This window comes from Schistocerca gregaria, unplaced genomic scaffold, assembly GCF_023897955.1.
Source record: "Schistocerca gregaria isolate iqSchGreg1 unplaced genomic scaffold, iqSchGreg1.2 ptg000560l, whole genome shotgun sequence".
Classification (NCBI taxonomy): domain Eukaryota; kingdom Metazoa; phylum Arthropoda; class Insecta; order Orthoptera; family Acrididae; genus Schistocerca; species Schistocerca gregaria.
Window position 1 is genome coordinate 32,458 of NW_026061953.1, and position 65,052 is coordinate 97,509.

At 44.4% G+C, this 65,052-nt stretch overlaps 12 protein-coding genes and 2 long non-coding RNA genes across 25 annotated transcripts in view; 9 read left to right on the forward strand and 5 right to left on the reverse strand.

Moving 5' to 3' along the window:
- The window catches only part of LOC126314424 (trafficking protein particle complex subunit 3-like), a 2,614-nt gene extending 1,272 nt beyond the window's left edge, over window positions 1-1,342 (forward strand). Inside the window, exons 3-7 of one of the 2 annotated variants that reach the window (XR_007555846.1) lie at window positions 1-182; window positions 501-598; window positions 694-793; window positions 912-1,097; window positions 1,190-1,326. The exon at window positions 1-182 is cut by the window's left edge and continues 315 nt beyond it. Coding sequence is in view for 1 of the 2 variants with exons in the window: in XM_049992400.1 (XP_049848357.1) it covers window positions 105-182; window positions 501-598; window positions 694-793; window positions 912-1,097; window positions 1,190-1,306 (579 nt within the window). In the remaining variant the exon portion in view is untranslated. Of the gene's footprint in view, window positions 183-500; window positions 599-693; window positions 794-911; window positions 1,098-1,189 lie in introns of both variants that reach the window. The other variant, XM_049992400.1, reaches the window with a different exon arrangement.
- LOC126314423 (NPC intracellular cholesterol transporter 1-like) lies at window positions 1,333-5,729 on the reverse strand. Of its 2 annotated transcripts, XM_049992398.1 has the most exons (3): window positions 5,412-5,729; window positions 5,180-5,246; window positions 1,333-5,097 (listed from the first exon to the last, which is right to left on the reverse strand). In XM_049992398.1, exons 1-3 carry the CDS (start codon window positions 5,700-5,702, stop codon window positions 1,439-1,441), a joined length of 4,017 nt encoding a protein of 1,338 aa, XP_049848355.1. In that variant the 5' UTR covers window positions 5,703-5,729; the 3' UTR covers window positions 1,333-1,438. The 2 variants fall into 2 exon arrangements, with proteins under 2 accessions (XP_049848355.1, XP_049848356.1); XM_049992399.1 differs by lacking the exon at window positions 5,412-5,729 and having other exon boundaries at window positions 1,339-5,097; window positions 5,180-5,297.
- Window positions 5,730-14,976: 9,247 nt separating this feature from the next.
- On the forward strand, window positions 14,977-18,218 carry LOC126314431 (gamma-tubulin complex component 2-like). The gene is made up of 3 exons (XM_049992408.1): window positions 14,977-15,261; window positions 15,347-15,534; window positions 15,663-18,218. Exons 1-3 carry the CDS (start codon window positions 14,990-14,992, stop codon window positions 17,930-17,932), a joined length of 2,730 nt encoding a protein of 909 aa, XP_049848365.1. The 5' UTR covers window positions 14,977-14,989; the 3' UTR covers window positions 17,933-18,218.
- Window positions 18,219-19,672: 1,454 nt separating this feature from the next.
- On the forward strand, window positions 19,673-21,417 carry LOC126314450 (E3 ubiquitin-protein transferase MAEA-like). The gene is made up of 5 exons (XM_049992426.1): window positions 19,673-19,773; window positions 19,883-19,974; window positions 20,057-20,180; window positions 20,249-20,718; window positions 20,891-21,417. The coding sequence occupies exons 2-5, from the start codon at window positions 19,910-19,912 to the stop codon at window positions 21,180-21,182; spliced, it is 951 nt and encodes a 316-aa protein (XP_049848383.1). The 5' UTR covers window positions 19,673-19,773; window positions 19,883-19,909; the 3' UTR covers window positions 21,183-21,417.
- Window positions 21,418-21,498: 81 nt separating this feature from the next.
- LOC126314451 (uncharacterized) lies at window positions 21,499-23,628 on the forward strand. Its single transcript, XM_049992427.1, has 2 exons — window positions 21,499-21,890; window positions 22,112-23,628. The coding sequence occupies exons 1-2, from the start codon at window positions 21,649-21,651 to the stop codon at window positions 22,917-22,919; spliced, it is 1,050 nt and encodes a 349-aa protein (XP_049848384.1). The 5' UTR covers window positions 21,499-21,648; the 3' UTR covers window positions 22,920-23,628.
- A 304-nt stretch (window positions 23,629-23,932) lies between these two features.
- LOC126314449 (uncharacterized) lies at window positions 23,933-25,780 on the forward strand. The gene is made up of 6 exons (XM_049992425.1): window positions 23,933-23,984; window positions 24,090-24,276; window positions 24,535-24,628; window positions 24,694-25,057; window positions 25,115-25,392; window positions 25,475-25,780. The coding sequence occupies exons 1-6, from the start codon at window positions 23,982-23,984 to the stop codon at window positions 25,551-25,553; spliced, it is 1,005 nt and encodes a 334-aa protein (XP_049848382.1). The 5' UTR covers window positions 23,933-23,981; the 3' UTR covers window positions 25,554-25,780.
- LOC126314448 (uncharacterized) lies at window positions 25,738-27,430 on the reverse strand. The gene is made up of 2 exons (XM_049992424.1): window positions 27,148-27,430; window positions 25,738-26,947 (listed from the first exon to the last, which is right to left on the reverse strand). The coding sequence occupies exons 1-2, from the start codon at window positions 27,386-27,388 to the stop codon at window positions 26,031-26,033; spliced, it is 1,158 nt and encodes a 385-aa protein (XP_049848381.1). The 5' UTR covers window positions 27,389-27,430; the 3' UTR covers window positions 25,738-26,030.
- A 94-nt stretch (window positions 27,431-27,524) lies between these two features.
- Window positions 27,525-28,627, forward strand: LOC126314457 (uncharacterized). 2 transcript variants are annotated; one of them, XR_007555857.1, is made up of 5 exons: window positions 27,525-27,586; window positions 27,665-27,712; window positions 27,982-28,022; window positions 28,150-28,238; window positions 28,352-28,627. It is a non-coding gene; the product is annotated as an uncharacterized LOC126314457 (long non-coding RNA). The 2 variants fall into 2 exon arrangements; XR_007555856.1 differs by lacking the exon at window positions 27,525-27,586 and having other exon boundaries at window positions 27,593-27,712.
- Window positions 28,628-28,718: 91 nt separating this feature from the next.
- On the forward strand, window positions 28,719-32,721 carry LOC126314444 (DNA-directed RNA polymerase II subunit RPB1-like). 6 transcript variants are annotated; one of them, XR_007555853.1, is made up of 11 exons: window positions 28,741-28,952; window positions 29,187-29,383; window positions 30,099-30,164; window positions 30,318-30,392; window positions 30,486-30,604; window positions 30,684-30,797; window positions 30,866-31,068; window positions 31,167-31,737; window positions 32,161-32,238; window positions 32,367-32,428; window positions 32,491-32,721. XR_007555853.1 is itself a non-coding variant. In XM_049992419.1 (8 exons), exons 1-8 carry the CDS (start codon window positions 28,871-28,873, stop codon window positions 31,700-31,702), a joined length of 1,392 nt encoding a protein of 463 aa, XP_049848376.1. In that variant the 5' UTR covers window positions 28,719-28,870; the 3' UTR covers window positions 31,703-32,081. The 6 variants fall into 6 exon arrangements, 2 of the variants coding, with proteins under 2 accessions (XP_049848376.1, XP_049848377.1); XR_007555852.1 differs by having other exon boundaries at window positions 32,323-32,428; window positions 32,491-32,576; XR_007555851.1 differs by having other exon boundaries at window positions 32,161-32,428; window positions 32,491-32,576.
- A 3,052-nt stretch (window positions 32,722-35,773) lies between these two features.
- On the reverse strand, window positions 35,774-36,689 carry LOC126314458 (uncharacterized). The gene is made up of 4 exons (XR_007555858.1): window positions 36,605-36,689; window positions 36,248-36,500; window positions 35,919-36,183; window positions 35,774-35,859 (listed from the first exon to the last, which is right to left on the reverse strand). It is a non-coding gene; the product is annotated as an uncharacterized LOC126314458 (long non-coding RNA).
- Window positions 36,690-36,863: 174 nt separating this feature from the next.
- Window positions 36,864-39,718, forward strand: LOC126314441 (ras guanine nucleotide exchange factor A-like). Of its 3 annotated transcripts, none has more exons than XR_007555850.1 (3): window positions 36,864-37,013; window positions 37,141-37,968; window positions 38,222-39,718. XR_007555850.1 is itself a non-coding variant. In XM_049992416.1 (3 exons), the coding sequence occupies exons 2-3, from the start codon at window positions 37,527-37,529 to the stop codon at window positions 39,310-39,312; spliced, it is 1,533 nt and encodes a 510-aa protein (XP_049848373.1). In that variant the 5' UTR covers window positions 36,940-37,013; window positions 37,198-37,526; the 3' UTR covers window positions 39,313-39,669. The 3 variants fall into 3 exon arrangements, 2 of the variants coding, with proteins under 2 accessions (XP_049848374.1, XP_049848373.1); XM_049992416.1 differs by having other exon boundaries at window positions 36,940-37,013; window positions 37,198-37,968; window positions 38,222-39,669; XM_049992417.1 differs by having other exon boundaries at window positions 36,866-37,013; window positions 37,198-39,669.
- Window positions 39,719-50,713: 10,995 nt separating this feature from the next.
- Window positions 50,714-53,349, reverse strand: LOC126314445 (probable serine/threonine-protein kinase DDB_G0292354). Of its 2 annotated transcripts, XM_049992422.1 has the most exons (4): window positions 52,847-53,324; window positions 51,948-52,585; window positions 51,330-51,370; window positions 50,738-51,142 (listed from the first exon to the last, which is right to left on the reverse strand). In XM_049992422.1, the coding sequence occupies exons 1-4, from the start codon at window positions 53,079-53,081 to the stop codon at window positions 51,103-51,105; spliced, it is 954 nt and encodes a 317-aa protein (XP_049848379.1). In that variant the 5' UTR covers window positions 53,082-53,324; the 3' UTR covers window positions 50,738-51,102. The 2 variants fall into 2 exon arrangements, with proteins under 2 accessions (XP_049848378.1, XP_049848379.1); XM_049992421.1 differs by having other exon boundaries at window positions 50,714-51,370; window positions 52,847-53,349.
- Window positions 53,350-54,281: 932 nt separating this feature from the next.
- Window positions 54,282-57,163, forward strand: LOC126314440 (uncharacterized). Its single transcript, XM_049992415.1, has 4 exons — window positions 54,282-54,340; window positions 54,419-54,475; window positions 54,592-54,629; window positions 54,784-57,163. The coding sequence occupies exons 2-4, from the start codon at window positions 54,465-54,467 to the stop codon at window positions 56,736-56,738; spliced, it is 2,004 nt and encodes a 667-aa protein (XP_049848372.1). The 5' UTR covers window positions 54,282-54,340; window positions 54,419-54,464; the 3' UTR covers window positions 56,739-57,163.
- Window positions 57,164-62,296: 5,133 nt separating this feature from the next.
- The window catches only part of LOC126314426 (uncharacterized), a 5,150-nt gene continuing 2,394 nt past the window's right edge, over window positions 62,297-65,052 (reverse strand). The window contains exon 3 of the mRNA XM_049992401.1: window positions 62,297-65,052. This exon is cut by the window's right edge and continues 1,782 nt beyond it. Within this exon, the coding sequence (XP_049848358.1) occupies window positions 62,818-65,052 (2,235 nt within the window). The 3' untranslated portion in view covers window positions 62,297-62,817.

Genomic DNA, 65,052 nt, shown 5'->3' on the forward strand with positions numbered 1-65,052 from the left:
TCAAAAAAAAAGGTTTAGATGGATTGTTTTGTGTGTGAGAAATCTATGTAGAGAGGAGGCCGAGTGTACTGATATTCAGAAGATACACAAAGGTGCTAAAGAGTATGGGAGAAAAAGGTGTTTCGAAATCAACCGACTTGCAGCGTCTAGGTGAAGAGGTTTGGTCGAAGGTTGATAAGATAGTACGGATATTAAGGAATAACAGCGTATATTTTAAAAGAAGAGGTGGGATCGTATCGCACATCCTTGAGGCCTTCCAAAAGAGGGATTGATGAGAATGTGAAACCAATTATTTGAGAGACAGAAAGAATAAGAACAAAAAGATCAATAGCTGAAAAAGCCGCGATACTTCTCGCTGGTGCTGAAGAAGATGACGTTCTAAAACACAACAACATGCTGTGTGTGTGACACATATGTGTAGTGTGTGTCGTGTGTGTGAACGTGCTTATCCCAAAGCAAAATAAACAAATAGTTAACTTTTTCTTATTGATTTTACCTAGAATGCAGACCTTTTCAGCCTTACCTATGGCGCGTTTGTTTGTCAGATGTTGAAGGATTTGGACAGTGTGTCTGAGCTCAATACGCAGCTCGAGAAAATGTGCGTTTATGTCAACGGAAATGTGTTCGGAAAGGAACAAAATTTATATTCAAGGATTAGGTCAATTGATGCATTACTTATTCCAAAAAAAAAAGGGGCTATAACATTGGTATTCGCCTTGTCGATGACTTTTTTGCGAGTTCTAGCATCTCAAGGTGCCCTTCATTGAGGGACACAGCTGAAATCATTGCTAAGGTAAGACGCATTGATTAAAAAAAATCCTTCGTGAAATTACTAGCTTGTTGGCATCGACGTTTTCAAAAGTCTTCCCCGCAAATCATACGCTATTAACCAGCGGAATTGAGGAGTATAGGTGGCATTTAAAAGCTTCTTGGGCGTTACGGCAATCGTTTCGTCGTTTGACGAGAAGAAATCAGAGTTTGTGCTTCAATACGAGGAAAACCCATTGACCAATTATGTGGAGCTTCCCGAAGAATACAAGGATAACATGTGGTATGCGAACATCTTATGCGGCGTAATCAGGGGAGCTTTAGAAATGGTACGGTTCTGAATATATATTATATATATATTGGGTTCAGGTTTAGTCTCGCAAAAAGCGCGTTGTTCTCTGATTGATAGCGTTTTTTTAAGATACAAATGGTAGTTGAGTGCTCATTCATCAAGGACACATTGCGCGGGGATGAAGTGACAGAAATCCAAGTGAAGCTCATCGAAATTATCAAGGAAGATCTTCCGAGCGACGAGTGAGCGCACATTGAGAAAATAAAAGGGAGTTTATAACAATAAGAGAACAATAATATATTATATTTACATATGAAAATATGTAAGGCTTTTATCTGTATTTCTGCTAATCAAAGAAAGGTAAGGGTGATCTTTCTATTAATATAGCTGGAACATTCGGTGATTAGTACGCGGACCGAACGATGAAAGGATGATAGGGAGAAAAACAAACGCATGTGTAGCGGCTATGGCAACTGTAGCGAAAAACATGCGGAAATAATATATCTTGAAGAGCAGGCTGGAAGCAAAGGCGAGGGGGACAATTCCTACGAATTTAGTGAGAAATATACCTCTGATCACTGAAGTGCCGACATTAGAAATAGTGATAAAAACGCGGTCTTCCTTGCTGCCACTTGTCTCCACAAACGCATAGCAGATATGTATGCAAAATTCGACAGATAAGCCCATAATCATGATCAGATTAACGAGTGACAGCGCGTTGAAGCTGACGTCCCATATGGACATGACACCAACAACGTCAATTTCTACCATCATGACGATGACAGAGACAATGAATGCCGCATAGACATTTCTCAGGAAGAGCAGAGATCCTAGGAATATGCATAAAATTGCCAGACTAATGCACGTTAAAGAGTTTTTGTAGATATGGATGTACTGCTCGAAGTAGATGTAGAAGTTGCTGTAGGGGATGACGTCAATGTGTTGAGTTTCTCTGATTTTACGGGCAAGTTGGTAAGACTCTGTAATGGCTTCAATATAGTCAGATTGGGTGACTAAGTTGCGATGGTATCCTTGAAAGCGTGTGGAGATGATACGTTGTTCAGGGTTACTTGAGTTGGAATTGTTCAAGTGCAGATTGATGACGAAGGAGGATCCGCAAGAAGAACACTCCATGCCGCATGGACTGGTTAACCAGATGTCTAGATAAGCATAAAATGCGCTTTTTGATGGTCTGTGATGGGAATCGTAATCAGCCGGGCTCAGGCAGGGCGAACAGTCTGATTGGTCAGAGAACGGCGAATTGTTGGTACAGATAACACCGCCGGGTGTCTTCTTGCAGCAACCGCTGCTCGGGTCGAGCCACAGGAGATAGGCATCGATCCACGACGAGAGTGAGCTGCCTTTTATGAAGCTAGTATCATTTGACAAGGAGAAAGTGTGAAATTCGTTCATGAGAGAATTGGAAGAACATCCTCCAGGGAGAGCGTCTGTAGAGCAAAGCTTGTTTTGATTAACGACGGATCCGTAATCGAGAGGTTCGCTGACAAGAAGATAGAAGGGTGGTCCAGCTTTTTGATACGTTGCGAGTTTTTTGAAGTAGTTCGTCAAATAAGAGCTAGCAGGTAGAACCTCGTCGTATGGAAGGCCCACTTTCAATTTCGTAGACTGCATGCAGCTCATGATAAACATAGACATAAACAGAAAAACCAAGATTTTTTTGACGATCGGATGAAGGACTACTGGAAGGTATTTGGTGCGAATAAACGTCGGTAATAGGCCGCTTCTGGCCTTTCTGTTCTCGACACTGGAGATCAGACTACCTTCGTTTTGCAGAAAAGGAGACGTATATTCGTCGCCCCTACTAGGGGCTTCTTCTCCCTGAGGAACAGAGAAGCAGCAAAACAGATCGATGCGACGCGCTTGTCTGCGTTTTGCGTCTAGGGCTATTACAGCCAAGAAAAAGGTGATTTGGAGAAGAAAGTTTACAGCAATCGAGAAGAAGGCATAGATAGCGAAGCTTGTAACGGCCGGCATATCAGTGATCAGCCCGATAGCAAAGGCAGTGGATTCCGACACAAAGGCAACTAACATACTAGATCCGACCTGAGCCAACGCGTTGCCTAATTTAGACTCAAAAGACAACTCCATTGAATTCATGGCTTCAAACGCATCTACGAGGATGAAGATGTTATCTATACCGATGGTCAATGTCAAGAAAGGGATTACCTCGGATATGATGAGCGTCGCCTTAAACCCCAACAAACTGCATAGTCCGCTGCTAGCTAAAATCGAAGCTATGACGGTGAAGATACCAGCCAAGGCCAGCGAAAACTTGCAATTGACCAAGTAAGGCCTCTTCCACGTTCCCAACGCAAAGACTATATAGATGAACATTGCCACGTAGGAGACGATAGCGGCAGGAACCGCCGCGAATTGTTCTTTAGACATTTCATCCTGAAGAGACCGTTCGGATGAGTATGCAACCTCTATTCCTTGATCCATGGTAGGATTTGAAGCCCAATAATCAAGGTAAGCCTGTTCCCAAGCCAGAATCGCTTCGAGGTTCGAAGGCGATAGGCTCAACAAAAATATCAAATTCAAGGACTTAGACTTCATGTAGTCTGTTCCCTCATAGCCACCGAAGACAACCTTAGGATCGACGGGCATGCCAATATCGTTCATACATATCGGCGTGTATGCGAATGTACCAGTACACATTTCTATGTGTGTGACAGGATTTTCTTGATTTTCAAGAGAAGTAACGTTATTTTGAAAGTAGCCCAGCGCGGAGTTGACAAGGCATCCCTTGCCTGCTAACGGCTTGAAGCAGACGTCTTCAAGCCGTACTTTCTTCCTATTGCCGTTCGAGTCCTCACTGCCATATTCCACGACCATGCCAGAGAGATGATTGTATACCGTTCCCAGTGCCATCAGGTTGCCTTTGTCAATAATAGTGTCTTCCGAACTGGTATTTTTCTTAGTCAAAATAGAGATTTCAATGCGGTAAAAGGGCCCGAAGTTGGTGTCAAAGTAGACCTTTTCCTTATAAGACTCGGACTTGACAGACGTCCATAAATGTACGGGATCAACGATGAAGCTAAAACGGTAGTTGAAGGACGACAGGACGATAGCAAACAACAGAGAGACAAGTATCACGAGGATATAGTGTTTCGCTACAAACACTCCATGATAGTAAAACATTTTCCCAAAAATGTTATTTTTGTTTAGCTGATATGAAAACTGGTCGTTGTCTGCTGAGTTTGATTCTCGCGGGCGCTCGGTCCAACCTTCTTTTCGAAGCTTAAAATATTGATAAATCGAGATGGCAGTGCAAGTGTGTAGGTAAGTAAGTATTGTTACTGTAGAGACCAGACAAAGAAGTCCAAACGGAGTGAAACATAGTTTAGCCATCGACAAGATACAATTGCTTGGTATGTTCGAACGCAAATCAGAGGGACACGAGTCTAGGCAGTCGACACAGGAACACCCCTGAGAACAGTTTTTGAAGTCAGGAATGTCTAACCCAATAGTAGTATTCGATTCGAGGTGATCGATCGACTTGTTGTTAATACTAGCATCTTTGAACTCATTTATAGCAAAACTACCTAGATTACCAGAATTAGTTGACAAAAGGAGAGTCAAGCGCTCGAAAAGCGTTTTGTAACCATTGACGCCTATAACACCCACTGAAGGTATTCCTAACGCAGGCAAGACGACATCTTTGCAAGAGTTGAATACCTCTTCTGCAAATTTTATATTGATACTGACATTATAGCATAAGAGAATGTTGACGGTGTTATTATTGTAGGAAGTGGAAGGCGTAAAAAATAGCGATTGATCTGGGCTGCAATAGATGGTACAAAAAAATTGTCTAAGATTGTCTATGCAACTTGGGCATTTACCAAAGAAATTCACCAAGGGCTCCAATACCGAGCCAATCGCCTCGATCTGAGAGCTACTACAACAAACATTGGAAGATTGAAACTCTGAGCAAAATCCGATATTCTTAGGTGGAGGAAAGGCCTCGGTGTTCGACAAAGCGAGAACGTTATCTTCGATCTTAACACTGCAATAACCTTGAAGTAAGGGCGATACAAGTAAGTGGCCAATATTAAATTTTTTGATCAAAAATCAAAAAACATATCTATTTCGCTATACCTCTACGGCGGATTTTTGGGACAATTGAGGGATCTGGATTCTCGCAAACAATATTATTTGACCCTCCCTTTAAAAAAAAAAGGTTACGCAGACACACACGTTAGTAAGAACGCGTGTAAGTGATATACCTGGCCAGGAGTGCACATTCTAAAAGCATTATAGACCTTGGTCATCCTAGAAAAAAAATAAAGTATGCGTATGCAGTAGAAAGGTGGCCATGAGATGTGCATACAATTGAAAAGCCTTCAGAATACCGCTTTAATAAATGATTCGAAGTTGAAAAAGTGGGTGAAGTGCCAGAACAACCATCATTTAAAAGATATTCCCTTTTGATGTCTTTGGCACCACCATTTTCTTGTGTTAAAGTTATGAATTTGAATTCGTCGGATGTTTTTTCAACTTGGTTATGTATAGAATCCTCATAATTTACATTTTTTCCAACGCTACTTGAAGTTGTTAGGCTTATACTAGCACAAAATAGAGAAAAAATAACCCAAAAGTTCAGAAGATAAGAGCGATTCATAGGGGAAAATGAACCGAAAATGAATACACTATTAAAAAATTTCTTCAGCTACAATTTTATTTGTAGGAGTTATTCTACAATTGGTAAAACTTTAATTTTCTCTTTTTTGATATGAACGCTTGTGAAGGTGGGCTCTGGTCATGGAATCCCGGTTGATAGCTTTTACAGAAGTCGAGAAAGAGATAAGTACTTTCTCCCATGGTGTCTGCTCGACGTTTCACCCTGCCGAGCCTATCCTCTATTTTTCATACGAAGACAAGATATATAGTAAGCACGAATGGGGTCCATTGCAATCTTAGACATAGTGTTGGCTTTTTTGGACAACAGGCGCTAATCAGTTTTAAGCGCCAGAGTTGTACCATTCCTAACGCAAAAAAATCAAAGGCTGTGGCTATATTCAAAATGACTACACCAATAAGAATAGATAACTAACTCTTTACTAAGTCTACGATTGCTTTACTGCGCAGATTTTACGGACGATAACGATTGATCTAAAGCAGACGCTCAAGCTCATGCATTCAATATCTCAACCAATTTTAACTGCTGTGGTGCTCTTAGAAGAGGTACGCTGATAACAAAGCTTCACATTTAAACATTGCACATGTATACATCTTATATTGCAAATAAGAGAACCATTCATACGGCAGTCAATCGGAATTGATCCTTTCCCCTTCTCATCATGTAATTCCCGCGGAATGCGTAAGAAGGGGCTCGCCGATTTTATGTTGCGAATGTTCACTGTACAGAAATTGTTATTGATAAAGTTTATTGGCTTTCTAGGATTTATACGTTTATACATGGAATTCCCAGTGTTTACAATTGAAAAGCATCTACATGCTTCAACGTATTAAAGCAAAAAAGACTTATCATGTTGTCATGTTAGAAGAACGTGTTTTTTATCTCAAGCAGAAAAGCAAGTCGATCTTCGGTACGGACATGCTGTTTTTTTCAGTACTGCTGATCAAGAAAGTTTTTTTAAGCATTTTCTTTGTTCGAGAAACTACTAAAAATGATGGCGCAGCATATTGTATAATATATTTTGACTGTTGATTACTTTTTTACTTGCTTAAACTGACATGTCTTTGCGATCGCTCTGTCTCTAACACTCTTAAAAAAGTCTTGGACTTGAGGATAGGTCAAACTAGAAAAATTAGCTTATCAAAACCTGCTTTGAGTATCCACACTCATCCCTGTAAGCCCATCATTGCGATCGTCTTGGCAGATGGCACTGTTCAATTGATGAGCGTAAATACAACAACGGCTGAACTTTCGATGTTGTCTGAGTTTTGTGTGTATGATAACAATAGCTCTAGAAAAATTGACCCCTCTTACAGAATCTGCTTTCACTATTATCTCCCTTATATCTTCACTTGCACATATGATGGATTAATTTCATGCTGGAACTACCAAGAAAAGAGCCTTTTGCACACTGAGATTTATTTCGACACTACAAACGTCATTGTAGAGCTGTTGTTCCATCCAACGCTTTTCAGCGTTGTGGCAATAAACAATCGAGGTCAGCTCAGCACGTTTTTGTTTTTTCCAACGCATACGAATTGGCTTATTAAGATTCAAATGCACGACTCAGACTCAACCTGGTTATTTTCTGTGAAAGATATTCACAATATGACGTCTATGCCCAGCACGCCGTATCCATACGTGGTGTCAACTTCTTCAAGCGTTCATCCATGCCTCAATCTTTTCTACATTCGGAGTTGGATGACTAAACCAGAAAAATCAAAAAACATGTTTTCTGTATCTATATATTCGTTGAAACTGGCCCATTTGGATCTTTACAACACACTTGTCTATCAAATCCAAAAAATGACCTTTTGGACCGAAGGAGAAAAAAAGAATTCAAAAATCGCGTTTTTTTTTCAAAACGAATGCTACTTTTTAGGCTCTTTTAGCCTGATGTGCTACTCGCCATCCCGTAACTTTTTTTCTGTGGCAAGAATACTACCAGATATAGATAACATTGGATGTCCACTTATTTTGCTCGGTGTCTCAAAGTCAAGAAATATGGATCTTTTTCTATTTTTGTTTTTGAGACTTGTTCCAGAAGGCTCAAGCGGTAAATTTGGAATTGCGTTGGTCCATCGAGAATTATCAATGTCTGATGTCAACGTGGTGCCGGTTTCTGGATATAGGGTAACGTACATTGGGACAAATATGGAATTTGTTGTGCTCGCAGAGAGCGGCGAAAACGTTGAAGTGTGCTATACGAGGGACAGTATGATATTTGGAAATGTATTCAAGCTAGAAGAGCCGATGAACAACGTTTTTTGGACTCCTTTGAACCAAGCATACACGGTTTTGTTTTTCGATTTAACCAAGAGCAGATTGGTACCCAGTATGAGACTTGATAAGGTGGAGGATAACAAAATTTTAGACACGGATCGATTCATCCCTCTGTTGAAGGGTGAAAAAGTACTGGTGATTCACTGGCAACAGGGCAAAAAGCTGCGTATTTTGTTTGGTGCAATATTGACAGATCGAAGAATTTTAATTGTCGATAGGGAATTGAACATTGTAACGACATTAGAAGAGAAATGTGTTAGTTGTTTATGGCTTGGCCCGACGTTATTGTATACAACTAATAATCAGATAAAATACTTGACAGTATCAGGTGCTAGCTATCCGCTTGCGTGCACAGGTCTGATGGATGCGGTTTTGATGTCCGTCTATTGCGATAGAGTGCTATTGGTAGTGAAGCAGGATTTCAAGGCGTCACTTTACACGCTATCTGTAGGGTTAATTGAGCCGCTGGTGGTTGGATTTTTGCATTATTTTGATCTTAGTGTGGAAAAATCTACCGAGATAACAAAGGCGGAGACGATCAAAAAGTGCTTTGAGTGCTATCCTTGTAGACAGGTCTCAATAGTACTGGTGAAGGAGCTGAAAAAGGCAGGTTATTTAGGATGCGCATTACGAATTTTACTAATGAATGAGCATTTGTACGATGCGAATTTACAGGAAGTGTTTGAATTGGCCATGTCGACATATCATTTTGAGTCTGGATTAGAAGTGTTGAACAAGATGGCCTTGACGAGCAAGGACGATGCGAATCAAACAATGTTGTCCCAAAATATGGAAAGATTTGCGGAATTAACGATGACACTAGGTCAATTTGATGTTTTGCGTCGCTTTTACGAGATGAGCGGAAACTATACAAAGCTATTTTATTTATATTATTTAAAGCAAGATAAGGCTTGTTTTGATGCACTGAAAAGGCAGATCAAAATTGGTGAGCGTGGACCGGATATGGGAGATCAACTGATGCACTTTTTGAATAGATATTTAGTACATTTGGCATTGAAGAGAGGTAGGCGACAGTCGTCCTTTCAGAGGCCACCTGAATTCTTGGCTAAAAACATTGAGACACATCGTGGAACGTCCTCTAGTTTGAGCTCCAGCCCCTACCAAAGTGGATATTACGTTTCTGCAAAGGAAGACGGGATGGATGGCTTGAACATGTATTCCCCTATAATGGGGGCTCACTTTCGCCCTACGAACACTTTCAAAAAGTATGGAATTGAATTGAGTGTGACAGAGGAAGAGAGGGAAGAGGCGAAAACTAAATCCTCAAAGATGGTATTAGAAAACATGAAATTGAATTATGAAAGGAATGATGGATATTGGGTGATGGAAGTTAGTATGGAGGGATTACCTACAGAGATGAGAACGAGACCATTAGATTCTTTGGGTTCAGAAGGCACTACTATTCCTCTGTTGAAGCTGGACGAAAAACTGGAGAATTGGCTTCTCTACAAAGTTAGAGCACGTCCAACATTTGAAGAGAAGCTATCAAGAGAGGTAAATAGCAATTTACAGCCAACCCAATCTAATAGACATTTAAAAAAACAAATTGCGTCTCCGTGTTTGTCGCTCAGCAACTCCGATGAGCGAACAGATAATGTTCTGTCAATTCACAGTTTTGAGTACATTCATGACGCGGACAGTTCGACTTTGAATTCTGGCGTTAAACAAACGGCAATGGAGCCGCCCAAGGACCGAAAATTGATTCAATATCAGCCGAGTACATCAACGAACCAGAAACTTAGGTTTTCGAATTATGGAGATTTGAAGAGTTCTCTGATATTCGGGAATTCCAGTCCACTAGGTATGATCAGTGGCGATTCGACCAGGTCTACTTTGTCGTCACACTCGTTCGGGACTTTACAGGATTCCATATCGCACCAAAGCGCGGAAAAAAGACGTTCCATGTTGAACAGCGAAGGAGAAAGATGTTTTTTTGGTGATGAAGATACGCAGGGAACCTCGGAAGAATATCAGTCTAGTAGAAATGATGGATTATTAGAGGACGAATCGTTTACTTCAATGCAATATTGGAACATTCTGCGCATGATTTTTGTTCCGGAGCGCACAATGTCTTCTTCACCTGTTGCATGCATGAAGTATGTCTTAAGTAGACTGGAGCATGCCGACTACACTACTTGTATTTTTTACATCAATTACATATTGGTTATGCTGATCATGGATTCAAACATAGATAAAGCTGAAGAAGTGGCCTCTAAAGTCAGGTTTTGTGCTCTGTATAAGGTAATATGCATCTTTTTTATTTATTTGCAACGAGTTGAAGCATCTGGAAAGAAAAGTTACGAGGATTTGATCAAATCGGCGCATTTGAGCCAATTCATGACAGAACTGCCCTTGAGCATTAAGCACCGCGTAGTTGTTTTTCGAGTAGCCATCAAATACAATTTAGAAGTGAAAAATTATAAGACAGTATCTAAATATCTCCAAGCGCTCATTGATTGGCAAGTGCCTGATAAGCAAGTTCTCAAAAAAGAGCTGAAGAAATTATCGCCGCAATCAGATGCGCACCCCCTTGGAAACAACCTCATGTGTTACTGGAGCATGCAGCTATTTGACAAAGATAATCTGCACATAGAATGCAGACAATGTCAGGCAAAATTCTTGGTTTCCGAGACGAATTTAGCTAGAGTTTGTCCGATTTGTTTGTTTCGTCGGACACTCGTTTACGTAGAGCCCCCTACTGCACAGAGAGAATCAAGAAGTAATAGGGATTCATTTTAGAGTAAGTAGAAGAATTGCAAAGGCACAATCACCGGACTGGCTGTGCTTTGCACGCTTGAGTGGAAAATACAGGATGCAAAAAGTTTTTGGAGCTTTTGAAAACGACTATTTTTTTTTTGAAATAAAGTGTTCGATCGCATGTACCGAAAAAAGGAGGTAAGGTCATAATATGTTAAGAGAAGGCGGCAGTCAAGTGAACGAAAATGTTTTTTAATGAGATAAAGTGATTCATACATAGCGTCTGCTGTCATTTTGTTGCTTTTTGGAAAAAGTTATTTAGAAAGCTGGTGCATATAATCAAATGATGCAGTATTGCTGGAGATTGGATACTTGAGCGAATTGTTCCAAGAACGAGTATGCAAAGTTGAGCGTTTTATATGGGATTGTGTGTGATTTTTCTATTTTCTCTGTGTTAAAAGGTACGGAATTGATCCAGAGCTTGAGATAGTGAAGGAACTGGTGTGCCATAGTAGTATGGAGCTGATTGAGGATGGTCCACATGCCAAGGATCAGGGGAGAGTGAAGAGAGGCGGTGTGAGCTTGGAGCTGTGTCGGCATTTGCTTTGATTTATTGCGTGATAGATGTTCCAAGGTAACAGAGAGCAACACGAGGGCGAGCCGATCTGTAGGCGGAATTGAGGTAATTCGTTGGTATAGTGGCGAGTATAGTCCTGCGCGTTCTAGATAGGGGGCGATGAGCTGGGTGGAGGTGTTTTGAGCAGTATCCGGATAAGGAAAGGAGTTCGGGAGTTTGAAGTGTATATGTGTATCATTGATGAGGGACGAATTAAGAGATTGGAGGGTAGTAAATAGGAGTGGTAGATCCGTGCGGGTGGATGTCTGAAGAAGGTTCGACAATTGGAGTCGGAGAAGCTGTTTTTGTCCTATGGAGCATAGGAGGTCGTAGAGCGACACGCACGTTTTTTGGAGTTTGTTTTTCGGACTTGGAAACACGTGGTGCTTGGTGGGGGGAGAGGCCGAATTGACGCCGGAGCTGTTTAGTTTTGAGTCCATATCAGCGAGAAAGGATATGATGACGGGATCTGAGTCGAGGAATGAATGGAGGTGTTGCAGAAACATTCCTATGTCATACAGGATGAGATACGTGTACAGCCTGTCGAATCCGAGGAGTCCGTCTGTGCCGAACATGTTAAGCAGGAGTGAGAAGGTGCGTGGAGAGAGCGTTTCTTTAGAGCTGGACAGATCGTACCAGGAGGAGGTAGCGTCTACGTAGATGCATTGAGATGGCGAGGTGAGTTGAACGAGTAAGCAGGAGACTCTTCCGAGAAAATTGTGCGGAAAATCGGTTGTTTTTTTGAAGAAGGAGAGGAAATTTGACAGGAGAGCAGAAGAGAAAACGGGCATATTTTTATCAGAATTTAGGCTTTGAATGAAGTCACATTCTGTTTGCAGGGCTGTTCCGACTAATTTAGAGAGTTCTTCGTGCCACATATTGCATGGGATAGACAAGGAATATTCGCATATAAGCTGGAAGAGGAATTTTAATTTTTGAAGATAAGACGAGAGATTTGTTAATTGAAGGCTGACTGTATTAATTTTTGCACTGGTAAGGCCATACGCATGTTTCAGGGCGTTTTCGATTTCCGAAGACAACAAGGCGCGGATTTGGGAAGCATATTGCGAGAGAAGATCAAGTTCGGACCAGGAAAGAGAGCGATGTAGGGAGTGAAGCCCTAATGAGAGGGCCGATATTTGCGATGCAGATTGACATAGCTCTTCGTAATGAGTGGTCCAAGAGAGCGTGGCGTAGGAAGGGTGAAGGTATTTTTTGACGGTAGAGAATAAGTTGGAAGATATAAAAGACGTGACTTGGAGGACAAAAGTGTCAAATTGCGCGGACCCGTAGGAAGAGACCGGAGGAGAACAGTGGAAGAAAGCTGGAAATGGGAGTACCCTCAACTTAGCAAACACAGACTGGAGCTTGTCGGAAAAATCAGAATCAGTTCGGATGCATTCCTGAAGCGCAGGAACAAGGAGTTCAACCGAAAGGTCGAGGATGTACGTCCCATTGGTGAGGTACGTAACAGAGTCCAGAAAAGAGGACTTGAGTGCGTAAGTATCGCGCATGGTTTTTACAAGGTTTTTGCATTTTTTGAGAACTTCGTAGATATGAGGATCTGGATCGAGTTGATGGAACTGCGCCATCTTGTCGAATGCGACTTGTATTTTTCTGAAACTGTTGTTTTCGCTCGAGACGTCCAGTTGATTTATGATTTCAGGAAGTGACTCTGACATCCAAGAGAGTCGATGATTTTGGAAACTTGGGTCGGCAGCAGATTCGGCGGAGCAATAAGCCTTAATTTGTCTCAGGTGTTTGAGGATGAGTGTTTTACAATGGTCCCAGTTTGAGTTTTTGTTGTGGACGAGCGTTCGAAATTGGCATTTGAATACGTTCTCGGTTTGCGACAGACAGATTAGAAATTCGATGAGAAGTGGTATATTTTTGTATGGAAGCAAAATAGAAATCAGTTTACGGTTTTTAGCGCGGCAGAAATGTAGAAGACACCAGCGCAGAGTGAAGTTGCACCCGCATAAGAATTGGAGGAAGGAGTGGTAATTTCTGAGGATATAGCTCCCTGTTAGCGCGTTTGATTGGAGTTGTTGGCTTAGCTGAGAAAGAAATGATCGAAGTTCTGAATTGCGTTCTGCAACAAAAGACGCGATATCTCTTGGATTATTGAAATGATTCAGCACGGAAATCGCAGCTCTATATGGCCTCCATTCTGTGGTAAGGTCAGCAGTGAAGCCAAGATACCAAGGAATCACCCAGTTGTTATGGAAAAATTTTTGGGTAATTTTACTCATAAAACTGAAATCTTGATCGAGCGTATCTGCGCTAAAGTAAAGACACATATAGGCTATAGCCGCCTGAGTTCCGAAATTAATATACTGATGCTCCGGATAGACATATGTGGAGTATTGGGAGTAGAAGTCGTTACGCCAAAGTGCAGTGAGTGCAAGCTTTACGAACCGGGCAGAACACGGAAACCTGGAAAAATAGGATGTGACGCGAGACACGTTCTCGTCGCGACTCGATTCAATTCGAGCGCATAGAAAACAAATTTGGTCCATCATCATGACTTCATGTCGGTCAGCAAGTCGTATGTAGCAAACCAAGAGGCGCTCTCTCAGAATGCCAGGGATCTGTTTTTCTAACACCATGAGCATGACTCCATATAAGTAGAGAGCTAAGCACGGAATTTTGCATTCAGACGGGTTTTCAAAGGTGGTCTGCATTCAATTGAACATGATTAAGAATTTTTTTTTGCAACCCGAAACTGCCCTAATTTCATGTAGAAAAATCGTACCTCTAAGGTGTACTGTGAATATTCCCCCTCTTCAATCGAGTTGATCTGCTGATTTAAATCAGCTGCGTATTGGTAGACACTTTGAAATAGGAGCCAAAAGCGCCTCAGAAGGGGTAGATACTGGCTTCGAAATTCCTTGTCTAGGCTCAAGTAATTCTATAGAGACAATAGCAATTCGGTATGGAAAATGCATTTTTTAAGTTAAGGAAGTCCGAAGATATTTATGCTATGAAGAAGGAATTGTAGCAGATGTTTGGTTTTCGGTGAAAAAAAGGTTCCGAATCATCTTTCATGTATTAGAAGAGAGATAGACGTGAAGTCAAGGATACAGGATCTTTTCTCATCTCGAAATCAAAGTTTTCTCGCTGCACAATGTACTTGAAGTCTAACAAGTAACTACCATACGCTTTTTGAGCTTCCTTGTCAGCTAAATCAAAGACAGAGGGAACTTGTTTTCCAAGTTCGAAAATGCTGTCTATGATTTGAGTCGCCCGGCCGATTAATTGAGCCAGTGGCTTTATGGCTGGATTTTGTACATCATCTATGGAGCGCATCTTTCAGATAAAAAGTTCGACGCCTGAAATTTATTGTTATTAGTAATACATCGATAGCCAGAAAATGCAAATGAAAAGAATGTGCGCAAACTTATTATAAAAAAAGAAGTGACTAATACTCAAAAACTTTTTATCAACTTCCATAGCGAGCTCGATATCCGTTAAATACAAATTGACCAAGCCTCTTCTGCAAAAATCGCACCTTTTTCCAGTACGAATATCCATGCCTTAAATACGCCAAGGCGTGTGTTTGTATAAGGGATTTTAAAAGCAGCAAGGTTGAAAAAATTCTAATAGGGAAAAAGAAGGCCGAGAAACATTTTTACTCCATGTCTGTCGGCCAATGGACAGCAGCGGCGTGTCCAAGCTTTGCGCATATGACGCGCACCCCATCCAGGTGCTCTTCGTAGAAGCAATTTTAGATGTGTTAGTGAGCACAAAAGGATTTGAAAAGAACCGTCTGATGTCAGAAGCGTTCAGCTTGCTTGTAGCTCGATACAAAAGTCTGTTTGGAGACCATGCGTCCATGTCGAAGAGATTAATTACTGTCATTTCTAACTACGTAGATGACCCCGAGCGTCTGAAAAACAGATGTCAGTCTTCAACTTTTAATCGGTACATTTTTATCCCTCTGAACAAAAAAACTGCCCTATATTCTAACGTCCGTATTCTGACTGACAGTATTATATTTGAACGACAGAGATTATCAGGGCTATTTGCTATTTTTGATGAAATTCTTACAAGACTCTGAGACAAGAACTATGTTGAGGCATGGATGGAGCGACTTTGACCCTTCTTACATTGAATATTTAATTCATGATTACATAAAAAGAGCGCTTCAGACAGAGCTCAAGATTCGAACAGCGGATCCCTCCCAAGCATCAGTGGGTACGATAAAAACTTAGGTGCTAAATTGTACTCGTTTCGTTGTCCAATTATTTTTTAAATTTCACATAGCGATACATATACACCACATGTACAATATGACTTATGAAAGGAGTTTACCCAATTCAAAGTGATCGAATTGCCGAAATGGTTTTACTCAAGGCCTGGCACGTCCAACAATTTCTTGGCGCTCAACAAACTTTATCCGAAAGAGGATTTGAATTTTTCATTGGAAACAAGAACGGGAGAGACTTCAATGAGTCAATTCGAGGTACAAGAAGGGGCGTTGGTTGAGGAGTTGTTGTATGCAATGATAGGCATTCGAGGACGCTATGTTGTGATTGAAGAATGTACTGGGCAGAAAAGAGATGAAAAGCCATGCGGGGCATTGAGGAAATGCCGAGTTTCGATTTCAGGAGAAGCAAGACGTTTACTGAATGTATCATTGGTCGGCTTATCGAATAAGATATTACCGTTATGCGAATGTTACGTTGAAATTAATGCATTTATGGACGAATATTCAAAAATGGAGTACGGCAGAGTGGCCCAGGCTCTTGTGGATGCATTGGGGACATTACTGTCGGACTATTTGATATTGGTAGGCCAGCTGGATCATTTTGCGAGAAAAAGGCGCCTTACGTTACAAAAGTTGTGGTATTACATCCAGAGTGCCCTGGAGATACTAGGTTTAGTTAGGAATTTGGTTTGGGAGATAAGCGAAGAAAAAAAAATAGGAGGGGACCTGTTGAATTTGTTGTATAAAAAATGGCAGGAAATGATGGGTGAAAATACACAAGAATTGTTTTTATTTTTGCTTAAGCGTACAAGTGAAGAATATTGGAAGATACTGAAATCTTGGATTTACAAGGGCCGCATCAAGGATCCGTATGGTGAATTTTTGGTGCAGGAGGAAGAGGAGGAAGTGAGAGAAAATGAGGCAGATGCTGAAATGGGCACTGGGAGAGAAGGGATGAATTGGAAATGTTACAAGTTGAGAGACGGAAAAGTACCGATATTTTTAGAAAGTGTATTGGATCAGATTCTGGCAGTTGGGAAATATATCAATGTGCTTCGAGCATGCGGTTCTAGGGGATTGGAGAAGTTAGACGATGGGTACTTGCCGAAACTTGAAAAGGGAATTGAATTTGACACGGCGAAAATTGACCGGACGTTTGTGCATTTGGTAAGCGATGCTTACAAGTGCGCCAGTGGAAAGCTGTTAAGAATGCTATTGGATGAGTATCACTTAGTAGATAGACTGAAGGCAATCAAATGCTATTTTTTGCTGGTACAGGGTGACTCGTGGATTCATTTTATGCAGCTAGCAGAAGAAGAGTTGAAGCAGCCGGCTAGCCAAGTTTCAGTGGCAAATATGCAGGTGTTGTTGGACACGATGGTGAGAGCAAACATGAATCGTGAGGAAGAGGCGACGGAAGGTATCAAAGTGCAGTTTTTACCATACAATCTGGTCAATCAGCTGATTATGAGACATAGACAGGGGACGGTTTTTGACAGAAAACTAAATGAAATTTCGGCACTAGAAGCACTGGCCGTTCGATGGGAGGTAGATTGGCCGTTAGCGATGGTGCTCAACGAAGATGCGCTTGAGATATATCAAATTTTATTTAGGCAGTTATTTTATTTGATTTATGTGGAGAGGTTATTAGATCGTTCGTGGATGCTTCAACAGCTGACCAAGGGGATGTTTTTCTCGGAGTATGGCGGTAGCACGTTGAATTCTCGAAAGTCGTCGGACCGCCGAATAAGCTCAAATGACGAGGAGATGGAGACACATTACAAGTTGTTGCTGCGATGCTTTTCTCTGCGACAGAGAATGTCTCGTCTAATTCAGAGCGTTCACTATTATATGATAGTTGAGGTTATTGAGTATTTCTATCAGAAGCTGGAGGAGGCTCTACTAAGAGTCCAGACCGTGGAAGAACTTTTGAATGCCCACATGCAGTTTTTAAACGAGTGCTATAAAAATTGCCTCTTGGATGATTTGAACTTGGTCATGATCACCACCAAACTACTGTCAATTTGCGTCATTTTTTGTAACTACACTGAACGGTTTATTCCACAGCTGGTGCAGGAAGAGAATGAGGAGCCTACAACAACATTTGCTGGCGTTCCTACGAGTAACCGAAAGTGGAGCTCACGCGTCAAGGAAAACAGAATGAAGGGCAAAAATATATCTTACGAAGCGTCAAAATTTCTGACAAAAAAGGGATTTGAAACGACGATTACACGATTTGAAAATAATTTTGATAAGTACCACAAAATGCTTATTGAAGCGACTTCTCTATTCCAAAATTTAGACTGCTCCGATCGCAGCATTCTGAGCTTGAACACTCAACTTGACTACAATGAATTTTACCTTAATAGGTACCAGCAAATTTGAACAAAGTTGGACGAGTATACTAAAGACCTGAAGGCTCTTTGAATTTTGTCAAAATAGAATGGTACAACCACCGAAATTCGAAACGACTCGAACCGTATCTTGATGAATGATATAATTCAACATCCCCCGAGAAGGCATGAATGTCAGTTTCAACGAAATGCTCAATCCGAACGCAAGGCTCAAGTTAACCTGTTTAAAAGCCCCTCTAGGATGGTTTTTTATTTTCTTTTTTGATGCCCAGATTGTAAACCAAGGAATAAACCACTTCTTCGGTGTTGTGATCCGATACTTCGTAAATCTCAGAATTTCCATTTTGGAAGTTGATGTTAAGCTTTTTGTTCGAGATTTGTTGGATCGAAGAGATTGACTCCGGTCTATAAAAATGCTGCTTTTTAGAGATATAAATTTCAAGCAAGGTAGAGTAAATGGACGAGGATGAATCCGTATTTGCGAATCTGAATTTGATGACGCCGATAGTTCCTTTTGGACTGGACCAATAATTGCTTTGCTGAACCTGGTATTTACACGAATAAGACACTGAAGTGTCTTTGCATTTTTGTTGTTCTTTTATCGTAGCATTCAATTGCTCAATCAAAATTTCATTTTTACATATCTTTGATTTTAAGTATTCTGAATCTATTTGAAGCCGTCGATTTTCCTCTTGGCAATTAGCAAAATTATCAGAAAGTTTAGAAATTTTCAGTTGCTTCATCTTCAATTCCACTTCTAATTTTATTTTTTCGGCCAGAACGACGTCATGCTGTTTCAAGAGCTGTTCTTTTTCGCAGATCTGCTTCGAAAGACTTGAAATCTTTTCACCCCTTTGTAAAACTTGCCGTCGAAGTGCCTTCACAGAAGCTTCCAGGCGAAGTGTCTGCTTTTGTAAAAACTGGTCTCTAATTTCTAACTGTTCCAACTCGGCACTCAGCTCTTCAGTAGTTCTGGAACAATTATTTGCTGATCTATGAATAGAACCAGAAGAAGAAACTGGCTTTGAATCAACCGACTCGGCAAAAGATGACATAAATTTTCCTCTTTAAAAACGGCGAGCCGTAAGCGAACTAAACCTGGATTCAAACAGAGATCATCGAATGGCCACCACTCACGTTCATTTGTCAATAGACTTCTGAAATGAAGGGAAAAATATATTTTCAACGCCTAAAAAAAATTATTGAATAATCCTCTAATTTTCCCGCTTAGTCAACAGTGCTTCCAAAGTTATGATCAATTTCCAGCTAATGATGCTATGAATATAAAATCAAAAATCTCGCTGAATCCCGAATTTTTGACTTCAAGCATCTCGAATCCCTCGTCTATAAAAAACCCTTTTTAATTTCACGCCTAAAAACCCGCTTCTCTAAAGCACGTCTTTTAAAAAATAAAGCATATAGCGAATAAAGATCATTGTTCAAAAACTTCCTCAGAACTCATCTAAGTCTAACTGCAACAGCCAATTTCCAGTTACTTTTCTTTCACTATCCAATGCCTCGATAAAATTATAATCGTGTGTATGCAAAATGGACTTACTAGCCATATCTTTATTATAATAAACCGGTGAGATATTATCTTAAAAAAATGCATTTTTTTTGTGAGGATGTGCAAAGTTATTTATCTTGGCATTTCAATTTCAACTGATGGAAATAGAAATACCTTTTCTCCAAATTCCTTTGCGGAGGCTAAAGAATTTATTTCATACCTCCACCAAGGGAATCGAAAATGAAATTTCTGATGTGACGGCTTCAATTCGAAAACTGTTTGAAAAGAGAGAATGTATCACAAACAGAGAATGCTTGACGGACGTCCAACAAATTGTGAAAAAATTGACAGTTCTCAAGAAAAAGGTAACGTACAAACAGATACCTCTTTTTCAAAAGTTGTAGATTTGAATGACTTCTATAGAAGAACTCTTTTTATATACTAAGCTGCACGAACCTTCGCTATGCCCTCAAGCTAGAGGAAGTTGATAAACAAGAGCAAATGCTTTTAGGCAAGCTGAAAGCAAGAATCTCAACACTGAAAGAGTATGCAAACTTGACCAAAACGTACGAAGAACACTCAACATTCTGTTATACTATACAGAAAGGATTTGCAAATTTCTCATGTTCTTCTATTGATATAAAACAGACAGAACTCTGCCAAACTTGAGGAATGGTATCTCTCCCAATTAGACCGTCTCGTCGTAGAATATTTGGTCCGTCATACTTTTTATGATGTTGCATCTAGCTATATTCAAGAGGCGAACTTGAAAGTACGCCAATATTTATGAGAAAAAGTGCAGAACTTGGCAATATTTTGTTGACACATGTCTTTAATTAGGAATTCCAAGATTTAGATCTATATCTCGGCAAAGTGAAACCTGTCATTATCTCAATGCAAGAGCAAAACTATGTTAAAGCCATGCAATGGATACAGGCCAATCGACCGAGGATAAAAAAGACTCAACATGCCACAAATTGCGCGTCAAAGCTAGAAATGGAGTTGTTTATACAAAATTTTGCGGTTCTCGTAAATGAAGGAAATGAAACTGAAGCTATACAATACTCTCAGAAATTCTTAGCCCCGTATATGAAAAAAGGAACGGAATACTCAGAAGAAGTCAGCCGTAATATGGGAACACTTTTTCTATCCCAAAAAAAAGAAGATATACACAAAAAATATTTTGGGCCTGAACGTAAAAAAAAATTAATCGAGCTATTTTTAGATGTATTCAACGAACTTTATGGTATACCGTTACAGCCATTACTTTTCATTGTTATCAAAGCTGGCTTGGTCTCTCTAAAAACACCGTATGTGCGTACGATTTAAGTTTTTTTGCTAAAATGACAGTTGGTCAATTCTATGTTGTCTTTTGTATTTTTTGTGAAAAGATATAACATTTTTATGCAATTATTTTTGATAACTCGACTAAGCTGATACATTTTCTTTTTCAACACATCAAACTGAAATATAATCTTCAAGGAAATGTGGGAAGGAGCCCATCAACCAGGATTGTCCTGCATGCATGCCTGAACTGAGCGAGGTGGTGAAGCAGATTCCTATTGCTTCTAAGTTCACTAGCTCTTTGGTATGCCCAATATCTAAATGTGTCATGGATGAAAACAATTTCCCAATGGTTTTGCCAAGCGGGAATGTTTACTCTCGGTCTGCCCTCGAGGAACTCGAAAAGATGAGTCCAGACGGAAGTATTGTCGACCCGAAAACGCATACATCATATTTTATGAAAGATGCAAAGAGAGTGTACATCACATAATTTTAAAGAGAAAGGATAAATTTGATTAATCATCAAATCTGTCGTTGATGGATTTCGGCTGTCCTTCAACCCTAAAAAAGGTGCTTCATTCAGCTCTGTTGCATCCCCTGTTGCTCCCTTCTTGACCTAATCGGACTGATGTTGGCCTCGGATCAGGATACAAATAAGAGCGCATGCAGTTGTGCAAACTATGCACGTCCTTGCCAGCGGCCAGTATAAGAGGTGCTGAGTCCCTATGAACATACAATATATATAAATAGTCATTAGTCGTGTATGAAGGAGGAAAAAAAGGTTGCACTACTTTTTTTTTTTATTTAATTGTAGTTTCACTCTCTATACACTGTCTTCAAGCACTTTTTTAAGCTGGACCGAATTGGCCATTTTCCGCCTCTAATCCTTTTGTATCTTTTGTCTCATCAGCATTTGCAGAGACGTGCTCTGTCTATGCGCGAGCCAATCTTCAAATATGGCACATTTATATAAGCGAGAAAATTATGCCACGAACTACTCGTTGAAATATTGGTCTGGTACTTTCGAGGAGTATACCCGAGTACTTTCTAAGAGTACGACTCTATACATTGGCAACCTCTCATTTTACACAACAGAAGAGCAGATTTGGGAGCTTTTTTCGAAGGTGGGACAGATCAAGAGGCTTTTGATGGGCCTTAACAAATACACACATACCCCTTGCGGTTTTTGCTTTGTAGAGTACGTTCGAGAGTGGGGTATGCGAACAGCTGGGGAGCGGAGACGTGAAAATGATGGTCCCTTTTTGATAACGGAGGCATATGTGTCAGAAGAGTGTATGGTACCTATTATCATACCTACGTATACACAATATAACACTCGTGCACACATCGTACTAGTACGCGCGCGTACTCTACACCATGCGTTGTAGTCCTATACTAACGAGGTTGCTTCCGCTGTAGATACTACACACACGAAGCCGCAGAAGATTGTGTTTACTACATCAATGGAACCAAATTAGATGATCGGATTATTCGAGTGGATTGGGATACTGGTTTTGTGGAGGGAAGACAGTACGGCCGTGGAACGAACGGAGGACAGATCAGAGATCAATTTCGTGACGTGTATGATCCCGAAAGAAGTGATTTTTCTCAGATTAAAAAGACTCATGACGTAGGTAGTCAGATGGGTGGGAAGCACAGTGGACATGACCAGGCACCCGAACCTGGTGCTTATGGCGGTGGTGGGTATATGAGTGGCCCATATGGCGCTGGATCGGGGGGCGTTCATCGTCACCCGACGTACGCTGCATCTTCTTCCTCTTTTGGTGGTAATCCCGGAAGTGGTAGTGCATACGGCGCGGGCGGACATTCATTTTCGTACGGAGGTTATTCGGGACCTTCTGAAGGCGGCGGCTACATTAACAGATATAGTCATCAGCCATCTAGAATGGATGGGTATCATGCTGGTAGGTACTCTGAGCAATTTGACCATATTTTAGGAGGAAGCGGAGGGGAATATCAGAGCGGACATGAGCATTTGAACGATAGCGGGATTAAGCGTCGGTTTAGCGATCCTGATGATCGACATATTTCAGAAACTCGGTACCACCGAGGGAGTAGACATCACCGGCTCCGGGAACCTGATTATGATGATTCAGATAGATATCGAAAGAAGGTAAGAGATGAAACACCTCTGGAAAGTGGCGGTGTGGATGAATTTGGACGAGATATTCCCCTCAAGAGATGCAAAACTTCTGCTGCCGAATGAGTGCTATTGTTTTCATTTCTTTCCATCCTCGGTCAACCAAGAACATTTCATTCCTTTTTTTTTGATATGCGCCTATTAGCAAGCAATATCACCTTAACAATGTTATTCCGGCTAGATGACCAAAAACCCCAGGCCTATCTCTCTGTTCTGGTAAATAATTCATATCGCTATGTTCCTGACCTAATGCCTAATGAGCGAAAAAAAGTTGCGCATCCACGTCCATCGCCCCATACACGCCTGATGGGTCTGAAGCATGCGCATCCTGTTTTGATTGGTCCTTCTATTTCTGATAGGTCCTATTCACTCTTATCCTGCTTATCGATTACAACATTCATCTTACCCTACTGCGAGCATTCAAATTCGAATAACAACAACCCCCTCTTAAGGCATTCCCATCTCACCTCATCCTCTAGACCTCTCCATATCTCTAAAAATACCCCAGACAATTTCTGGCCATATTTCTCCTTCTGTAAATACATTTCAAGACATGAATCTGTGGCTGGTACAATTATTTTTTTTTCACTTCTCTGGAATCGATTCATGCATCTAATAGCGCTCACCCCTCGACAATCAGAAAAACCCTCCATTGCCCATCTTACTCGAATCAATAAAGATCAGGTCTTGCATCTCCTCTTACACGAGGTCCGATGCATTTCGGCTGGGTCGTGTGAATATTCAAGTCTCTCAGTGAAACAGTTGCCTTCGTATAGCGGACATCAAAATCACATTTCAGAAATGATTTTTGTTTACTCTTCTTCTCTCTACCGACTTTTTTTTGGCGTTCGGTTGCGCAATTCAGAGATATTGCACATCGGTGTGGAGTTCCCCCTCAAACTCGCAGTCTCTATTTCGTACGTACTTCAACTCTTCTTTGAGCATTTTCCGCATTACGTACAAGTCTCGGATCATAAATGGCATCGAAAAAGCGAGCTATTGGTTTCGCGAGGTTTGAAGCTACACAGAAAAAAAGATTGGCCTTTAGGGGTAATCAAAAAAAAAATAAAACTTCCGTGTAGAGTTAGCTCTACTTGCCAAACGTAATCTTGTTTTTCCTTAAAAAAGATGGTGCGTTTCGTCTCTATACACAGCTTCACTCACATCATAACTGAATTCATCATATATCACCGGCCTCTTTCTCGAATTGCCATCAATTGCTTATCATTTTTTTAGCCCATCCTTGTTTTAAATGGACATGAACGCCCTATCACGCATGTAAAATTCAACCCTGAGGGTGATCTATTGTTTACTTGCGGCAAATCGGCGAAGTCGACCGTATGCGTCTGGTTCACAGATACAGGCGAGCTAGCCGGTACATACGATGGACATTGTGGAACTGTATGGAACTGTGATGTAACATGTACGTATTTAATCGGAAAAGCCGTGACAAGTTCTTCTCTCTACCGAAAAGACTCTGGTTTATATTCTCATACACCGCGACATTTCGGAGTATCCGACGTCTGTCTTTTTTGCCATCTTCCTACGTATTTGCAGGCTGCTACGACCGAAGATTGGTCTGCACAAGCCTCTAGGCGCTGTAAAGATAAATTTTTTTAAAGGGCGATATCGCCGCACTAATCTGATATATTTACTAATCTGTATTTTTTTTGCTTTTTAGACAATTCTCAATACCTCGCAACGGCGTCTGGAGACAACACCGCTAGGATCTGGAGCGTGGAAACCGGCAAATGTCTTGCAACTATAAAGTTAACGTATGTACTGGTTTTAATGACTGATGCATTAACGAAAAAGAAAAAACTAATTCTCTGTTCTGCAGTGCACCCACTCGTGCGGTAAACTGGACGTTGGATGCGAAACGTCTCCTAGTTGTTACAGACTCGTTTGTAGGCACAGGAATTGATCCTCACATTTCTATTTACGATTGGTCGAGACCATCTGACACGCCGCAAAAACTTGCGTCATATGCCATTACTAAGAAGCAAAAATTTTCAGGGGTGAAATGGGGACGTTTGGACAAGTGGATATACACTTCAGACAAATGCGGACTCACAATCTTCGATGCGAAGACAGGTAACGTTATTAAAGAAGTTTGCAATGTTCATCGCAAAGAAATCAAAGAATTCAACTTTGATAAGGAAAAAGGATTTATTATCACAGCATCCGCTGATGGGACGGCGAAGGTACGTGTTCTTATCGAGACAAATACGCTTTTGAAACTTCTGACAAAAAAATTGTAGCTATTAAATGCAAATACTCTAGAAGTGGTAAAAACATATGAAGCTGGGCGTTCTGTCAACTGTGCTGTTATCTCACCTACGAAGAACCATGTCTTATTGGGGGGCGGAGAAGGTACAGAAAACGTGACCACGTCAAACCTCGACACCAGACAATTTAGAACAAGATTCTTCCACAAAATTTATGAGCATGAAATTGGCTCTATCGGCTCCTCTGCCACAGGCTCCAAAGGACACTTCGGTCCACTAACTACGTTGGACATTTCGCAAGATGGGTCCATGTACGTATCCGCATATACATTGTTCCAGCTGCATGTAGGAAACACAATTCTTTTGACGTTTCTCACACTTTTTTTTTGAAAGGTTTGCCTCCGGTAGCGAAGACTCGAATGTCAGGCTGTATTATCTGGACCAGGACTATCCTGATATCAGTCAAGATTGAGTAATCTATTTTTTAGCTATTGCAAAAAAATTTGCCAACACCCACATTTTTTTGAGAAAAATGCACGAACTACAAGCTCGTCTCTCGCCTCGTCTATTGAAAAGGCGAGGGACATGGGCTGAATCGCTTATTAAAAAAAAGAGGTTTCAGACGCCAGATTCAAATGCTCTGGAAGAGAGGTAAGTAAGTCTATAAAAAACGGTATATTATTTTTTTCTATAACAACAGACGTTTAAGAGAATTAGTAAAAGTGTCATCTTATTTCCCGCAAGTATTCAGCGGTTCCTATTCTAGAGACACAGGATCCCAGATCGCGCTATCAAACGTCCTCACTAAGGCATGCTCGGGAAAAGGAAATAGTAGCTTTCCATCGTTACCACATGTTTTGAAAAAACTTTATGTACAGAATCGATTGACAGCTCTAAGGGGGAAAAAAAATTTCTGTTCCTCTATGTGGCAACACCACCATGATATGCATTATTTTAGGCCCGTCTTCTTGCGATGGTCTTCCCATTCAGCATCAAATTCAGAGAATCGTTTATCAATGATTCCTTTAAGAACGTCAGGTTCCGCGCCGATCGGGTCAATTCCCATGGATGACTGTGATATGTCTTTTTCGTAGGTTTGTAAATGTTCTGATAAACTTGAAGAATAGTAGGGCCTTTCAAGCCATTCTTTGCTATCGGGCATGTAGTTCATCCATTGGGATAACACATCGATTCTCCCAGATTCACTAAGAGAATCGAAAAGTGATTCCTCTTGTTCTTTGATGCCCATTTCATCATTCATACTCAAAATTAGCTTTCGAGTATCTTCGAGAAGTCCATCGAGGTTTTCTTGAGTGATTTCAGCTTGGGCCCATTTAGACGGATCGGAACACGTAGGGACACCGAAGTATTCTTTCACAGCGCGATCATTAGCATTTTCAAAACAAGGTTGCGGATCAAACACATGATTAATTCCCCAAAAGACACTGGAATCAAGATAGGATGCATCTTCAGGATTGGTGCGAATATAATGAAAAATTTCCTCTTGAGACAGATTTTCCACATCTTTACGAGTTAATTTGGCATTTGGATTGATCTCACGCTTAGCTCTAATAATGCGTCTTAAACGGTCTCGAGTATCCTTGAAAATAGCCGCCCTAGCCCTCTCATATGGCGTTTGTCTCTGTTTTTGGTTTTCTGATTCCTCTGTTTCGTCAAAATTCAAGCCATACAGATGAACTGCCTGATGTGCACAAAAATACCTTTCTAAATCCTGGCACTCGTCTTGCATGTCCTTTTCTTTCTTGCACTGCAAATACGCTAGATTACCATCTAAACCCTGCTGAATCAATTCCTGAAGGCGCTCTATAAACCGATCAACGGGTGCCTTGTAGTACTTGGACTCACCTAAATAACCACCATTCCCATACAAAGGTCAGACCATGCATGAGTGGCGTTATTTCTCTCTATATTCCCCCGAGCGAATGTACGCCGTCCCCTCCACACACATCGCATAGGCCTCCATACATGGCACACGAACGAGGAACATATTGTCGAATCTGCTCTCTTTTCGAAGTACCCCCTATCCTATACGCGCACGCACATACCTGGAACTGAGCTGTGTGAATAAAGATTCGATTCGAACGGATAATCTTTGTAATAAAGGCGGCGATATGCATCTGTCGGAAATTTGATCTCTTTCCAAGGCTTTTCGCCAGCAATGTAGTATTGGCCTGGCTGCTCAGAAACTATATATTTCCACCATATTGGCTCTTTGATTCGACCAGACTCTATAGAAAGACGGTACTCCCTGACAAATTGATTAGGGAGAGACCAAAAAGATTTCATGCTCTCCTCGGATGTACAAATGCATCTTGATGTACTTCTAAAAAAATCAAATTTCTTTTTCTCTGTATCGTACTCGGTGCACACAAATCTCAGACCGGGATTGTATATAAAAAAAAACACATTTTCATGGTTCACCTTCTTGTGTATACACACCCGTGCTATACTTCGAGAAAAAACCACAAGTTTATTAATTTGTGTGTACGAGAGTTGTGTATCAAGGCGTTAGTTCTGCATCAGGGCGCCGAGGTTAGTATTGCTCTAATTTGTTTTACATAGAGGCTTCTTATCAAAACAACATGACTGGTGATCATTTGTACGGAAAGGGTGCGTGAATGGGGCAGCCTTATACTATTTCTCAATATTTGCGGCGTTGTGCCGCGTACAAAGAGCACAGAGCATATGTCGAGAGAGGCGTACATTACAGCAGTCATCCAACCAAGACGTGAAAGACAGGAAATGTATCTGACAACTAAGATTTTCCTTTGGCCTCATCTTGAGGGGAGGGGGAGGGCATGACACCGCTGCTCTTGCTCGCTGTGCATGGTCCCCTGCCTTATCTCTCGAGCGGTCTTGTATTAAACCGAATTGATTAGACGTTCACACCGCGAGGCATCACTGGCTAAAAACGAAGTCTGTATGTACATATGCCTTGATATTCGTGCGGAGCATCTTTAAGAATGTATCTCTCTTCTGACAAGACCTGTTTTTGCGAAAATACCGTGTGACGCTGGCCACTGCGCACCATTGCACACACGCCCTAGATATATCCTATCATAGCCTTATGTGTTGCCGGCTTCTGTCTGTCAACCCTTACCTGCGGGAAGCTCCTGGTCGGTAACTCAGCTGTTTCGTATGTTAACTAGAGAAAGGCGCACTACCCTCTTGGAAGCTCTCCAAGGTAAAAGCGTCCTGTACATTGTTCCCTCATCTGGCAAAATGAGTAACAACTGTTTTTGGCTGCAGGTTGGATCGCAAGACGATTGGTAAGTGGAATCAGTCCGTTCCGAACATGTGGAAAATTCACTCCGGGAACGAAGAGGCGCAGAAGGAGGACGTATTACCTCCCGCCGATGCATGAACTGGCTCATCTGAAAGTCGTGTGCCCTTGGTCACAACAACACAACTATGTGCATCCTAAGACCTCGTCACATGAGTGGCTTGCGTTACCGTATGACTAGCCTGTATATATATAGTATATATACATATGGTGTAATATAGCATGCCATTCTATATTTATTATCGACGGTCCTTTGACCGACCATTTTTATGCGAACTTTTTTTTTTGTGTTAAGTGAAAACCAATACAATTGTGTACAAAACCTTTAAATTGTATTTCAAAATTGCTTTAGACACACCCCGCGTGGTAAGACTGCTAACCTCTTCTGCCTATTTAATCGTTGTTTCGCCTCTGGTCCTTTGTCCATACATGGCCCTGTATGCGGGTATTCTGTTCAAACTAAGTCTTTTCCTGAACTTGTAAAAATGAGCCGATATCATCCGTACGGCAGAGGTTCTAGAGATTCCAACGACCATGAGCCTCCCTATCATCAAGGCCGTGCTTTCGGTATGTACTTTCTGGATCAGCTGGCACTGAGCCAGTGAGAGTTGAAGAAGGAAAAAGGGAAACAGCCAAGGCGCATCACTGACTTGATATGCGCGTGTATGCTGCACCGTACATCTCATATACACGGTACTCTAAAACACGGCCTATTCTCTCTCATCCGCGACGCCTCATTCTTTGAATACTCCTCTCTATGATGTGTTCGTTGTGCAAATCTTTCTTGCGTGTGCTGTATAGAAAGGCGATCCGTCCAGACCAAGGACATGAGTCATGAGATGAGGCGCGAGCGCGAAAAACCGTCTAGGACTCTCTTCGTGAGAAACATTGACTATCGTATAAATCAGGAGGAGATTGAGAGGATATTTGGCAAGTATGGCCCACTAAGTCGAGTTTTTAATCTGATTGAAGCACGGGGGTTGGCGTTCGTTACATATGTACGTGTACACCGCACCTTCATTTCTCAGCATCTAACAAGCAGTGCATGAACTCGAGTAAAACGAGGGGAAGTCTTATTTTCAGTGTGCGGGGTAAAGCAAAAGGGAACGCGATGTTGCCTCTGATCTATGAGAGATATGAATGTTGGATTTACACAGTCTATCGTCACCATGGCTTCACCGTCTCGCTTATTCTCTTTCTAAAAGCAGTCATGAATGCTCTTCCTCTACACATACCTCTCTACTCTCTCTTCCTAGTCGCCACATTTACTACTCGTCTATTTCATTCAGAATTTATTTCTTTCTTCTGCTGTGTCTAAAGTATATCCTCTTTTGGCATCTCTTACTCAACTGTTCTTCATGAAACCAAAAAGTGGTGATCTTTTTTCTATCTCCTGGGATTTCCTCTCATCATTGTCCTGTACACGTTTCCACTGCGTGAAAAATTGTTCCTCTGAATTGTGCTCATCCGCCATGCCCATGACAAAGCTTTACCCCTCTTCCTATCCTTTTTCGAGTTTACCGCTCGAGGCCAACCCATGCACAGAGTATTGTTTTATTGCTGAAGAAGAATGCGCCCTTTACCCCCTTTCTTTCCCTTTCGTTCCCTTTTACACCCACCTTTTCACTCTTTCTGTTTCTTTGATTCGCGGTACACCTATCCGACCAGTTTTCTGAGACCTTTTATTCCCACCACTATTTTCTCTTCTCTAAGTTCGACATAAGGCATGCTGACAAGGCAAAAACAAAACTGCAAGGAGTTTCGATTGGCAACAGAAATGTATGTGACCAAATTCTTTCTTTCTCACTTCAATCTCATTGTCCGAGAAAGATCTTATCATGCAAAAAGAGTGACAATAGTGCCTGATTATAAAAGCTCTCTGATCACTTACTTTGAATTGCATGAAAACGTCTTTCTCTTTAATTCCTAAAGGTGACAATTCACTACTCGCTTCCAAGAGATGAGGCATCCAATGGCTCTGACAAGGAGGAAAGTAACTACAATTTAGTACGTTCTCTCCGACAAAGAATTTCTATTCTGACACGAGATGTGTTTGAGCATTGTATCTAATCCTCTTTATGGGATATAAACTATGTATAGGGGTCGGTATTTGTGCTGATCAAGAACGTCAAAGAGGTTAGCAACCAAGAGATTTATGATGTGTTCTCTCAATGGGGAGAAGTTCGGGAAGTTCGAGATGGACGTGGTAAAAACTTTGTGTACGACATTTGTATCCATTTTCTCTTTTTATTACGTCGTCGTACAGCACAGTAACACTGCCCTTGCGCGTTTCTAAAGGACAAAATTCGTAGACTATTGGGATACGAGACATGCACAGAATGCCATTGCGCATGCTGATGGTAGCGCTTTGTTTGGAGGACTAGTAGAAGCTAGATACGCCAATCTGACAAAGTACGTTACCCTGAACATAAAACTCGAATTTGAGTAGTTGATTGACTTTGGACTGTTTCACTATGAAGAGGTGGAAGAGAATCGCACGTAGAGCATGTCGAAAATGACATGAACTATTCACGTTCGCCCGCTTACGATCCAGAGTCTCTCTATGGTAAACAAAAAAACATGTATCTCCCGCCGCCAATTCCGAGGTATCAGGGTAATAATGTTCCTTCTATCCCTACTGCATCAATATATAATTACCCTGGAGCGGCCCCACCTTATCAAAGTACGTCGAGACCGCAATAATACCCCCCTTTTAGTGCAATTCTCATAAAGAATCATTCTAAAAAATGACATATACACTGACAAAACTCTTTGCACCAGATTCCTATCGATTAGATCAGGGATACTCTAAGCCACCTTATCCTGCTGTTCCATCAAAATATCCGTCGTATAATGCATCTGTGGTAGCGCCAGTCTCGAATCTGAACACGACTTACTCACCAACTGCGCAGCCCGTTCCCGGTGGAGGGGAGCATTCTCAAATTCTCAACCAGTTATCGCGGTACAATTCTCTGGTGCAAACTAATTCACAGCCTAGTGCCACCCCTGTCACTCAGCATTTGGCTAGTCTCCTTACACAGCCAAGTGCAGCCCGCCCATCGCCACAGCCGCAGCCCCCTTCTACTTCATCTCAAACCTCTTTTTCACCTCAGCTTCTTGCGCAGCTGCATGCACAGCTCCAGACACTCGCTCAAAATGGAAGCCTGGCATCCACCGGGTCAAACTCTTATAATCCACCTGCCGACAACTATGTACCCTCGTCTCCTAGTTATGTGCCCTCATCTCCCAGTTATGCGCCTACGTCTCCGAGATATGTGCCTTCACCTCCGAGATATGCTCCATACGATGCTCTTTGATCGTGGCCCTTTTTTGTATGTAAACTACACACATAGTACGTATACAAGTTATGCCTGATTTTTTTTTGATGTGTGTACAATACATATATATATAGCCTAGACCTCTGAAAGAGACGTTTCAATGGTTGGGTCTTGCTCGGTCGATACATAGAATACAGTGTTTGTTTTAAATTGACGTCAAAGTAAGTTGATCACCGCTATCTTTTCGTGTACATCCAATTTGAGAAAACACTCTTTTTAAGGCGCATGCATACTGCCATAAGATGCCGTTATGCTGTTAAACTAAGCTCAAGTGTGTTCTATATTTGTTCTCTGTGAAAAGTTTTGATACGAAGAGAGGGATTGAATAAGAGATGATAAACAATTTCAGCAAAATTTATTTTATCGCTTTTTATTGCACGGATAGAACTAGGCAGGAGAAAAAAGTCATAATTAACGCTCCGTCCTAACATGAACAGGCGTCCAGCTGAAAATGCTAGCCAGGCATCATTTTTACATATTGAGGAGTTAGAGCAAACTAATAAGATGTTTTCAAGGTACCATTTGTCGGATCCCGATGTATTTAATTTAGGTTTTGATCAAAAAGGCATATTTATTTGAACATATGTGTACACGTCTAGAGCGCGTCGGTTGTGCTGGCGAAAATGTATTCACGGATTTTCAGAACCAGACCTAGAAGTTGGAGAACTGGAGTGTATTGACCGCTGTATACTCAAATTTCTCGAAGTACGTCAAGTTACAAACTTAAAAAGGGGCCCTGATGAATCGGAATTAACTTTAAAGTTCAGGTTCAGAGCTTGATTGGAGCTCGAATGAATGCTACAAGCACGATACTAGAAGCTCAGATGGCTGAAGCATCAAAATCTCAATAGCGATATTTCTCTTTCACTTTGAATCTCTATCTGAACCTTGTGAGTTAATCGCAGTTATCTTTTCCAGTTTCTTATCCATCTTTTGTTATCCGGAGACAGTAAATTTTGTATAGAGACGAGACAGTCGACATCTATTATATATATATTTTTTTTAGCCTTCGTAACCAGACCAAATCTAGTATAAATCTGTGGCTGTGGTACGCACGTCCGGAAATATATCTTTGAAAGATCCTTTCTCTGACGGAGTGTACCAAGCCTTTAAAAGAACCACGTTGTATACTCGCATACAAAATTATGGCGAGAGAGAACGTGAGCAATTTGAAATTCTTCATTGTCAGAAATGAAACACTAGAAGCCTCAGCGGCGCACTTTGATCTCAAGAAGTTGATAGCGCAACAGGATGGTCAGTGCCAAACAAAGGCTATATCTTCATGCTATATATCTAAGCTTACCGATCTCTTTCTATGTAAGGCGTCTATACGGTTTTTCGTACCCTGAAGCAAACCAATATTTTTGATTTGGATATTCATGCAGAGCGAATAGGTACCGCACCTTTTAGATGTTTTTTTTTTTACTTCTCTTACACATCTATTCAAAGCCTCTATTTCTAGAGTCGAGCCGACTTGCAGCAAATGGGCCTCACTTTTTACGTTGAAATTTTCGAGGGAACTTATTCTGCGATCATTACGGAAGGGTTTACTTGAAGCGAGAAAATCGGCATCCCTGAACGATGAATTTCGTATCACAGCCATCTTGGCACATCATTATGATGACCTGGGTTCATGGTCTACCGCATTATCTGGAAACTTCCTATTTAAAATTGACGAAGATATGAGCACTTTTTGGCAATTTTATACGTTTTGGGTCGTGTTGACACCACTGCCACCACCTCCTTCCCCACCGGTTTTGGTTGACTTGTTCATTCTGACTCGTCTGGACCAGAATATAAAGCGTACTCGGTGGGTAGCCGAGACACGTCGCATAGAAAAAAAGAAAACAGAAGGTAGCGAAGAAATCCTCATTTGTGACCCTCAGGGATTTATCACCGAAGGCATTTCATCCAATTTTATCGTTATACACAAAAGTGGTATATTAGAGACGGCTCCTGATTATAGCATTTTGAAGGGTGCTACACGTCAACGTGTACTGCGTGTTGCTCAGAATATCGGCATCCCTATCCAATTTCAGTTTCCTCAGATTTCACAACGGGAAGACTGGCTCGCAGCTGCAATATTGAGCTGCTCCAGAGGAATTACATGGGTTCATACTATCATCATGCAAGAAGAACATACACGACACGTTTTTTCGGAAACCATGCCCCAGGAAGCAGAAAAGCTACAAAAATTCTATTTAAAAGATCTTGAAGAAAGTGCCATTCAGGTCTTGGAGACTTGATTGATTTTGAACGTTATTGTCAGGAGAGAAAAGGAATGCGCAAAGACCACAATTATTTGGCGAAATATTGTGTATTGTGTATGCTGTACATATGTACACACATCTTTGTAGACTTGGCGGGCGTTTCACCCTGTACACATGCATCATAAACATGCGGAATAAATGTCGTCGCAAGTATTGAAGCTTAATGAAATTACATGCGGGAAAGATGTGTAGGGATGGCTCTGCCGGTTAGAGCTGCATGAGAGAGTCCATTTCCTTGAGAATACTTCAAGGGAATTTTTTTTTATAATTTTCATATTTACCAAAATTTTGTTTTTATGTGTTACTGTATTATTCAAACCACTATTTTTTTTGTCGAAGTATATATGCCAGTTTAACTATGTTGATCAGTCGAGTAGCCAATCATTTATCAAAAGTGCCTCGTCTGAATAATAGCGCTGGTCAAAAGAAAGCTATTACCCTCCGAAGGACTTCAGATTTGACAAAGAGTATGTGGCAGTATAAAGGGAAACATTTTAAAGTTTTGACGGCGGTTGTGGCCTTTTTTCAGACAACCTCAATGTTTCAAACTGTACTCGAATCACGGGTTTTCTTTTATGATCCTTGAGGAAGCGTTGAGAGGGAGTAGTGGCCACGGCCCTCTTTAAAGAGGACGAATAATTCGTTTCATACAAACGAGACTAACTTGGACCGAAGATTATGGTCGAGGGCTGCATGGATTAGGGAACATCAAGGAGGTGGCTAAATTTCCAGTTGACCAATTATCGCGTTATTCGAGCGATAGTGATTTTGAATCGAACCGTGCTTTTAATTATTTTGTCATCGGTGCATGTTTTTCGGGGATTGCTTCCACTGGGAAGAATTTAGTGATGCCAATATTGAAATCTATGGGCGCTGCTAGCGACGTTGTCGCCATGGCAAATGTGGAAATTGACGTTTCAAGCATTCAAGAAGGGGAAGCTGTCACTTTCAAGTATCGCGGTAAACCTCTGTTTGTTAGACATCGTACACCTGCCGAAATAGAAGCGTCTGTGTCCGCTCCATTATCAGAGCTGCCAGATCCAGAGCCTGATGAAGCTAGATATCGCGGTGCTCCTGAATGGCTTGTATTGGTCGGCATTTGTACACATTTGGGATGTGTACCTTTAAACGCACAGGGTGCATACAATGGATGGTTCTGTCCTTGTCACGGGTCTCATTATGATACGTCTGGGCGTATTCGCTTAGGACCGGCACCGCGCAATATGGAAATACCACCTTATCACTTTATTGATAGTAGCCGTATCCTTGTTGGACTCAATGCCGCCGCTGCCTGACATTCTAAATCGCTTTGAAAATTTTGGAGTCGAATATACGATTTTTGACCGTCTTTCAAAAAAATCCCGAATCAATTCTCTCTCTAATGAATTTAAACTTTTGTTCGCTGGTGAATGTTGTTTTAACCACTTTTTACGGTGCCTTTAGCAAAGATTTTTTTTTTTGAGTAATAATGTTCCATCTGTACACGCAGGTTTAGGGAAATGTACCCTCTTAGGAGCGAACATTAACAGTCTACCGAACTTTTGTACAGAAATGCATCAGATCTCAGTATACGTGTGTTCGAGACATGCTCATTCGTGTTGCAGTAGACAATTACTTCTGATCAGCACAAAATTTATAATGACTACACAACCCGTTTTTGAGCCAGAGAGATGATTTTGGGCTTAACTGACAGAGATGTAAGCAGGTTTATAGGTGCCGCGAATGTAGGATAAGCCGTCTACGACCAATGATGGAAGAGTTACACTCCAGAACTTAAAATTTGGAATGAGGTTTAACCCAGATGCTCCGCTGAAGTAATTCAACACGATACCAAGGAACAGATAAGCCGCAACTACCGTAAAAAATCTTCGAAACGTTTTAGTTATTTTTTGTTTGCACAGTAAAATACCATTTTTGAGACGTACACAATGAGCATTTTCGATCCGGTACTTAACGTATTTCCCTTGTAGATTTTATGAACTCTTGTTGGACATCCAGCTTTTTGAGATAAGATAATAGCGACGCTAACTGGGTCTTTATGAGTAGCATTTTCATTAATATGGATCGGGCCTTCGATAACTGGTTCTTTATCGAGACCAATGCTCTCGTTACATACTATGTAAATGTCTACGAAAGGGATGGTTTCTTGCTCACCTCCTTTCCCAGCAAAAAAGTTCTTGAACAAAATCCCTTCATGAAAAAGAAGTGTGAATGAATCTGATTGAGTTGATTGATCGGAAAAAAAAAGACATACCCTCACGTGGTTTCTTCTCGCCAGGAAGACTGAAGGTCGTGTATACTGGCATTTTACCACTGTCTTTAAAGCAAAGGTATGTTCCATCTGTTTCATTATTGGCATTCTTAGACACATACTCGCATACAGAGGCAGAATTATTTTTGAACAGACATTTTCAGCTTTGTCGTCTCCACATGGCTGATCGAGATTCCTACAAACAGAGAAATTGTATACCCTAGGAAATCCGTTTTCTTCTGTTATGGAATACGTCCTTCGTAATTTTGAAGAAGGTTTAGTTAAGATCGAGGTAGAAAAAAAGGTTGAGGTTAGAAAGTGCCTATTCAAAAGGTGTGACATACTTGCTACAAAACGTACCGGTTTGTCAAAGCGTCCAAATTGAAATTTCTGATTACGTCGTTAGAGGTCAAGACTAAATTGGAGCAATTAAGCGCCAGAGTGCATTGAAACAATGCTATGAAAAAGATAGAGAGTAGGAAAATTTTGCGCATTTTAGAAACTGAGGTTTTGTCGGAAGACAGACAGCGAACTTGAAGGGACACAATGGAATAGCGCTCCGTAGAACAGAAGGAACAAGTTTTTTTGATTGATTAGAAAAATTTTGCATTTTGTTGCCAGAATTTATTTCACCTATGAATACAACAAAATATCGCATGTTATTATTTATATAGCATTAAAAGCGCACCAACCGCAAAACACAAGTATTCCCTACAAATAAGAGGGTGTTGTGCATTGAATTCTCATAAGACATAGTATAAAAAAAGAGGTAAATCATTGTGTGTGCGCCTATGAATTTGTACATTCAACTTATTTTTGTAATTGGGTAAAAACAAAAATTTTGACTCTGTATTTTTTTTTTGCGATACCCGCTCAATTGTATGATCGTCTAATAGAGTTCGTTCTCTCCGTTGACAAGCGTAATTTGGCTTACTAGTCTTCATTCAATACAGGGAAGAGATTGAAATATTAATCCAACTCTTAATTTAACGACTGTACATCGCTGGAATATACTAGGGAGATTTGCAGTAATTATCAGACTTTGGACTCACATGGAGGAATTACCATCAAAAAAAAAGACCCAAAAAGCCAGGAGCACCATTTTTTTCGAGATACCGCATTATATCAGCGCAGTTACAGCGAAGGTTTTGTTTTTGTTAGAAGTCATGATTATACAGCATTTAATGTAGAAGATAGCAAGGAGTTGTTTGACCCTGTGATTAGCTTGTCTGATATACTGAGCCTATCTGTAAGTAGTCAGAAAAGTCAGAAGGGTAGATTTATGATTCCATATGGCGAGTCTTCTAAAGACAAAAATCTCGATACATCGTCCTTATCGTCTTCAGTGCTTTCAGTGTCTATGCCGTCTAAAATCGATTCACTCAAAAAACTTTCAGAAGAGGCTTCAGCTACTAAATTTAAATCTCAAGAACCGGATCTTATCGAAAAAAACAGTCACCCAGTCAAGTCAAGACGAGCGTCTATATCAGATGGCAAAACAACACATAGGCCTGCACACACACCAAAAGATATTGAAAAAAGGGAATCTCCCGTTTTCAACAGACCAAGAACAATTTCATGTTATGAAATTCAAAAACCCAATCTTAAATCTTCGTTATCAGAATCGCAGCAAGATAAGCCTCAATTCTTGAGGCATTTTCAAAACATCTACATAGATTCTTCTATCAAGAAACATATTTTAAGATTTATCACAGAACCTCAAGGTACGAAATAGGATTTAAAACACCTTTAGGCTACAGAATTTGCACAAGATGCGCGTACACACTTTTTTTGAAATGCCTACACAAAATGCTATCAAAGGCGATAGTGTATGTTACACATATATGCACACGGCCTCATCAGGGAATGTAAAATATTTGGATTCATTCTCTGCGCTACAGAAGATTAGGTGCGAATAGACACGCGAGCCTTGACTTCTATCCTTAACGAACCTATTCTTTGTGTGCTGATTTTTAGATATGACTTCCGTTGGATGTTTAATTTTGGCACACGAACAGTTTTTGAGCAGCGAGGTTCTCCTCGGTTTGCTGCTAAATTGCTTTTTTGATCATTCGACCGACTCTCCGGACGATCAAGTGATCCAAGCTCGAATATTGAATTTTTTGAAGAAGTGGTGTAAAATCGCATGGCCATCTTTGTGTTTTCTCAAGCTTGTAAATGTCCTTGAAGAATTTTTGACTTTTCTTTGCGATAATCAATCCAAATACTATAATACATTACAGAGTGCAGTTTCTGAAGCTAAGTCGGCCGATCAATTTCAACCGCCCACCATCTTGAATATCAACAACTTACACACCATACCAAGAACAGATAAGGCAGGTCACTGCAGTTTTGCAGACTCTCGTTCTTTAGATTTAGCTCAGCAGTTGACTTTGATCGACTGGGAGTTTCTTCGAGCCGTTCATCTTCACGAATTGGTCAAGTGTCGTTGGATCAAAGACAAAGCGCCCACCCTATTGAGAGCGAGCAAACGTGTCAACGATCTAGCTTACTGGATCGCTTTTCAGGTTGTGACAGTCAATCAGCTAAAAAAACGGATCAAAGTCCTGATTAAAATTATTCGTTTAGCCAAGCATTTACTCGAACTTAAATCTTTCAATTCTCTGATGGCCATCTACCTGGCGCTCAATTTTCCAGCACTCGCACGACTCACGCACACATGGGATAACATAGGCAAGAGATATTTGCAACAATGGAAGAAAATCAGTTCTATTCTCTCTCCGGTGCGCAATTTTAAAGAATACCATGATTTGACGGACGAAATGACGCCCCCAATGATACTGTGTCAGGAGATATTGCTTAAAGATTTGCTCTATTATGAGCAAAAGAGTCAATTTGCAACTAAAGGGGCGTTCAACCTCGAAAGAATATACCAAATTGGAAGTCTTATAGATCGGTTTCGAGAAACACAAAAAGTAGAATTCCCGATTTTGAAATCATCCGTTATGTACAACTATCTATTACAAATACCGGAGTGGGAAAACTCCGAAATTGCAACAGACGTGCTTGACGGGCAGTCTCGACACATAGAACCTGGGCTCACCTAACTGATCAGAGAGAAAGAGAGCATGGCATCAGAGTTGTGGATCTCCCAATATTTACGCCTCGCTGCGGGCAATTTCTTAGGGACAAGATCGATTCCTATTCTCCAACGCTTTTCCGACCTGGACCACAAAAGAATGGCAAAAATAGGGGAATAATATACTCAAGAGCACCAAATACTAGACTTTAAAGAAATTTGCGCGTGTTGGTTTAAATGTCTACACTTTCGATACATTTAATACGTGCCCAAGGATCCGGTAAGAATTTCTTGCGATGTAGTGTCTTAAAGGAGAAGGGAAGAGAGCGTCGAGGTATAGAGCTCTGTCTTTTGTATTGCATTGCTCGCGAATCCATTAAAAATAAGTGCGAAAACTTTGTTTGTAATTCTTCTTGCGATGAGGCAGGTAACAGTATTTCTGCGGCATATGTTCTCGATCCAATTATTCGCACTTTGGACGTGTTTTTTTTAGTGCCGACGAACGTATACACAATCAGTACAAAAAATTTGACTGCTTTGTAGAGTGTACAATGTATATTGTAACAGAGTCCAAACGTCCCTGGTAACAGCTTGTTCGTGAGCGTCGTAGGTGTTTAAATTTTCGGTGCATGTGAGGGTGGAGAGAGTTGCGTATTTGCTCTTGATCAAAGTACCCACATATACTCTATATACACAACTACCGTTCTGATAACCTCGTTTTCGAAGGCTCGATTTTTTAGTTTTTGTGTGGGCTGATAGTTTTCTGTTGGCCACGTGTGCAGCAAAAAAATTTGAAGGACGCGAGGAACGTCAAGATGGTTGCAGGAGAAATCTGGTACGGATTTCGGTTCGCGCAGCTCGCAGCAGACATTAAGAAAGGCGGACTTACGCTCTTTTGCAGCTTGCCAGAAAATGGTATCGAGAAAGCATGCCCTTGTCTTCTAGACGAGGATGAAAAGCGCGCATTTTGTAGGGATTTGCATCAGAAGAGCTACGCGTTCGTCAAGGTAAGCATTTTGCATGTCGCGCGCACAATAAGACAGATAGTACCATAACCTGATTTTTTGGCGTTTTGATGTGTGTGTTTGTGATCTGTCGTGTTGTGTGAATATGGAAACGAATTTAGTTTAAGTTACCGGTTTTTACTGAGTTGTCAGAGCAGACTGAATCGATTTGAATTGCGTTGGTGATTGATCCGTGCGCGCAGTTAGAGAGGCCGTTGTTTGAGGCGATAAAGAACACTCTGAAGCAATCCAAGAGGTTCTTTGAGCAACTAGACGAGGGTATGTGTGCATGCGTGTGCGGAGAGTTGTTAATTGGCGGCACTGATAAAGTAAAAGTTTTCAAGAGTCAGGTTTGCCTGGAACTTGCGTCGCACAGTGGCCGAGACCGTTTGGAGTTGCGCGCGAATCACATGAAAAGGATGATGTTCCCATCTACGGATCAGGCACAATTCATAAGGAGTCCGAAGATCGGAGGTTTGGATACTTCGATAGAATGGAAGGTGAGTCGGTATTTGGACTTGTTTCAGCTTTATGACATATTTTGCAGTTTAGAGGCGTTGGCACTTGGTTTGCTGGAGGTGGCGTGTGCGCACATTTTGCAGGATTCTCAATTTTCGAAGATCCAGGCTGAGATCTGCAAGCAGCCAGTGTCATACTCTGCATGGAGGTTTTTATCTTATGCTTCTCGTGAGCAGAGAGGTCAACTTAAGGACCAGGAGGTTGAGGAATGTGAAGATGGTGAGTTGAACGATCATACCGATCTCGGGTTGTTAACGCTTCTGTTTCCGTCGTCTTGTGCTAGTCTGCAGGTGTTGAATGCGACCACGTTTACATGGGTGAACGTTGAGGAGATGGTGGAAGAGCACTCGGTAATTGTCATTGTCGGAGAGCAATTGGCGTACTTGTCTGGGTATTTTTTCGTCCCGACGAGGCATCGCGCGATTACCAAGTCTCAGTCTATGTGTCGTACCTCAATTCCGTTCTTGCTGAGGTGTCCTCCGTTGGTCATGTTGAAGCAGGCGCAGCCAAGCGAATGGGCGCATTGGGAGTGCTGGGACAAGAAGAGACATCAAAAGAGGGTCGAAGAATTGGTGCTGAATCGCGTGTACGAGAAGGCGGCAAAGTTGGTGTCGAATCACATCTATAGGATCATGTTGACTATTGAGCAGGAGGAACTGGAGAAGATTCGCAGTTTGTTAGAGAGGTTGAAGAGCGTGGAGGGACTGGAAGTGGTAGCGGTGAGCGTGCTGATCGGAAGGAGAAAGATTGAAAGCTACGGTTGGATACCGGAGTCTAAGGTGTTGATATTTTGTCCGGACGGGGTGAGTAAGAAGACGAAGAAGGACTTGATAAAGAAGTTTGAAGGGAGGCTGATAAACGCAGAGGGGGAGGAAGAGGAGAAATGGGAGAAAATGGCTAAACTAAAGTTCGTCGTAACCTCAGGAAACGGGGTCGAAATGTCACCGACCGGAACGAGAAGAGGCGTAAAATACCCGTTAAAAAACGTGCGAAGGGATGATGATCACAAAACGTCGTTTGATGGGCAAAATCAACAGGGCGACGGTTTGATATTTTTATTTTTTTCTGTTTATTCTATTGTGAAATACGGATACATAGGCTTGTCGTGTCGTTCTAAAGGGGGGGACAGAGATGGGCAGCCGTATTTGTGCTTGAGGGATGTGGTAAGGACTGGCTGCATTATGGATGGAAGGGTGTTTCTAGAGCGTTTATTTGACTTGGTGTGTCAGCGTTGATTGATGGTTGTTTGTACAACGCTTTACTGATTTTGCATGGATAATTTTTGAAGCCGGCGGGAACAAGACGGAGATGTCCGGAGCTCAAGCCTACGACGAGATATTGGTCATGCAGGGTAAGGCACAGCGCTTGGATGTTGTCTTTGAGAGTCAAGCAGTGGATGAGTTGAAGTTGATATCCGACGAGGCTACGAACTTGGAGTTGTTGTTTGTGGGCGAGAACGATCCACTCCGCGCAAGAGGATATTTCCATGTGTTCGACTTCCAAGTGGGATTCGCAGAGCTGAACTCCGTTGACAGTGTGTAGGAAGAGCTGTTGGCTGTCTGAGCAGTAAGCGAGGACATCCGCGAAGCAGCTGAGCCGGACGAGAGCGACAGGAGAGGGATATCGAATAGTGCAATAATAGCTCCCTTTTCTGAGGTTGTAAAGGATACACGTGGAGTCTCTGGAGGCAGTGACAACGACGTCGAGGTCCGGCCGCACGGCCACGGCGCTGACGGCGTCCTCATGCCCGCTGAGGACCAGGCGCGGTTTTTGACGGCCGAAGTCGACGATCAACCTTGACAGAATTTTCGCACGCTTATTTGGCGCAGAACGTACGTCTGCGGCGAATGAGAGGTCCCACACATAGACGTTGCAATCGCACGATCCGGTGACGAGAGTTCTGTTGTCCTCGGAGATGGCTACGCACGTGACGATGTGCTTATGTTCGAACGAGCATGCGACAGGAATCAGATGGGACCCGAGTTGGTATAGACGCACGGATCGGTCCCAATGTCCTCCGTGAATGAGGAACTTTCCATCCGAGGTGATCGCAAATAAGGCACTTGGGAGGAGTTTGTCGGTGGGGGAGCATGGCTCGACGTGTGGTTGAATAGAGAGACTGCGATGCATAAATTGATCTACGGATCCATAATTGGACGTAGACCTTTGATCGTCGGTGGTCTGGTGCTTTTTCAGTTTGAAAAATTTTCTGGACGCTTTTTTTTTAGTTGGCAGTTTTGGATCAGCAACGGACTTGACGGGCGTTTCACCTTGATGAAAGAACAGGTTGCCGACGGAGAACTCTCTTTTCCCGTTAGCATAGTCAGCTCCTTGTTGGGCGTTCCAGAGAGGAGCGAGTGAGTGTTGGTCTTTGGAGCCTGTTTTTTTAGTTGACTTGATTTGGACGGGAAGCACCGTCCCGTCCCTATAAATGGCCACAATTAGGTTTTCGTTATTCACTGCATGCGCACTGAGGACGGATGCCCATTCGGCGGAAGAGACCAGAGGTTTGTGGCTGATGAGAGTTAAACTTGGATCCGGAATTTGTTTTTTTGAAGAGGTTTGGTAGATGTTGCTCATCAACACGTGACTGACCATTTCGGTAATTGTTTTTTTCTCGGTTGATTGGGCTTCGGATTTGGGACATCTTGTCACGTGGGGCGTTTTGAAGAGCTGGGAAGGGGTTTGTCCGAATTCGCGGATTTGCATTTGGACGCTTTTTCTAAGAAGGGGTTCTTTGATGTCGTCGAGGTTTACGTTCTTCTCATAGCTCAGATAGTAGAAGACGTTGTGGGCGTCGACGGCGCATTCTCCCGTCTGTTTGAACCCGAAGATTAGGTCGATCCAGTGATGTAGATTGTTGGACACGTACTCGCTTTCCAAGGCGAGGCGGTTCGCCTGAATGAACGTGTACGCGGAGCTTGCCCAAGGAGGGAGCACGACGTCGTTGTTGAAAAGGGGCGCGAAGTGGTGGCAAGTGTCTTCTTTTTTTTCCGGGTCTTTTTGGTCGGAAGTTGCGGAGTTTGTGCAGGGCTGGCCGAGTTGGAGCTGGTTTACATTGATCAGCATTTCCGGGAGGAAGTAGAATTCCGGAATCAGTTCCTTGACGTCCGTGGGGTTGTGCAGGCAGTTGTTCCACGTTTCGGAGATTGACCAGAACGTCCTTGCTGGGAGGTCGAAGGTGCCGCCCTGGAATCGCAATGCCTGCGCGGTGAAGGGGGCGACTCTGATCATGTAGTACAGGACCGCGCCGTGGGTGGAATAGTGAGATCCATACAGGAAGGGTGGAATGGTCTGTTCTTCGTCTTCGCACATTGATTTCCACCTTTGCAAAAATTTTTCCAGTCTTTCTGGATTGAGGGCGCCGATTGGTTTGCTTAGGTCTCTGTATATCCGGGGGTCGTCCAGATCGATTGTTTCGCTGTTGTAGTCTGATATGACCCAGGGGAAGATAGGGTACTGGGTTATGTCGTTGTAGCTGCGGCCCGCGATCGTGTTTAGGGCCATCAGGTAGTCGAAGTTGCTTATTTTTCTTTTTCTCCAGTCGTCCGTGAGGTGCTTTTTTTTTTCCATCAGCGACATGGGGTGTCCCACGAAGTACTCGAAGAGTTTGGCGGGCTTTTGGGCGAGGATGTGCTTCAGCACGGCGGCTGGTTTTTCGGTGAGGAAGTTGAAGAAGTAGCCCGATTTGCTGGTTGTGAAGATCTCCAGAGCGGTAGATTGGAGCATGAAGTACCTGGAGTAGACGGTCTCGATGGAGTCGATTAGCCAGGTTTTGAAGATGGTGCTGGAGGTGTCGCGAAAGTGAATGTGGCGCGTCGTCAATTCGAATTCGCCCAGGTGGGATTCGATGCCGCATATGTACTCGCAGGGGGTGCTCAGGAGAATTTGGTCGCGCCCGAAGTTGGACAGAAGTCCGTCGGCGCTGAGGAGCTTCGCGGAGGGCTGACACGGGATCATGGAGGCGTACATGAGGTCCGAGAAGGCGGCGATTTCTTCGGAGAATTGAGCGTTTTTGAGGCGTTGAACGCGGATTCTCAGCCGGCTGGCTATGTTGCGCAGATACTTGGACATTTTTTGATCCGAGAGCTCTTCTTTGTCCCGCTTGGGGCGGCTGGAGCCGTCGCCGGGAGCGGCGCTGAGTTGGGGGACGTCGCTCGCGTCTCCGTATTGCCGTCTCAGTCGAATTCTCATTCGGCGCGTCGTTTCGGTCGAATCTAGTTTCCAATAGACGCGCGTGTTCCTGGCGCTTTCTTTCGTCGCCCAGAGCCCGCTGGCGTCGGTGAGGGTCCTGAGGAGGTTCTTCCACTCGCTCTCCGCGAACGACAGGTACTGGGACTCGTAGATGGCCGCGATTTTCAGGGACTTCGAGGCCGCGTCGAGGATCTGCTCGGTCAGTTGTCTTTGTCGGAGGAGCCACTGGTCCCGCTGGATTTTGGCCGATTTGGCGATCTGGACGGTCCTCTTGAAGTGAAGCGCGGCGGTCGCCTCGAGGTTGGCGAAGGAGATCGAGGCGTGCTGGTACTCCGAGGAGAGGACGCACTCGAGGCCTCGTCGAACGAAGGACCTCAGCTCCTCCGCGGTTTCGATGGACTGCGCGAATTCCTCCCGGGAGACGCTGATTTCAGGACGGGGGGAGAAGAACGAGTCCGAAGTCGCCGAAGGGGAAGAGCCGATCTTGTCGTAGACCACGTCCAGCGCTTCGTTCCACAGATAGTCGACGAGCGCTTTGTTGGCGGAAGCCGTCTGAGACGCGACGGGAGACGCGGACCGATTCAACTCGGAGGGGCCGCGAGCTCGCCGAGCCGCCTCCAGGACGTCGCCGGTCGCCTTGAGGTGTCTCTCCGCGTTGGAATAGACGATCTCTCTCAGCGTCTTGGCGATGAGAAGAAGGTAGATTTGCCTCGCGGACAGCGCCTCTTCCTTGATGACGTTCCTGAGGTGGTTCGCGTTCTTCCTGAACTGCTGTTCGGCGCCGGAAATTTCGAGTTCCCAGGTGTCGGCCTTGTTTTTCAGGTACCTTTGGAGAACCTGCTGGAGGAGTTCCTGCGTTTCTCTGGAGGAGGAGCTCGCGCGCTGAGAATTGAGCCCGCCGTGAACGAGCAGGTGGAGATTCCTGAGAGCGTCTTTTCTGTCTTCCAGGTTTTTGGAGAATTTAATGGACGAGGTCACTTCGACCAGCAAATAGCAGAGGACCCTGAACCGGTCGTCGGAGGTCTTCTGTCCCAGCCGCGCGAACTCGTCCCGCTCCGGCTTCGACTTGAAAGCCGAGGTGATCCTCGAATCCGGGGAGTTGGCCGCGCGGTGGATCTGCGTCAACTGGTCCAACAGGTCGAGGACGAGCTGCGCGATGGTCAGCGCGGTCCACGAGGAACTGCTCGCGTCGTAGCAAAGCGCGAACGGCAAGATGGGCGTGCCGTCAAATTGGAGGTGCGACGAGCTGCGCAGAAAGTAATCGGCTTCCGGCGTCGAAAGGCCGCTGGAAATGTGCTGCAGCTGGAGCGGCAGCGTGAACAGTATGTCTTGTACGAACGTTATGTATTGCACGCACGCCCTGTAGTAGACAACGGAGGTCTTGCAGAACTCCGCGTTGTTGTTCTTAAGCAGGTACGTTGCAACTTTCTGGTTGATGGCGCACGCCAACTCCATGAAGTCGAGGCGCCTCGAGCGGTAGGAAACGATGAAAAAGGCGACCGAGCACATGTCGAAGATGTGTAGCGAATCGTCGGGGTAGACGAAGTAAGTCTCCAGAATTAGGGAATAGAGGTCGACGACCAAAGAACGAAGTTTGGAAACCAACTTGCGACAGCTGTGATGATCGACCGGGTCTCCGGCGGCGCACGCGCACTGGTCGGCGGATTCCCGGCGAGATCGGCAACCGTGAGGCGCCCCCTTCTGCGCCCCGTCTCTTTGGAGCGCTTCCAGCGGAGGGAGCAGGCGGTAGTCGGGTCTCGTCGACGACGAGTCGTACCGAATTTCAGAGGGAAAAATGTCGTATTCCGAAACGTACTCGTAGCCTTCGCGATGCTGCGGCTGAGTCGCGCCGAACTGGGCGGCCCTGTGTTCGCCCGGGTGCAGGCAGAACTGAAGCACCCAAGACTGCCACCCGTACAATTTCATGAATTCCAGGCAATTTTGGCTGTTTTTTTTCAAGTAGAACAAAATGTCCTCCAAGAAGCGGATCTTCAGCCGGAGGCCGGAACGGTAGTCCAGCGACCCAATAGCGGACGCCGCGGCCGGGGGTTGACTCGCGGCATCCGAACGCCCTCCTCGCAGCGTCTGAACCTCGTCGTCCTCGTCTCTGTCTCCCTTTTCCAGCTCAGCCGCGCGGTTCCGATCGTCGGTCTCCGCGTCTCTCGGACCGGCGGAGCCCGTCTGGCGGTTGATTATCTCAAAAGTCATGGCAATCAGCCTCGTGTGCTTGATCGTCGTCGGTATTTGCTTCGGGTCCGTTTTCGGATGCAGGGCGATGTCTACCGGGTTCGCGATCGAAGTCGGACTGACGCTGCCCAGAATCATCTCCAGCAGCACGTTGTAGATGCTGGTGGTCAGAGGATAGCGCTCGAGCGACTCCTGGAGGGCCGAAAACTGAAGGTCCTGGCTCGCCGGGGTCCTCCCTCTGTCTGCCGAGCAGAGCTGAACCAACTTGCCAATGACCTTCAACGCGAAGACGCGAGTGCTCTCGCTCCTCAGCTGGAGCAGCGGCAAGAACACGTCGATGCCACCTATCTGAACCAAATGCGCGGACAGGACGGTGGCCGAATTGTGGAGTATGTTCAAAATTGTGTCGAGCACGTCGTCGACAAGACAAGCTTTTGTGTGGCGTTCGTTTTGCATTTCGAGGTACAAATATTCGATAATGGCCTGCGTCTCCTGCACCGAAATGTCCAGCTTCAGCTCGTAGAACAGAGCAACGATATTCAGGAAAAGCTGTCGAAGGTCCAGGAGCTTGCTGTGAGACTGACCGGAGAAGTTGGCAATCAAAGAGTTGATTTTTTGTGGCCTGGCAGGTTTCAACGAGCCGGCGAACGGTCTGGCGTGTTGGGACTTGTAGCAGTCCGTGAGGACCAGGTACGAATAATACTGCCGCAGAATCAACGTGATCTGGGTGATGGATATGATTGAGTAGAAGTAACGCGGTTTGAGCCTCACGCGGTTCAGCAGACTCTCAATCAGTAATTTTTGAACGTTGTACTCGGCCGCGTGCCAAATTTGAAAGTTGAGGTAGACATGCAGGAAAAACTGGTTCAGCAACCCGTTGGATTCAATGGAGACGGGGGTGCCAGGGCTGCCCTCGTCCAAGACGCGCGCCAGGTTGTCCAACAGCACGATGGATTTTGTGGACCATTTATGGGGGGGCTGATCGAAACCGTGACTCGCGTCTTGCTTATCGCGATCAACGTCTTGACCGTCGTTCGATTTCTCGGAGGATTGCGAGTCCAGTCCGGGCTCCGAGCCCTGCTCGGCAGCGGGAGGTTGTCTTGTCGCTTTGGTTGCGTGATTGAAGTCTGTAGCGAGCAAATACCCCATGAACTCGAAAAACCTCGTTCTGTACATTTCGTTTCTGTAGTATTCGTTGAGAAGCTGGGTGATGAAGGCGATGATTTTGTTGTTCACATCGACCTGCTCACTCGCCTGAGGCCGAAATTGAGATGAAAACAGAGGCAAGAACAACCGGACGCCTCCAGCCGTCAACAGGGACATCGCAAAACTCGCCGTCTGACAGACGCGAACGTCCAACAATGTCACCCGACAGAAATCATCGAACATGCACACGCTGTTTGTGTGCACGTTCCAGCTGCAATTGGACCCACTGGTCAAGCACGGCGTGACGAAGAGCACGAACCTCGGTCTGGAAATGCCCGACTGTCTTCCAGATGGCTCCCTCAACCTAGCTTCTATCAGATCTCGAGATTTGAACAGGTTGAACCCAAGCTTGTAGATCGATTGAACTTGCTTGACATTGATCACATCGTCCAGCAAGAACATGCCGCTTATCTGTCCTCTGAGCGTGTGTTCCTCGTCAGGAAACATGGCGCACGTCCCCACATGAGAAAGCGTAAAGCTCTGGCTCGGCTTGTAGTACTTGAACGAATGCTCCGACACACATTGATCGTTCACATACAAAATCAGCGTGTCGGGCTTGAACATGCCCGTGAGATGCACGAACGTAACCAAGTACCAGGTATTTGTCTGGAACTCGTAATCGAAGGACACCTGTTGCGAATCGCCCTCAGATAGACGATGCATGGTCAGGGTCAATTTTTTCTTGAGGTTCCAAAACACCTCCAGACCTAACCCGTCGTTGGTGTAGAAGCTGAACAAGTAGGGCTGGTACTTGTCCTGAATGCTGGAAGACGTAAAGGTGTAGGATTTGAACATAATCGTCAACGTGTATCCAGTCGAAGAATACTGAAAGTTTGGCAACAAAATTTTAGAACACTCTCCATCGAACTCAAAGTACGTGTCAGGATGAAGACCAGATCGATGCCACAAATTCTCCAATAGCGGGAAAATATGCTCCCAGTAGTAAGCAATGAAAGCCGCATTTTCGGACTGGAACAGCCGGAAGATGAGCTTCACCTGGCGCACGCTGGTATGATAAGTAGCCAAATTTTCAAAAAGAACAAAAAGTCCATCTAAAGCGGGGGTAAAAAAAAAAAAAAGTCAATGTTGGCCCTGTCGAAATTCTCCAATTCGCGCTGACTGAAAAACGCCGCCTATAACTCCTACCTAACAACTCCCTGTCCTCGAAATTCGGTAAAATTTCTAAAAGTCTTGTGAGCCACTCTGCCTCCTTTGCATAATGCAAGATCATCGAGTTGCTTCTGATCAGCTCGTTGAGCGTGTTGATCACTCGTATCTATAGAAAAAAAACGTTGAGAAAAACACACAAGCACGTCCTAAAAACGGAGCACTTTCGACTTAACTTGCACCTTCATATTGGCCTTTTCCAAAAGGCTAAATATGACATAGAACATGTCGTCTATTTTCTTAGAAGACGCATCGGCCTTGTTGCTCTTACTCGTGATCTCCAGCTTTTTCAAGCGGACAGGTATCATACAAAAAAAAAAGGGATTAGAATGCGCTCTGAAACAGTGATCCAGGACTTCGAGCGTCGCGCTTGCCCCGGATAACGAAAAAAAAAAAGTTGCACCTTATGCAACGGACGCACCGGGTGGCGCGGCTAACTTACCAACTCTAATACGAATTCAAATACGTGCACAGATACTTCCTCGCCTTCAATGGCCAATAAAATACGAACCAAATGCTCTTCAGCAGAACAAACCTGAAAATTCAGTATCTCCTCCGCGAGCTCGGACATATTGAGAGATTTCTATTCACGGATGCACGATCTTTGGCAAGGCTCGAAAGAGAAAGTCTGCGCGACAGAGAGCACATCGAATAAACACAGCGCAGCATTTAAATATTCAATACAATTGACATATAAAAAATTAGCATATTTTCTCACGTTTGAAGTCGCGCTGATGTGTTGTGTTGTTCGCCTTTCGATCGTACACTGACTCAATAACGGCTGGCCCTTTGCTCGAGCGAGCCAAAGTGGAGAAACAATCGAAGACGACCGCCGTGCAAGAGAGAAACCGTGAATATTACGTATAGGGGATAGCCAGGGTTTTAGAGGACCTTATTGGGGCATCTGAGCTAAAAAAGCGGTTCGCACGTAGATCTTGACCGAGAACTCTCTGAAGTTGGCAGCGAATCTAGAGATGCAAAAAAACAGAAAAAAACGGCGAATGTACGAATTATAAAAAAAATCGCTTGGAAAGAAGTGAAGTAAAGGGATAAAAAACCAAGCAGAAGAGAACTCGGTCGAAAGAAGAGCTGCAGGATCGCAGACGAGTAGACTGGAACAAACAAATAATGAATAGAAAAAGCAAAGGGAACGCCAAAAAATGCGCAAATACGTTCAGAAGGGGGATTGATGAACGCATTTCTATTCAACCCTTCAATACACAGGACCATACACAATATATCGCGCGTCACCCATTCTTCCAAATCCTTTCTGCATTCGAACTTACTGAGCGTGAGAATGTTTGAAGGAATGCCCACCTCGCACCGTGAGACTTGCAACTCGCCAAAAAGTGTTTACCACATTTTCGAAAATTATTGAACGTGGCAAGTTATGTGATGCTTCAACTTTGATTTCCATCTTTTGTACCGGCTTAATTTTTTTGTTGCATTTCCATTAAACTGCCTCTCTTGAACGTTTGGGCGATTATCTTCGTATCCGCGATTTCCGTCCAATTCGTCTTGCTGGAGGCAGATCTGAGTATCTACAAATACGCCTTCGGATTGTTCAACGTCCGTCGTGCTCTGAAGCGATACGTTGCTCGTCAGTTTGCAGTCTTGCACAAGAGACATATTTTCATTGATATCAATCGCACGCATAGCTTGCTCTTTCGACACGGTCTCGTCCGAGGTAATCGAGCTAATGCTAATGCGGAGGCCGCCGGAAGGCGCGTAAAGCTTGCTGTACAGCACGTCATCCTCCCAGTCGTACCGGGCAGAGTCCTTGGTGCCGCCTTCTCGCAAGTACATGGTCTAAAGAAGGAGAGGTTGAAGACGGACAAAATCAGATACGGAACCATTTGGGTATGTAGCACACGAAAAAACAGGATTCTTAGGCGAGTGGGTGCAGTCCAGCCAAATTAACAGCGAAGAGAAGAACAATGAGTAGATAATAGCACGACTAGAAAAAGATAGAAAATGGGGGTGCTCGAAAACGGGACAAAACAGCTGAATAAATACGAACTGTCAAGTACACGCATATGGGAATGTACCAATAAAAAAACAACACACATGCTATATGACACTTCTCTCAATATGCCATTCTATACACAAAATGAGGGTCAAAAATGCTTCTGCGATCTGTATCCGCCACACATCAACACATTTGCACTGTCACTAAACTGAGACAGAGACGTCTCGGACCAGAGTAAAATGATGCGCTGCATTAGGTAGCACCCACGCACCGTACGTCCATATCTTAGCCTATATGTTCGTGCATATCTCTTCCATTTTGGTTTCGCGCACACGCTTTGTGCATCGGTCCTTCTGATGTTTCATTGTTCTCTTATAACGATCGACACACACCGTCTTTGTTACGTAATAGACATACCATGAGCAACGTATGCAAGTACCGATAATTGGGCCTACTTTCGAAGGACAATGTCCTTATATGATTCAAAATAAGAGTAAATTCGTCTGGAAGATTGCAAGTCAGCCTTTCGTTCATGTAGGCTAACTTGATGTCTCTGATTCTGTCCACGTTCTTCGGCCCCTTTATCGATTTCCAAGGCAAAGTTCCTAAATAAAGTTCGATAATCACGTAGAGAAATCCCCACATATCGTCGCGCCTCCCATGGTCCTTCTGCAGGTGAACATTAGGAGACATATAGCGCCACGAACCAACCCAACGAGACCTGGGCCGCTTCGCGATTAGCGTTCCGTCGGGCTTCACATACTGCTTCGAGAGGCCAAAATCAATAATAAACAGCTCCCGCGGATCCCTAAAACTGCCGATAACGAAATTGGTTGGCTTGATATCTCGATGCAAGAACCCATAGTCGTGAACCTGTTTAATAGCCTTGAGCATCAAAATCGCAATAATACACGTGCAACGTAGTGTGAATATAAGGGACGGTCGGTGATTTCGATGCGTGGAAAGGTTTTGGCCCAAAAGCTCCATGACCATATAACTGATGCCTAAATGTTGTCCAGCAGCTAGCAACTTTGGAATATGTCTTGCACCGCAGTCTTTAGCAAAAAAAAGGTTAGTTTTAACTCGGCTTCAATTCTGGTTTTCTCTTACTTCAAGGAGGCTCATATGTGTGTGAAACGCGCCGTCCAGACGTCACCAAGGCGTAGAACAGAACGGTCGTCTAAATAGAGACCGTCGCAATTATACAAAAACGTAGCTGGTAACCGCTCATAGAAGCAGCCAGACGCTAGAGCATGCATTGTACGAGAAAACCTAAAAGGGCACATTGTATGAAAAACGAGCGAGTTCCCTACTACCTTGTAAGACTTTCAAAACTCTTATTTCCTGCACCAGATTACCTGGTTTATTTGATTTTTCGACCTTAACTGCTACAACGAGACCGTCGCTCAACCTCCGAGCTTTGTAGATTTCGCCATATCCGCCTCTTCCTATCTGAGCTATTATCGTATAGTTGGTATCAATCTTGTCCCCGACATTAAATAAATAGAGTTTGGTGTTAGAATCGGTCCTTGAGCATCTATTGTCGTCCATTACTGAAGTCACAGTCGAAAAAGTTGTCAAAGGCGCCTAGCAGTCCTGCAAAGATTCTGCGGCAAGTATCAAAAACCTTTTTATCAGAGAGGCTATATTCTCCGGTCAGCGAGCAAACAAATCATGTATCAGAAGCCGCGCCAGGAAGAGTTCTCATATATCGAATGAAATCAACCAACTCGGGCGAGCGACAACGAACATGTAAGTTTTTTTGCGTAAAACTGCCGAGACGAATGTTTTTGAAGTTATTCTTGGATACCAAAGGACTGAAAGCAAATAGGCAGGCCGAGAAGTTAAAATTCATAAAAAAAATCGTCATTCAACGCTCAAATATTTTCCTTATCTATGAGCACAATTCTTACGTTAGCGCAGCAGATTTGGTCGATATCACCAATGCGCGCTTCTGTCAAGCTGGGCAATAGCGCACGTCTCGCTCGGTCGTGCAAGTCATGTGACAAACAAAAAATAGATAACTACACCCCTGTTTGAAAACCTTTGTAAAAATGTTGGGTCATATATCACGAAATCGGTCAGCGCCGTTGAGTAAGGCATCAAAATCGAGCCAAACGAACCTTTTTCGAAGGCTACACCTTACATGCACTTCATAAAGGAGAAGCGCTTTTAATAACTTTGCATTGAGAGGATCGGGACACCTTGGCCGTACTCATGACATCTCTCTCACATATTTCTAAAATGAAGAGAAAGGTAAAAAAAAAAGGCATGCGGCAATCTCTTGACCACAGGATTTCTGCGTGGCGACGTAGTTCTACTACAGCAACGCCAGATATCTTCGGCCCTCCAAAACTCACATAGGATGAGAAAAAAACACAGCTCTCAGCTCCGCATGTCAAGCGGTTGAAGGGATTTGAAGACCATGAAGAACCGTGGCGCCATAAATTTAAGAAGCTAACTGAAAACGACAGACGACTGTGAGGCGGCCCCCTTCAAATAGTCAGAGTAATAGGTGTTTTGCAGAGGCGAGCGGTGGGTTTTTTCTGCGTACAAAAAAATGTCATCAGCTCGACCGAGCGTGTAGCCCTACACGGCACTTTACAATGGCTCCGCCTACATAACAATAGTACGCGTTGTCTTTATCAAGTAGCGTAAACAGAAGAGGGAAAAACACTTTCCGTTTTCTCGATTTACGCGAATTAATGTGCCAAAAAAGGTCAACTCTATGTTTTGTGTATACACGAAACGTGCATATTGCGCATAACCCTCACGTAGGGGAATTTACAGCTGACTTCATCTACAGATTAGTATGTGATTTTATGCGACAATATTTTTCTGAGTTGCATCCTTTGTCGAGTTCGACTAAAACTTATTTTCCGGTCAAGTTAGGTGATGAACATTTATTTGAATTGACTGCGTCCCTTTTGAACTATGAATGATTAGTACGGTTATATATTTTATCATCTGCCTGGCATCCTTTACCGAGACAAACGCTGATTGCTGTCTTCTCGATTTGCATTGTGCACGAAATGCACGCGACTGCCCTGTACGACGATAGCAAGGGAAAGGCTGAAAAAAAAAAAGAAGTTCCTGTGAGTACGTTTAAAAGAGAAACTCAAACTTGATCTCCAAAAAGTGTTAAGAGGAGGGGGGGGCGCGGATATCAGCTGCGTGAGCGCGCTTTTTCATGTTCAATTCGGAGAGCGTCATTAGTGATTCTCTGTGCACTTACCACCTCTATTGCTCAAAGTTTGGACAGAGCTTCAATACAAATGTGACTACTGCAATAAAGATATTTCCAATACGATTCGTATTCGATGCACTGAATGCACGGATGAACTCGACCTCTGTCTTGAGTGTTTCTGTGTTGGCGTTGAAATCAAGTCTAAGTCTCATTACAACAACCACTGCTTCCGCCTGATCGACAACATGCAATTCCCGTTGTTTGATCGGAGCTGGAGTGTTGATGAGGAGCAATTGATGCTAGAAGGCCTCGATCAAGACGGCTGGGCGAATTGGGAGGATGTTTCTGGCAATATCATGACTAAAACCAAGAACGAAATTCGAGCACACTATACAGAATATTATTTGAATAGCCCTAAATGGCCACTGCCAGACTTTGATAAGAAATTGGTGACACGTGACGACGTAAAGCGCATCAACTTCAATCCAGCGCTTTTGGATACGATCTCGCCTCGAGAACGCGGTATTCACCGAAAGAGCACGAAAGTGGTTTATAACAAGCCACAACCATCTAAACCGGTGCACCACGACCTTGCGAATTACATGCCCCTGCGCGGAGAATTTGAGGTTGAATGGAATAACGATGCAGAACATATCATCAAAGATATCATGTTCGAGCCCGACGAACCCCCTAATGAGACTGAAATCAAACTCAAACTACTCGAAATTTACTGCATACGCTTAAACGAGCGCGATGAGAAGCGACAATTCGTGCTAGAGAGGAACCTGCATGATATTAAAAAGATGAAAGAACTGGAAAAGAAGCGGTCTAAAGAAGAACGGGAAATTCGGATGCAAACTAGAAAATTCAATTCAATTATGAGTGAAAATGAATACGAACGGTTTGTGGAAAATTTAGTGGCCGAAGCAAATTTAAAGCAGAAAATCAAAGAGTTCAACGAATATCGACTCATGGGAATGCGATCAATGGCCGACATCTACAAGCACAAAGCAGAGCTAGCGCAAAATGAAGCGAGCACCCTTCGAAGAGGAAGGCCGGTTTCTTCTAGCAGAAGAAATATGCATCAGAATTCGTCGTCTTCCTTTAAAAATAACTTTTCATTTCAGATGTCTTCAAACGCTCCGGACTTAATGCAGCTCGGAACCACCACTCTCAGAAGTAAAACGGAATTACTGAGCCAACTGGAGAAAGATCTAATCGCTTACTTGAGCATAAAGTCTGAAACTTATTTGTCAATCAAAAACATGCTCATCAGAGAGTACACTAAGTCCGGCGAAATTCACAAATCCCAATTGAGACAAATTGGCGATCCGCGCGAGGTTCGAGTGGCGGAAATTGTGTTCGACTTTATACAAGAGATTGGCTGGATCAACGTTCGGCCGACCGCAAACCAATTCAACATCCTGAAAAACGCAAGTCAGGCGGTCTGTAACAACTTCAACCCTTCAGAAAGTAATAACAACACAAACACCGCAAATATCACAAATAATAATACCCCAAATAATGTCACCCAAAATAACGTCACAAATGCCACAACTAATAATATAAATAATGCTGTAAATAACGCTATAAATAACGCTATAAATAACGCTGCAAGCAGCGCTACGAACAACGTTACGAACAACGCTACGAATAATGCTACGAATGGCAATGTAAAAATTGTTATATACCATGGCAACCCCCATTCTCCGGCTAGCCACTCTAATTCAAACAGTAACCAAGCCGCGTCCCCAAATTACCAAAGTGTGAACAATCATCACCTTGTCAGTAATAACCCCATGTACACAAGTAGCAATAGCACTCTGCCCGGTAATGGCTACCCCCTTTCCAGTCGTATAAATCCCTTCTTGAATCCCTCCCCTATGGTATCTAAAATACCTAACAGCGGCGGCGGCAGCGTCTGCAATCCAAACAGCAGCTATGGCAATCCCCAGGAAGCTTTCAATTCGGGCAATGTGTTGGCACGTAGCAAGCCCCGCACCCCCCCTCACATGACATAGCCACCATACGCTTAGAGGGCCGCGTCTCTCAACCGGGCCCGAGCCCCTGTATTTGTAAGAAGAATGCTCTTTTGCATGCGTACTACAGCGCCGTAGCCCTTTTGTCCCCCTCATCCTCTAGAAGCCGAGTAATAGAAATCTCTGTAGATCTCTGCGTGACACGCAGCCCGCATTTTGCTTTCTCTTCGATGCGGCTCGACAGCTGAATTCCGATAGGAAAGAATGTCTGCGTCTAAACGCTCTGCTGCAATTTGGAAATTCATGCCAGTTAATTATTGCTAGGTAATAGAAACAAATCTGTGTGGATAATACATACGCACTGAGTGTATCTGAAAAGCTTGCTTTTTTGTCTTGAGTTGATAAAAGGGCTTCGTTCTGTATCAATAAACTCCTGCGTCTTGAAGAGGGTGGTGACGACATTCATTTTTTGTGGTTATCTGCATCTCGGCCTTTTTTTTTTTTTTGCCGAGAACATATAAACTTCTCTCGCCTGACTTCTATGCCACAGTGTTCTTACTCTCTATGGAATATGCTCACTTGTTCTAATTAGGAGGAAGCATGATGTCTACCGCTTCTCTGCTCGTACAAAGATTGTTCTGTCGGAGAGCGGACAACTCCGCTCGATCTTGTACAATATGAGTCGAAACTCACTTGCTGCACACTCTCTCCTCTATGGGCCTCTGGACGCTGACATCAACTACCTCTGCACGCCCCTACTTTCCAGTCCCTCCGATAACAGGGAGACCCAGGGAGCACAGCAAGGGAGCGATGGAAACTCGTCGAAGTACAGTATAAGTGCCACATTTCAAAGGGCTGACCTCACGCATGTGTCCTCTCTAGACGATGAGGATAGTGTCTTCGAAAAATTCAATGATTTCTCGCCCAGCCACACTCACAGAGAAGAAGTGGAGGCCTTGTCGAATTTGATTCAAGAGCGCGACATCCAAAGGGAAGTTCCAGGTAAGAAGGAAAACAACCGTGTGGATCAAGAGATTTGGGACGCCCAATTGTTCGGCTCCCCTGATCCTGGGTCGGTTTCATTAGATTCTGATTACTCGGTGCTGCGCGTGTCCTCGGAGAGGTCGGTTGTCGATCTACTCTGTCCGAACAATGCTAATGCTACGCCAGTACAGCGCCTGTTCCAGCAAAGAAAAGACTTCACTATGGAGGGCAATTGGTACAGAACTAACCAGATTCCGGATATACGCAATGAATCCGCCGTCCAAAACAACGCCTATTACAACGTGTGCGACTTTGACTAGTCGTGCGGACTTAGGCCGAGTCGATTGTTTGACGTGTGGAAGCCAGCTGTAAAAAGTGACGTGTCAAAAAGACTGCACTTCATGTCAAGCGAGAGAGGCCTGGGTTACGCGAACGCCGCATCATTCAATGTCTAGCAAGACCAAGTAAAGGAGGGAACGTTGTGAGTTGAACATAGAGACGCTGTTCGAGAGTGAGGTCAATGCAGGCCCGCGCAAAATAAAACAGCAACGTCGTTTGTCATGGGAGAGTTGGACTTCTCTCGCACAGCAGGTGAGGATTCGCACACAACGAGGAGGGCTCTACATCCGCCGATTCTTCGGTGGAGGAGGACAATCTGGCGCAGCAATGTAAACGCGGATTCTGTACCTCATTTTTTGCGTGGACAAAAAATACACGAACATTTGCACGCATTTAGCAAGGAGCCCGACGTCTATACCTTTCGCATCTGCCTTTTGCTCCAGTGAAGATAAGTTCGGCAGTAAAGCGTCGAAATGCCGCAGTTGTTGCCCGACAGTTCACCACCTTCCCCTTGCAGCGTTTTCGTTGCTCGTCAGATTTTTTTTTCTCGCTTTGAAAAGAAAACTGTTTTCGGCCGTACGCGCTTGTTCATGCTTTTTTTCGTGCGGACGCCTTCCATTGTCTTTTTGCCTGCTACGCGCTGATTAGCTTTTATCGCGATTCACATTGCTTGTTTGCTTGACGACGCGGTGCTTTGTACAGCTTGTCAAAATCGTATCAAATCATCAGAATTCATGTCATGTCCTCCAGTTCCTCAGTTCAATTCATTTAACCGCGCCAACTACGACGTATCCTCCCGAGAAGGTGCAAATTTTGAAGACCAGAAGAGGGAAAGGCGCCTCGAGGCGGCTGATTTGGCGAGCGGTACTCGGCTGGCTGCGAAGCCGAAGTCGAATTCGACCGCGCCTGGCGCTTCGGTTAGGGGGGGGGCGCCTTCGCTCGAGCGCCTGCCGTCGGACAGAGTCCGACGCTCCTACTCAGACACGTGTCGCAGCGGCGCGCCGCGCAGAGAGTTGATTGTTCTCAAGAATTCGACTAGGCGACATTCTGCGTCACCTTCTTGCGGCCGCCTGGAAAAAATATTGACGCACAGTTTCACGGAAGGAAGGTATGGTAGATGCTAATGCGAGGGGTGCCGTCTGAGTTGCGAGGGGGAGGCGTGGGAGAGTGTTTTGCTGAAGTTTTTGGACGCGGTGCTGGCTTCGCTGTTTTCTGGGTCGAGTTCGGGCCCCCGTTTGACGCGCGCGGGTTGCGTCGGCATTCTGAGCGTTGCGCGTGTGGATTGAGGGCGACGCGCGAGAGGCCTTGAGGGTGGGCGATATTTTGCACGAAACGCGTACACTAACACACTTTTTTAACAAGGTATGCAGAATTGGCGTGCTCGCTGGAGAACCGGCAATACAGGGTGAATTCCAGCGGGTGCTTGAAGGCGTCGGATGGTACTACGGGGGCGAAGGGCCTGAGTTTGAAGGGAGAGGTTGGGGGCGCGAGGAAGGACTGCGGACCGGGAGAGTTGAGAGCTGCTGGGCCGTCCGTCGAGTCTGAAAAAAGGGGGAGAGGTGCAGTCGAGCGGAAGCGGCCTGCGGACGAGCCGAGTTATTTGGACAAGCTTGTTTGTTCGGACGACAGGTTGTCGTTGATGGAGTCGGTTGTGGGTCAGGGTTCCGCCGCGCTGGAGGGAGCGAGAAACAGCGGTTCGTCGGAGAACGGGGAGAAGAGGGAGGCGCCGGCTCGTCAGGCCAACCTGAGTTTGTTGGGCTTGTTTGACAAGAAGGACGATTTGGATCCGAACACGCCGGATCCGGCGGTGCGCGCGGATTATCGCAGCTTTTTGAAGTCGATGCCTTCGACGCTGCTGCAGGGGAGCAAGTTGGTGACGGACGCGGTGCAGAGGATCCGGGTGCCGAGCATGCATTCGATGCCGACGAACGAGGCGAAGAAGGAGAAGGAGGCGCCGCTGTTTTCGGTGGAGGAGTGGAAGAAGGAGGAGAGGAGGGAGGAAATCGAGTGGATAAAGGCGAAGAGCAACAAGAGTCAGCACAATTCGACCCTGAGGGAGATATGCGACCACGAAGAGTTGTTGGGGTATTTCGCGCCGCACATCTTCGACATGAAGAAGGGGGAGGAGCGGGCGGAAGGCGAGAGGCAGGAGGAGGGGGAGGAGGAGAAGTACGCGGAGTTGGAAAAGAGGGTGGCGCTATTGGAGAGTCAGGTGAGGAGGTTGAGGGGGTTGAGCGCGGGGTGCTTGGATGAGGGAGGGGTGAGAGAGGAGGGGGACAGGGTGAGGCTCGGGTACGAGTGGCAAGGTGGCGCGAGGGGGGGGAGGTATATTGGGTACGACATGGATAGCGGTGGTGCGTTGGAAAGGGGAGATTGCGGGGAGACGATTGCGCACAGCTTCGAGAAGTGGAGCAGCAGGCCTTATTCACCGAACGCGTACATTTACAACCAGCGCTTCCAGGAGATTATCGAACAGCGCGGCGCGATAAAGTACATACAGATTTCGGCGTTGGGGCGCGACTTCGTGCAGTTGGCGAACTGCTACGGATGCATCATCATATCCGAGAGGTGCTTGCCGGCGGAGAGGAAGAGCATCAAGCCGGTGGCGCTGGGCGGGAAGGCAGGGGGAGACAAGTTTGTGGTGCAGGGGATCATATTCAAGTACGCGTTGGACGTGAACGTGGGGACGGGGGACGAAGAGATGTGGTTGTACGGGGGCACAACTCGAGACGACGAGGCGGCGAAGAAGGCAGCAGGGAATGAGTTGTTGGGACTGAGCAACTTCGTGAAATGCAATTGCAAGACGATTCGGTTTCCGTTGATGGCGTTGATTGATTACTGCGGCTATCGCCTGGTGGCGGTGAGCACGCTGCCGATTGATCGGAACACGATCGTGTATGGCTCTGCGGACGGGGGGAGGACGGTGCACGACGACGACGCGAAGGTGCGAGAGACGATGGAGATGCTGGGAGAATATCTGAATTTGAGGAAGCACACGGTGTCGAATCGGCAGTTGATTGGCGGAGGGGACGTGGAGGTGCACTTCGGGTACGACGGGCTCTACTACATGATCGACTTCGCGCGAGCGTTCCCGCCGGAGGCGCCGAAGGAAAAGGAGCCAGCTCAGAGCGTGTTTTACAAGTTGCTGCGTCCAGAGCTGGTGCGTCGGTTTTCGAAGCCGTTGAGTTCGGACGCGTTCTCCAAGTGGCAGGTGTCGGACGTGCTGAATTCGGAGCTGAACCGAGACGTGATAGAGGCGACCGAGTTTTTGGACAAGGTGATCGCCGACTATACACACAAATGCTTTTTGAGCTCCGATTTTCAGAACCACCTGCGCACGGAAATATGCAACATCTCGGAACTGCACCGCTGGGGGATCAACCTGAGGAACCTGGGGCGAGTGCGACAGGCGATGGCGAGCCAGAGGGTGTACGACAACGACTCTCTCTATTTGGTGGAGATGATTTGTCGCACGTTGAAGAAGCTGCTGGCGCAGAATTGGCGGCAGCTGATGGACAACTTGATCATCTTCGCGGAAGAACCGTTTCGCAGCGAGGCCCTGGTCTTGTTCAACTTGCTCGGACAGCCCCGTCAGTGCCCTTTCTTTTGGAAGGTGCAAATCAAGCGCTTGATCATCGAAAAGTACGGCCCCGGCGCGTTGCACTCCGACGAGCTGGACGAATCGGTGGGGCTGCTGGACAAGCTGGACACGCACCACAGGCAATACCTGGTTCGGCGCCTCGCGTGGCACTTAAACTTGCACTTCGAAGACAAAGTGTGGCAATGCTTTCAAGAGGCCGTCGAGAACGGCTCTGACTTCGAGTTCTTCCCGCAGGACATCAAATACCTCAAACCGCGCATCAAGTACATGACTCTGATCGACTTGGCGATAGGGATTTCTCTGTACCTGCACGCCGCTGGCATCGCCGACCTGGCCAGGATAGAGGCGAACATAAGCCTGCTGAACGAGGCCAAGTCCTACCTGATTCAGGCCTGGACCCAGGTCTCGGATTGTCCGATCACGAGCTATTTCTTGGGGAAAGTCTGGTTCTTGCTGGGGAAGCTCAAACCAGACGGGGGCGACGACTTCGCGCGTTCGCTGCTGATGTTCAGTTACACGCTGATGAACGAATACAAGAGGGCCGACTTGAAGGTCGACTTGGTCAAGTCGGCCATTTTCAGCTACGTTTTTGAGAAGGAGCCGCAAAAATTCCAAGAAGCAAAATCCATCTATAAAGAGATCCATCGAACCGATCCTGAACTAACCGTCTATTTGAAGGGCGAAATCATCTCTTGGCTCATTCACCAACAAGCAAACAAACACGTGCCAGACTCCCTATTTAAACAGAGAGTTAAAAAGACGATCGAAGTGTGCAAGGAAATGCTAAGCGACGAGAACGAAGAGACGTCAGAGGAATTCTTCGGTCGGATGAGCCTGTTTTTGAACGCCAAAGAAAAACGTTTGTGAAAGGGCTTTTTCAACTCGAACATGTGGTTCGCGTGAGGGGAATTTTTTATCAACCGCGTTTCGGACCTCTCGTCCATTCGACTGCCTCCGTGGCATCTTCTCGAACGTTCTGCACGCTCGGCGGAGGGCGTGTGGACCCAATAAAACCTAGTGGTCGGCTGACGTCTCTCGGGACATGACGTCAAGCCTGCCTCCTTTATAGAAGTGACAACGACTTCACAACCAAGACTACAAATGTACGACAGCATCCCAACGCAAGGACGCATCCTATCAGAAGATGGTAGGAAAGCGCCTTGTTTCGATGTAATCCCCCAACACTCTCTCATCTTTTTACTTATCTTTGAGAAAAGCTCGGCGAATGAAATTAAGACGAAGCGACTCATTCAACTTTTCACCTATCAGTCGGGTAATAGATAAAATACTCTCATCTGTATCGGCGTTCTTCTCTATAGAGATGGCCTTCACCGAGACTAAAATCCTGAGCTGAACCTTGTAGTTCTGGAGGGCCATTCTCAGTTGGACCAACCTTGCGTGCTCCGCGGAATGAACCTTCTCAAGTCGACGAGCCACGTCATCAATTTCTTGGATCAAATTATCTAAATTACTGCTGATCAGCGCAACCTTTTCGTGCATGTCCTTGCTGTTTCCCTGGCGAGATGCCTCTGCCAACTCATGCAGGTAGTTCGCAATGCCAATGCTATTCATGGCATGATTGGAGTCAATCGGACGGTCGTAATTCTGAATCGACTTGGAAATGTCTAACACAATCGAATTCAAAGAATCACTAAAATCTTGAGGTTTTGCTTCTCCCTCGTGCTTAGCATCCTCAAGATTACCACTGGCATGAGACACCTTTTGAATCAGGTTGCCCAATTCTGCGCTCACGTTTTCACTCATATGCTGTTTGGGCTCTGCACGCTGCTTGCCGGCTGGCAACTCTTGCGACTTTGGATGCGATTCTTGGGTTTTTGAATATTTCGTCCGTCCATCTATAGCCCCCGGTCCCTTCAGTCGGTCCGCACTGCTGTCACTCGGTATCCTATTCGATTGCTCGTACTTGGCCCTCCAATTCAATGTGTTTTTCTGCACGTCCGCAATGCTCTTCTCTATTTGTTCACTATCCACCATGCAGCCCTCGGACTCCAACGTTCTAGATGCCTCGTCCTTTATTCTCGCCAAATCCGCTCTCACTCGCGCCGACTGACGAGCGCACTCCACTGCGGGGTCTTCACAACTCGTTCGATCAAGCTCCTTAAATAGACGCAACACGTTCTTTCTCGCTTCTGACTCGTCTTCATTCATCGACTTGACATCACTCATGCTGTCCGGTAACTTTAACGCGTTCTTTTCGAGCTCGTCCAAAATGTTATTCAGCCTCTTCTTCTTGTCTTCTCTTGCCTCGTTGCACACCTCTAACCTTGCCGAGCGTACCGCATCCAGCGTCTTCTTCTTCGCATCCCTCTCACCTGCATACAACGCACTCTGCGCCTCCAAACTCATCGCCTTCCAATTCTTGTCTAATGAACCCTTCTTCAACTCGTCCGATTCCAACTCTGCCAATGTCTTGTATACCGACGCACAAGTCTTGTCCAACGCCGCCTCCGCCTTTCCATCACCTGCATCCTCGCCCTTCATCTTTTCAATCGTAGCCTCTATCATGTCGTACAAATTTCCCTCAATCTCCGCCACCAACTCCTTCTGTCTGCTGTTCCCGTCTTGGCTCACCAACGTCTTGAGACGCTTGTTCAACTCCACTAACTCTTTCACCCCATCCTTCACGGACGGATTCATCTCCCTTATCGCTCCTCTAACTCGGTCAAGCTCTTGCGCCATCGCGTACAAACACGACGTCTTGGTCACGTACGAACTCAACATCTTATCTATCGCCTTATCTGCCTCATGCACCTTCTTCTCTAACTCGTCTCTCGCACCCTTGTCCTTCATCGCATTCCCAGCCAGATCCTCTATCAACGGCAAAAGCCTTTGGAACTCCTCACTTTTATTCTGACAAGGCAAGTTGTTGCTCGCGTAATTCAGCCGATTTCCAGCCCTCCTCAATTCCTTCAACGACGCCTTCAACCTCTCTTCATCCTTGTCATCCACCGCCTTCAGCACCTCCTTCAACTCGTCCTTCGCCCTCTTCGCCTGCCAATCCAGCGCCTGCGCCGGGGTAGGACGCGCACCCACTTCACTCACCAACTCCTCTAACATATTCTTCATCCCTTCCGCGCTCTTCGGCAGATCGTCTAAAGACTCCTTCTTCATCGTCATGTCCATCGAGTGCAACACCTCCTCAAGCGATTTTTTTAAATCCTGTATCACGGCACCCATGTCCGGCCTCTTCTTCTCCACCGACAGGGACGGCAGCATCTTCCCCAACTTCATCGCCGACTCCATCAGCAAATAGCCCTCCGAAGTTGCCTTGTCTCTCGGCAAGTAAGCGTTCTCCTTTTGCATATCCTTCAACCGGTCAACGTGATCTAACAATTCTTGCGCCTTCAGATAAACCTTGTCCTCTTCATCTTTCAACTGATCTACCTTGTTGTACGACTCTATCGTAGCATC

What these genes read in the sequence shown, in the direction of transcription:
- LOC126314423 (XM_049992398.1), bottom strand. Translation starts at nt 5,702, where the DNA reads ATGAATCGCTCTTATCTTCTGAACTTTTGGGTTATTTTTTCTCTATTT. An exon ending in ATTCTGAAGGCTTTTCAATT is followed by an intron (nt 5,247 to 5,411) that starts GTATGCACATCT and finishes TTTTTTTTAAAG; the next exon opens with GGAGGGTCAAATAATATTGT. An exon ending in CCCAAAAATCCGCCGTAGAG is followed by an intron (nt 5,098 to 5,179) that starts GTATAGCGAAAT and finishes CCTTACTTCAAG; the next exon opens with GTTATTGCAGTGTTAAGATC.
- LOC126314431 (XM_049992408.1), top strand. Translation starts at nt 14,990, where the DNA reads ATGGACAGCAGCGGCGTGTCCAAGCTTTGCGCATATGACGCGCACCCC. An exon ending in CAGTCTTCAACTTTTAATCG is followed by an intron (nt 15,262 to 15,346) that starts GTACATTTTTAT and finishes TTTGAACGACAG; the next exon opens with AGATTATCAGGGCTATTTGC. An exon ending in TCCCTCCCAAGCATCAGTGG is followed by an intron (nt 15,535 to 15,662) that starts GTACGATAAAAA and finishes CCCAATTCAAAG; the next exon opens with TGATCGAATTGCCGAAATGG.
- LOC126314450 (XM_049992426.1), top strand. Translation starts at nt 19,910, where the DNA reads ATGCTTTTAGGCAAGCTGAAAGCAAGAATCTCAACACTGAAAGAGTAT. An exon ending in TATGCAAACTTGACCAAAAC is followed by an intron (nt 19,975 to 20,056) that starts GTACGAAGAACA and finishes GATATAAAACAG; the next exon opens with ACAGAACTCTGCCAAACTTG. An exon ending in TTGGTCTCTCTAAAAACACC is followed by an intron (nt 20,719 to 20,890) that starts GTATGTGCGTAC and finishes ATAATCTTCAAG; the next exon opens with GAAATGTGGGAAGGAGCCCA.
- LOC126314451 (XM_049992427.1), top strand. Translation starts at nt 21,649, where the DNA reads ATGGCACATTTATATAAGCGAGAAAATTATGCCACGAACTACTCGTTG. An exon ending in TGCGGTTTTTGCTTTGTAGA is followed by an intron (nt 21,891 to 22,111) that starts GTACGTTCGAGA and finishes CTTCCGCTGTAG; the next exon opens with ATACTACACACACGAAGCCG.
- LOC126314449 (XM_049992425.1), top strand. An exon ending in ATGGAACTGTGATGTAACAT is followed by an intron (nt 24,277 to 24,534) that starts GTACGTATTTAA and finishes TTTGCTTTTTAG; the next exon opens with ACAATTCTCAATACCTCGCA. An exon ending in CCGCTGATGGGACGGCGAAG is followed by an intron (nt 25,058 to 25,114) that starts GTACGTGTTCTT and finishes AAAAAATTGTAG; the next exon opens with CTATTAAATGCAAATACTCT.
- LOC126314448 (XM_049992424.1), bottom strand. Translation starts at nt 27,388, where the DNA reads ATGAAATCTTTTTGGTCTCTCCCTAATCAATTTGTCAGGGAGTACCGT. An exon ending in TTCACACAGCTCAGTTCCAG is followed by an intron (nt 26,948 to 27,147) that starts GTATGTGCGTGC and finishes GTGGTTATTTAG; the next exon opens with GTGAGTCCAAGTACTACAAG.
- LOC126314444 (XM_049992419.1), top strand. Translation starts at nt 28,871, where the DNA reads ATGAGCCGATATCATCCGTACGGCAGAGGTTCTAGAGATTCCAACGAC. An exon ending in TTTCGATTGGCAACAGAAAT is followed by an intron (nt 30,165 to 30,317) that starts GTATGTGACCAA and finishes TAATTCCTAAAG; the next exon opens with GTGACAATTCACTACTCGCT. An exon ending in AGCGGCCCCACCTTATCAAA is followed by an intron (nt 31,069 to 31,166) that starts GTACGTCGAGAC and finishes TCTTTGCACCAG; the next exon opens with ATTCCTATCGATTAGATCAG.
- LOC126314441 (XM_049992416.1), top strand. Translation starts at nt 37,527, where the DNA reads ATGATTCCATATGGCGAGTCTTCTAAAGACAAAAATCTCGATACATCG. An exon ending in ATTTATCACAGAACCTCAAG is followed by an intron (nt 37,969 to 38,221) that starts GTACGAAATAGG and finishes GCTGATTTTTAG; the next exon opens with ATATGACTTCCGTTGGATGT.
- LOC126314445 (XM_049992421.1), bottom strand. Translation starts at nt 53,081, where the DNA reads ATGGACGACAATAGATGCTCAAGGACCGATTCTAACACCAAACTCTAT. An exon ending in AGTTTTGAAAGTCTTACAAG is followed by an intron (nt 52,586 to 52,846) that starts GTAGTAGGGAAC and finishes TTTTTGCTAAAG; the next exon opens with ACTGCGGTGCAAGACATATT. An exon ending in ACTTGCATACGTTGCTCATG is followed by an intron (nt 51,371 to 51,947) that starts GTATGTCTATTA and finishes CTCCTTCTTTAG; the next exon opens with ACCATGTACTTGCGAGAAGG.
- LOC126314440 (XM_049992415.1), top strand. An exon ending in AAAAAAAGAAGTTCCTGTGA is followed by an intron (nt 54,630 to 54,783) that starts GTACGTTTAAAA and finishes TATTGCTCAAAG; the next exon opens with TTTGGACAGAGCTTCAATAC.